Source organism: Eublepharis macularius, chromosome 12 (assembly GCF_028583425.1).
Source record: "Eublepharis macularius isolate TG4126 chromosome 12, MPM_Emac_v1.0, whole genome shotgun sequence".
NCBI classification, from domain to species: Eukaryota; Metazoa; Chordata; class Lepidosauria; order Squamata; family Eublepharidae; genus Eublepharis; species Eublepharis macularius.
Window position 1 is genome coordinate 53,055,601 of NC_072801.1, and position 72,089 is coordinate 53,127,689.

Genomic DNA, 72,089 nt, shown 5'->3' on the forward strand with positions numbered 1-72,089 from the left:
GGAAGTCGAGAGCATTCTCTCAGGGCCGAGCTACACGTGACGAATGACACTTGAACAGCAAGTGTATTTCTCCCTGTTCACTTGCCCTCCACTCAATCCACTTGCCGTTCAAGTGTCATTCGTCATGTGTAGCTTGGCCCTCAGAGAACCACATTCACACCACCCAGAAGAGCCATATTCACTTAATATTTGAGAAGAATATTGCATCACAGGAAGGACTGAAACTTCTCTGTTCCTCAGTGGTGACCAGAGTGGGAAACACCTGTCAACCAAAATCTCCACTGGGCTACAGCCTTGCCCACTTTTCTGAAACATAGGGCAACTGCCACATCAGGAAACAGTGCTCAGAAAAGTTACTGGTAGCATGTCAAAGAGTCACAAGTGGATCCCAGACAAATGAGTATCAATACTCATTTGAGTATTGATTAGAACTCTAATTTGAGAATATGATTAGAACTTCCATTGGACTGAGTTGAATGGAGGACCTGAAAATTATAGTGAGCATGGCTTTAGGAGCGTGATTTCTTTGTCAGCTGAATGAAATCTGGGATGAACTTCTGTACCTCCATTGTTTCATGTATGAACATTTGACAAGAATTGCATAGCACAAGTGCTCTTAGCCCACACTTTACTATCTATGAACCTGAGTAAGCAAGCCTGCAGATTCAAGACATACAGAAAGTAAATCTCTCATTAGCACTGCCTATATTGTTGCACTATCCATGTAGTCATACGGGATACTGCCAAGGGGAAGTGAGTACCAATTGACTGTTTGTATACATGAGTATGCTTGAGACAGAAGAGGCCCATAGAATGCACACTCATAGAAGAAAGTTAAAAATTATATTCTTAGATGGGTGTCTCAAACACAACAGTTTGGACAAGGAGACTTGGATTTCTTTATTTTTCATGCTGTAGATTAGTGGATTCATCATAGGTGGAACCATGGAATACATAAAAGAAAATGCCAAATCCAGATGGGATGGGATGTTTGGTTTGGGCTTTAAATAGGCCAAGCTTCCTGTGACTAGGAAGACGGAGATCACTGTGAGGTGGGGAAGGCAAGTAGAAAAAGCCTTTTGCCTTCCTTGCACAGAGGGCATCCTCAGCACAGTTGAGAAGATGTGTACATAGGTTACAAGGATGAAGATAAAGCAGCAAAGTCCAACAGCGGCACTCAATGCCATAACATCAATTTCAATTAGATATAAGTCAGAGCAGGTGAGCTTCAGTAACTGAGGGATTTCACAGAAAAACTGATTGACAACATTGGAACAAAAAGGGCTTGCAAAAGTCCCTCCAGCATGTAGCGCTCCATAGAAAAGACCAGTGACCCACACACTGGCAACCATTTGAATGCAGGCTTGCCTATTCATCACCATTTCATATTGTAATGGATTGCAAATGGCAAGATACCGATCATATGCCATGACAGTCAGGAGAGAAAAATCAGATGCTGAAAAGAACAAAAAGAAGACCACTTGAGCCACACAGCCAGAAAAAGAAATATGTTGGGTATTCATGAGGGAATTTATTATCATTTGGGGGATAATGACTGTAACTTGGCCAAGGTCCTGCATGGCCAGGTTCATCAGAAAGAAGTACATGGGGGTATGCAGGTGACGGTCAAAGGCTACCGCAGTGATGATGAGAAGGTTCCCTGTCACTGTTGCCAAGTACACAACCAGGAATACAACAAAGAGTAGAATCTGCAGTTCCCGATCCTCTGAGAATTTCAGGAGCAGAAACTCAGATACGGAAGTCTGATTGGCCATGATTTGCTCCTTAAATGATACCTGTGCAAGAAAATAATAAAGAGAACTATTAAAATGGTAGCTCATATTGTATCTAGCAGAGTCTCTGCTGTTCAATATAAATTTGCTATTATTATTATTATTGAAATGGTTATAGTTGAAGGTGTTTATGATTATATATATTGTTTATTGTTGTAGCCATAAGCTATAACATTCCAGCATATGCATCATATAACAATCTGCTGCATTGAAGAAGTTAAAACATAATTACATATTTACATGGTAAGATAAAACTTAGAATTTAAATTAGAATGATAAAAAATAGAAGAAGGAAAAGGAAGCAGAAAAGCCATAAAATTACATAAAATTACAATTTGGCTAAAATTCTTACAGAATTAGCAAGGATTTATTGCTTCCTTATATTGGTTGAGCGAAATATAAAAATAGCCACTTTAAGAATGACAAGAGAGAAAACATCAGCCAAACAGAATTTAATGCATTCCTCATTTGAGCCAAATATTTTACAAGAAATTGACTCAGCAGTTTATTCCAGATCAGCCTGTAGAAGGATCCATGTAAAGCTTAGTATATAATGTAAGACTACACAGGCAGAGGTTTTCCACGGGTATTTTTTGAAATCTGCCCAATAGATACTCAATTGGCATGATTTAAAAGCATGCACTAGTAAAAGCCTTTCTTAGTGTTACATTAGAAAGGCCAACTAAGTAGCAAGAAAAGAATTTATTTTTCTTAAACTGAGAAAACCGCAAGGAAAATTTATATTGTCGAGCCAGACCAATATCATGAAGGACATCTTTTTCAAAAAGCCAATTACAATTTTTACTTGAGCCTTAGAGCTGCAAGGCCCCTAAAGAAGGCAAGGAGTATAACTGCAGAATAGTGGGCAGCAACTAAACCACTGATTTCCTTCCTTGTATTACCAGAAACAATATATCACCAAATGGTCTTTAGAAATACTGTCAAGTTTCTTATAAGATTAATAGTCTTGTTCCCCATTCTTGGTTGGCTCATGTTCCTAAAATAATACATATCTGTGGGCTTTTTTTATGAGCAAAGCCATGTTACATCTATATTCCCAATAAAGATGATACCAAATTTCAACAAATACTGGTCATTCCAGTTTATCTCCATATTATTATTTTGTAACTTACCAAAGGGAGCTAGCCATCTATTGTACTTAAGGTTTTAAAAAATTAAATCAGGGGATGGCTTTATCTCTGATTGTTTACAAACTATGGATAATTGTCAAATTTTGTGGTGAGATCCAGCCAGCTTTTTTCTGCTCATTCTCACCCGTTTATTCTCCTTACTACATTCCCCATCCAACATGGTGTTTATCCATATATTGAATCAGCATTTCAATTGATCCCATCCACCTCCTGAAATAAAAATGCTTCGTCTTGCCATCTGAAAATTAAGAGGCCACAGCATTAGTGCCACTGTCATAAAATCCCGAGAAGCATTATGTGTTGCCCTTTTGTGTTCATATTACCAAGACTGTGGGCCGGAGTAGGCATGCCACACAGCCTCCATTAATTGCTCTTTTACATTTCTACGTTCCTGATCTCCTGGTCAGTTGGCATGCCACACGGGAAGACTCAGGGAGTAGTTTAAATGTGTAACAATAAGTCTCTCACCATTCACAGAGCACAATACTCTCATACACTCTAAGTAACATTCTTCTATGCTCAGAAGCTCATGATGTACCTTTCATTCTGTTATGCTTCCTAGATAAGACAAAAGTCTGAACACAGCAATATTGTGCTTCGTTGGCTGAGAATGGAATGTGTAACTTGTAACTGTTGTAATAGCCATATTTGGGCATCCGGGAGTTCCTGAATACAAGTTAATAAAACTCTCGCCTCCATTTTGGAGGGGCAGACTTTGCATCCAGACCTTGTCTCGTGTCGTTCCTACATCTGGCGCCCGAACAGCCAGGGACCCTCCCCCATCTACCAGCGCCTGGAATAGGCCCCATATCGAGTGCACTCCCCTTCTTCAACTGGTAAGCATGGGTACATCCTTAACGCATCCTCAGGGAAGGCATGCGGATGAATTATGTTTTTTAGTCAAAAAGTCAGGAGGGTCTACCACATTTGGAGAGATTGCATGTCTCCTGCGCCACCTAGCTAAATATTGTCCAGCTTACCCGGAGGCTGGATCTTTAAAAGTCAAAGACTGGGAAAAGGTGGGCAGAATTCTACATACAGAGCCTAGGGCACCTGTTCAAATGCTACACACTTGGCACCAATGTCGCCATGCTGTGGACCGTCTTGGCCCACTTTCAAAACACCCGGGAGCTTCTCTTTCTTTTACTCCTCAGTACTGTCCTCTTCAAGTCCTGCCTCCGTCTCCCCCTCACCTCCTACCTTCTTCCGCTTCTGTTCCTTCGGCACCTAAAGCCGAAGATTCTAACTCTGAAACATTTGAAGCTGGAATTTCAAGCAGGGAGTTCCCTGAAAAAGTAGCTCGGGTTGTTCAACCTAAAGGAGGATATCTCAGAGAAAGGTTGCAATCAGCTCTGGAGGACGCTTCAGAGGAGCATACTAGGGAACTCACAGAAATGTTGGCTATCTGCCCAGTACACTTTACAGGGAACAGAGACGCTGCTGGAAATGAATTTGTAGAGTACAGACCAGTTCAGTATAAAGTTCTTCTTCAGTTAAAAAATGCTATACGAGATACAGGCTTAAACTCTCCTTTCACTCATGGATTTCTAGAAGCAATGATCAGAAACAGTCGTATGGTTCCAGAGGATTGGAAGCATCTTTTCCGGATGCTTCTAACCCCTGCTCAATATGTAGTCTGGGAGAGTGAGTTCAGGCAGGAATGCGCTCTTCGCGGAGCTAATTCAGGTGGAGCTTACACAGCAGCTCAGCTTTATGGATATGAGGCTTTTGCTCAGCCTGATGCGCAAATAGCTTTGCCTGTAGGGACGCTGGAGCAGTCAGCTCAGGCTGCGTTCCATGCTATGAAGCGAGTTCCAACATCAGGGAAATCTCAGCCTTCTTTTTCCACGGTCAGACAGCGACCAAATGAATCTTACTCTGACTTTGTTGATCGCCTCCAAGAGTCAATCAAAAGGCAACTTAAAAATGAAGTGGCACAGACTGAACTATTGCTTAAGTTAGCTAAGGAAAATGCTCTTCCTGAATGTAGACGAGCAATGCAAGGTTTAGGATACAATCCTGAACTGGCTGAGATGATTCGAGCTTGTCAGGATATTGGCTCTGCTTCTCATAATGCGACCTTGCTGGCAGCAGCACTTCGTCAAGCTAATAAACCAGCAGGGAGGTGTTTTAGTTGTGGTAAACCTGGACATTTTAAGGCAAATTGCAAAGCCAAAGGAGGGGGAGCAATTCAACCCCGTCCTCATGGAAGTCATCCACGATTCAATCAGTCTTTTCCAAAGCCAAAAACTAAATGCAGAAGATGTGGAAAAGGTTTTCACTGGAATAGTGATTGCAGGTCTGTCCCACAGTCGGGAAACTCAAGACCAGGCCTTTGGTCTCTGGCCCCGGTCCAAACGGAGACAGCACTGGATCAGGCAGTGCAAAATCTGACCCTAGGTTAATTCCATCCCATCTTTCTACAACAAAGTCAGCAACCAGGGGAAGTGCAGGTCTGGATCTTTTCTTACAGACTGCTCTAACTTTCAAATTCCCAGGAGAAGTCTTGGTTACTCCTTCTCAACTAAAAGGACCTCTTCCATCAAGGACTGTGGGTCTAGTTCTTCCTAGGTCCTCTAGTTCTAAACGGGGTATTTTTGTAGTCCCAGGGGTCATTGATAGTGATTATCAAGGAGTTATTCAGATTCAGCTCTGGACTAATTTGCCACAGTCTTTAGCAGCTGGTGATTCTGTGGCACAGCTGATTCTCCTTCCCTATTTTCTCCCCGCAGGGGGACAAGATCGTGATCGTGGGGAGGGAGGCTTTGGGTCCACGGACCAGGCTCAAGCAACACTGGTGGGTCTTACAGCATCCATTTCCAGAGCTCGCCCACAACAGCGTTTCTTTCTTAACGGCCGCTCCTTCTCAGGTATTCTTGACACTGGGGCTGATGTTACTGTAACTTGTGCACAACAGTGGCCTCCAGAGTGGCCACTAGAAGACTGTCCAACTGTTTGGGGGGTTGGAGGACAGCAGAAAGCACGGCAGAGTGTTAATTTTGTCCAAGTTTCTCTACCTGGTTCAGCACAGACTGTGCCTCTCCGTCCATTTGTTCTTCCAGTCCATGTGAACTTGTGGGGCAGGGATTTGTTGTCCCAGCTACAAGCTTCTCTCTCTTTTGCAGAATAAGGTTCTATGGCCATTCCACTTACTTGGTTAACTGATGAACCTGTTTGGATTGATCAATGGCCCCTTCCTCAGGACAAACTTAATGCATTACATGATTTAATTCAGGAACAGCTACAAGCACAGCATGTGGAGCCCTCCACTAGTCCATGGAATACTCCTGTTTTTGTTATTAAGAAAAAAAATGATTTCAATCACCTCCTGTGTAATTCTGTGCAAGTTTCAGACTGTTCTTGCAAACTTTGTGGGAGATGTCTTTTTTCAGTTACCTAAAGATAATAGTTTCTCTCTCCTACAATCAAGTGCCTGTTTTCCTAAGCCGCTGCACGCCGCAGCCGGCACAGTTTTTTTTTCTAACAGTAGCCGTTCCAAAGAAGTTATGTTTTTCAGACCGAAGGTCACTGAATTACTAAATATTCTCTTCAAGTTCATCTCTAACTCACATTATGTCTATAAACTAATCAGCTGTCTTCCTGGTGCTTATTTAGCACCCCCTATCAATTCTAATCTTATGACTCTGTTTCTACACTTCTTTCACTGTTATAAGTGACACTCTGTCTTAAAAATCTTCTGCCTTGTAGGATCAATAGAAATCCTGGTATCAAAGTACACAGAGCCTAAGAAATTTTCTGAAAGCTCCAAGTCATCTGCCTCAAAAAACTTCTTTGGTTTGATTGGTTGTCTGTTCTTAATTATTCACATTATCTCTAATCTCTTTCTCACTAAAACTCCAAGTGAATTACAGCATGGGTCTGTAAGTTCTTCTTAAAATCTTAAATATCTAAAGCAGTTCCACTGCCCTTCTCCTCTTTTAAAGTCTCAAAAGGTTACTGCTTTGAAGCATAAGGGTTATGCATGCATTCTTCCAACCAAATACTAACTAGAGCTAACCCTGCCTAGTTTTAAGAATTAGCAAGTGTTTACTTTCAGTCAAAAGAAATAAAAGTTCAACTGTTTGTGTTACTTATTTGCATGTAACCACTTAAGTTTTCTAGTGAGGATTCCCACCATGGAAAGGGGAGTCTCTATTCTTCATGAAATAGACTTAGAATTCTCTATTAGACCACTCCTCAGAGGAGAAAACTGCATTTCATGTTCTTTCCCATCTCCTGGGATATAACACTGACAGTTACTCTGGGATATCACAAAATTAAATGTTTATTTTTCAAGAAGCATATTGGTTTCATAAAAGTAGTTCTTAGCTCTTAAAGTTACTTCATCCAAACTCATTCACACACATCACTTATAAGGTTTTACACACAGCTATCCTCTCTGACTCTTATTCACAGATAACATTTCTCTCATCACCACTTCAACATATTCAGGCAGCGCACAGCCAGCCTGCTTTCTTCTCAACCCCCCTCTCCCCCACACTTCCACAAACAAAGCTAAGTTAGTGTACATTCCTGAGGTGGGAGATGCTTGACTCTCAGCTTGCCAGCCACTCTTTCCAAGCAGCTCAGACATTGTTATTACTCAAAAAATCCCTTACAGGTCCCTACAGGTCAGGCGATTGTACAACATGCCAATCGCTCTATTAAAACCCTCCTCTCTAAACAAATAAAACAAGGAGGGAGGAGGGTCCCAACTTCCAACGCTGGGAATGATTTTGCAGCAAATTCATAAATGTTTGTTAAATGTTTGTTCATGTACAATCAGCTTAATTTTTGCAGCCACAAGCTGCTGCCTCCTCAAATGCTTCTGCCTTTGATAGACATTTCTGGCAGAAACCAGAGTTACCTACTCTGCAGGTATACTATCGAAGCCTGCTAGATAAGACCTGGCAGGGGCCAGCCCCCTGTTAACGTGGGGAAAAGGGTGTGTTTCTGTTTTATCCACAGGTCCTTGTCCTACCAGCCAGCTCATGCCAACCCGAGATGGAAAAAAGTCAGCCTGGAACAAGTTCAGATGGAAAAAGCTTCAAACTGCAAATTCACTTCTCATTCCTTGTGTGCCGTGCTGTTTTCCTCCTTGCAACTTAATGTCTCACAACTTTTGCCTTGAGGAGTCTGCAGATTAATTGCTTCTCTGTTGAAAAGTGCTATGCTAGATTCCAGCTGTGACTCTACAGTGAACCTCCTAAGTGATGAGAGGCCTTGTCCCTTGCAGCCTCTCTATGATGGTCTTCCAGTGCTCACCATTGTGAACCATCAAACTCTTAGCAAAATAGCTTGCAACTTCTATTGTAATTGCTACCCTAAATGCTGAACTCATAGAGCTCAGACATGCTGCTTTGGACAATCGTGCTGCCCTCTTTGTGGACATTACTGCAAATTCTACACTCATTCTGTGTGTGCTTCTCTGTTCTTTGCCAATGACTGTACAAGCTGAAGCCCAGCCTTTGCAAGACCGTCTTCAGTACAATCTGTGGGAACGGCTGGCTGCACAAGTGAATAGTTCCAACTTTTGTTTAAAGCAGACAAACGACATGAACTTATTATTAGCTTCTTGCCTTATTCCTGTGTGTACCCCTCTTGCCTTATTTTTGAATGATACATCTTTAAGCATGTTTATGAAACGTAGTAACATAAAATATACTCAAATGTATGATTGGGGTCCAACAATGCCCTGACTTCCATTGTTTGCAATGTCTCTTTACACTCCTTATGTAGCTTCCAATTCATCAGCAAATCAAACTGTCTGCGCTCAAATAGTAAACTGCACCAAGCACAAATCCAAACCTCACTGTCTTTCTGTAGGACCGAATGTTCTTAATTGTTCAAAAACAGAAAATGTTTCTTTTGCCTTTGCATATACTCAGTTACCTCCAGGTTGGTTCTTTACCTGTGGCTCAAGAACTTTTAATTACATACCTGCTAATTTGTCTGACTCTCTCTGCTGTTTAAGTCGTTTAACTATTGCTTTGCCTTCAAAAGCCATGTTTACTGCTTCTCGTGAGCATCGTTCAGTCAACCTTGATGCTACATGCTCTGAGGAAACTGCTCTTGTTAATAAAGCTGAAGCTGTTTCTTTAGGGGCCTCGCTTATAGGGGTTCCAGCTCTTGCTATACTTAATGCTAACAATTTAAGGCACTTAGCTTGCAATTTAGCAAAAACTATTAATGCCACTTCTATAGCTTTAGCAGCATTGAATTCTGAGCAACAAGAACTTCGCAATGCTGTTTTAGATAACAGAGCAGCAATAGATTATCTCCTGTTGCTAAATCATCATGGGTGCGAATCTGTAAAAAATATGTGTTGTTTTAATTTGTCTGATAATTCAAAAACTGTAAGCAAGCAACTGCAACAACTATCTCACTTACAAACTTCCATAAAAGAAGATGTTTTACCCTCCTGGTGGAAAGCTTTGTGGAGCTGGCTGCCAAATGGCTTATTGGGAATCTTAGTACAATATGGTACATGTGCTCTGATAGTGCTTATTGTAAGTTGTTGTTGTATTCAATGCATTCCATCCCTTATTGCTTTAATAATTCCAAAACCACATCCTGCTGCATATTTAGTTACCACTTCAATATCTAGTTACCCAGCCTCTTCGTTTACATCCTCTGATGATAATGAGGATGAGGAAGAATGCTCTTGGAATGATGCAGAGAATGGCCCTTTGTTGCCACTTTAATTAAATAAATAAAACAGAGTGAAAATGTGGGCCGGAGTAGGCATGCCACACAGCCTCCATTAATTGCTCTTTTACATTTCTACGTTCCTGATCTCCTGGTCAGTTGGCATGCCACACGGGAAGACTCAGGGAGTAGTTTAAATGTGTAACAATAAGTCTCTCACCATTCACAGAGCACAATACTCTCATACATTCTAAGTAACATTCTTCTATGCTCAGAAGCTCATGATGTACCTTTCATTCTGTTATGCTTCCTAGATAAGACAAAAGTCTGAACACAGCAATATTGTGCTTCGTTGGCTGAGAATGGAATGTGTAACTTGTAACTGTTGTAATAGCCATATTTGGGCATCCGGGAGTTCCTGAATACAAGTTAATAAAACTCTCGCCTCCATTTTGGAGGGGCAGACTTTGCATCCAGACCTTGTCTCGTGTCGTTCCTACACAAGACTATACTGTTTCTAAATCCCAGATGTAGTCTGAGCAAATGTTACTACATAGCTTCTTCCCCTTTACCTAATCACCAATAGAGATGGGCACGAACCACATTACGAACTTCAAAAACCCATGAAATTGGCAATTGCGCAATCATGATCTGGCGGTTCGTGATCATTCATGGCCAACAAACCAGCGTTTCTTAGAGGCCTGGTTCGGCTGTGGTTCGGGAAGCCAGACAATCAGGCGCCATCAGTTAATTCCCCTGGAAACGGAGCTGGGGGAATGCCTGAACTCTATCTGCGCTCCTTCTGTCGCCCTGGAAACCCGAATGGAAGCCCAGCTTACCTTGACTAGCAGGTCTTCCTTCCAACCATGGAGCTGCAAAGCGGTTACAAGTTGGGAGAAGACACCCGGGGGAGGGAGGGGGAGGGGGTGTTCTGTAGCCATGGGCACTCCAATCTCATCCTGGCAAACCCTGATAGGCAGCTCTGAAGGCCAAACACAGAACTCCTGCGTTTCTCAATGAGTCCTCAGCTTATAAATAGCAGTGGGCTCCCAGGCTGAGTTTCACTTTTAGCTAGCAGAGGAGTGTGACAGAGCTGCTGCTTGCTACTTGCTAGCCTTTGGGGAGAGACAGTATAATTGAGCTTGGATTTTGGGGATAGGCATCTATGTCCTCTGGTTCCAGGGCCGCTGCCTGGCTCTGAGGCCAAGCTTAGTGGGCACCTCAGCTGAGGTCTCACATTGATTATTGTCAGTGCCTGATTTGGTCAGGTCTGTGGGAGTGGTGGGCTCTAATTGTATCCAGTGGAAGTTTCCTGGGGGCCTTGGATTGGAGAGGGTATAACTCCAAGATCCCTTTTGCAATCTTGTCCAAGCTTGGGTGATGGGTGTAGGGGAGCCTGCAAAACACTCCCCGGGAATATGGGCTCTCTAAGTGCAACAGGGGCCGTTCTGCACCCAATGAACCACGAACCAGTTCGGCAACAGAAAATGTTCCTTGCGTTTCGCGATCTCAGGATCGTCATCAGCACTGAACCATGAACCGCAGAGTAATTAATTTTTTTGAGTTTGTGCCCATGTCTAGTCACTAACCATCACAACAATAGTCATTTTATTAGTAAATTGAGGGAGATACAAATGACACTCTACCATCTGCCTGCTTACCTGTAACCGGATGGAAGTCATTTATTTTTGACATTTTGTAATCTTGTGAGGGGGTTATTATGACTCCTTTGCTTTTCTGGCTTTCTGATGGGGCTCAGAGTTCAACTTGGTAAGGGAAATACACACGTCATTCTGTTAAATACTGTATACAGATGACATGTACAATTAGCACAGCATACATGTAACTGTGTGGAAGCCAAGTAAAATTCTCCTCATCACTTGGGAAAACGTCACAAACAACCAGCTTTCCCAAAGTTGCCAGCTCACAATGTAAAACACTGATTACCTGTATTCTCCTAGAGTGGAGAAAGAGAATAGCTGCATAGATGTGATAGCAAACATTTGTACATTAAAAGTAAAATGTGAGGTTGAAAAAGGAAGAGATAGGGGTAGGGAATATAAAGGCAATTTTAGACTTTATGCTGAATAAGTAAGTTGTCACGATTTGACATCAAAACACTGTTTATTTATTTTATTTAATTATTCAATTTATAGTCTGCTCTCCCCACACACAGGCTCAGAGCAGATCACATCCAGATTAAAATACAATACCATGTACAATATAACAATTGAAAAGGCAGTACAAATTAAAACAATTAAAATGGGTAGCAAAGAAGTTCATAACATGCAGCACATTGCACAAAGTTCATAACATGCAGCACACTGCACTAAAAAACAGATTTTCACACACTCTACATTATTTCATTAGTTTGTGGTTTCAGAGAATGACATTTACTAGGAATATATGAGCTAACTGCTACCTCCCAATAAATTTGACTAATCTTATCAACAGTCTTAGTTTTGTATTCCTTAAAATTCCTTAGAAAATTTCTCTGAGAACAAAATTTCAATGACAACTCTTTCAGTATTTGTATCATGGCAGTGGTATTCAGAGGTATTTGTATCTCACAAATTATTTTTAGCTATATCTGTATCTATGCATAATTGAATATTGCACTGAAATTGCACTATAGTCACTGGATTTTCCTAGGTGAGCAGGAGAATCAAGTTGTGAATTGCTGGTATAGTGCAAGATCCTAGGATGTGTGGATGCAACCCTTGCTGGGATTCACATATTGTTGGGAAAACATTAGAAAATATCTCAGGCAGAAAATTGCTCAGGCAGAAAACCCCCCAAACATGGATTTATGATTGATACACAAATGCAGAGAATGTTGAAAGAAATAGAGTATATTTGGGTGGGAAATGAATGAAGAGAGAAAGAATTTTCTTTGAGAGAAATGGAGAAAGTGAGAAATAAAATGGTCAGTCACTTACAGTGGTATTCCTTTTGATGTTAGAAACATTTTGTCCTCTCATGATGCTAAATGATTGTGTGTCTTTCCAGCTATCCATCTCTTCCCATGCTTGGATGAATAACAGCAACAGAACATGTAGAGACAAGAGTTATTAGTATTTCTGAGCATCTAGAGTGCTATTTTTAGCAGGCAACAATGTTCATCAGTGGGGACATACAGAATTTTTTTTGTCTCTACTTTTGAAGATAGGATTAAGAAAGACTGATTGTGTTTTAGCTCATTAATGAACACTCAAGAGAGTTATATTCTTCTCTCTCATAAACTCAACTGTTTTCTTTACAAGCATTTGTTAGGTTTATACACTGATAGGGTCAAGATAGTTGGGACATTTTTTAAAAAACTTGACATTGTGATGGAGAACTCACTGAAAAGGCCAACTCAGTCATGATATAAAGAGACAATTCCATGCTAGGAAACATCAGGGAAGAGGCAGAATTTTAAACCACTAGTAAAATTACACGTGTCTTGTGCAGGTACATTTGGAATACTGTGCACCATAGCAGAAAAAGAATATTCCAGAGCTAGAAAAAGAACAGAAAGTGGCCGTCAAGTTGATCATGGGGGTGGACTGTCATCCCTATTTTTTTTTAAAAAAAAACCTTTGATAATTGAGGTGTGACATGATAACGGTCTTCAAAAACATGCATGGTACAGACAAAGTGTGTCCACAGGATTTCTCCCACTCCTGTAACAGTGGAACTTGTCATCACTCAATGAAACTGATTGGCAGTAGATTCAAGAGAGACACAGGGAAATATTTAATATGGGTAGCTGTGTTGATCCTCAGTAGAACAGCAGAATTTAAATCCAGTGATACCTAGAGACAGCGAGTTTGGCGTAGTGGTTAAAGAGTGGCACGATTCTAATCTGGAGAACTCAGTTTGATTCCTGACTCCTCCACTTAATGCCAGCTGGTTGACTTAGGTCAATCGCAGGTCTCTCACAGCTTTCTCAGATGTGAAAATTACAGGGTGATTTTTGTGAGGATAATAATAATACACTTTGTAAACAGCTCTGGGTGTCACATGATTTGGAGTTGGGAGTAAGCTGTGAAGTGGCTAAGTTTGTGGATGACACTAAATTGTTCAGGGTGGTGAGAACCAGGGAGGATTGTGAGGCACTCCAAAGGGATCCAGCGAGGCTGGGAGAGTGGGTGTCAAATTGGCAAATGAGGTTCAACGTTGCCAAGTGCAAAGTAATGCATATTGGGGCCAAAAATCCCAAATATAAATACACAATAATGAAGTCCAAACTGGCGGAGACTGACCAAGAGAGAGATCTTGGAGTCATAGTGGAAAACTCTCCGAAAATGTCGATACAGTGTGTGACTGATATAAAAAAGGCCAACGCTATGCTGGGGATTATTAGGAAGGGGATTGAAAACAAATCAGCTAGTATCATAATGCCCCTATATAAATCAATGGTATTGTTGCCAAGTAGGCCCCCTCCCCTGCTTTAAGGCCTGCCATGAACTGTGTTAGAGTTTCCTGCATCACTGTTTTACTGCTGCACCAAAGACTGCTTTGCACGTGTGTGTTCTGATACACGTGTCAGTTTCCTGCCTGCGTGTCAATTACCCTGCTGCTGTAATAGACTGTGTAGTTTACTGACTCCATGTTTGGGTAACTGCACAAAGGACTCTCTTTCTGGGCAGCCCTGCCCTGACCTGTATCTGGAATTCCCAGTGTGTGTTTGGACTTTGCTACAAGTGTGCCCCGTGCCTGCATTGCCATCTGCCACGGACCGTGCCTGTTCCCTGCCTTGGACTGTGTTTTAAAGTGTTGTTCCCGCTGCCTCCATGGAAGCCTGCCTCATATGGGCCCAAGCCGCTGCTAGCAGCCGGGCGCCAGCCGGGGAAACCTCCAGCGAGCCTGGCTAGGCGCTCCCTGGTCAGTTCCCGCCTGGAGCCTCCCACGGGCCGGTCCCCGAGCTTGCCCTCGCTACCGGGCAGCCTGCAAACCAGCCTCAGCTATGCCCAGCCGGCATCCATGTTCTCAGGCAGCCAGAAGACCCTGGGAAGAAGACTGCTTTGAGAAGCCATTTCAGCGAAGCGGGCACACCACGTCCGCAGCGAGAGCCCCTCGCCCCGCTCTGCATATCTTAGGAGCCGCCCCGGAGAAGGAACTAAGTGCCGACCATCCCAAGCACTTAGAGAATGCATCTCAAAGAAACCTCCGCATTCCAAAGCTGATGACATCAGGACAAGCCCTGTCCGCTGGAACATCCTTTCAGCCCACTTGGATTTCCCCCTCCCTCCTTTGTCCCCTCTTCCTGAGGTATCACTTATCACAATCTGATTACCAAAGTGGCCCATCCAAGCCATTCAGTAGCCCATTAGACCCTTTGTTTTAATCTGTGAGAACCACCAAGTACAGCACCAGCCCCAGGGTACGTTTTGGGGTATTTAAGCTGGTCTCTCAGACCACTCGGTGCTCAGGCCATTCCTATCCAGACTTCCTTGCTGTCCGTCTGTGGTCCCAGTGCTGGCATTGGGCCACCCTCGCTGCTGTGTCTCTGCTTCGCTCCAGGATAAGTGAGTATTTCCCCTATCATCGTTGGGAACCAGCTAATGCGAACGTCTCTGTATTTCATACTCTATGTTTCTTAGACCTTGTATGTTCTTTGTATGATTGTGCAAGCTAGGCTTACGCTACACTCAATACACGTGTTTGGACCTTACTCCTTGTCTGCCTCTTTTTCACTAGAGTGTCTGGGATCGGGACCTCCGTAAACATAGGTTATGATCCTCGCTTAATATTAATAGTTACAGACTGCTACAGCTAATTCCCCATTATAATAAAAGAGCAGTTCTGGTAACAGTTTACTGGTGGAGAATGCGGGCATAACCCAGTTCGTGTGAATACACGTGAGTCGACACGCGTGTCTTCAGCGAACTGACTTAGAGGAAAATTTTCCAGACCTCTGTGTAAAGAGTGCAATTTAGCTCAGGGAATTAAAAGTGTGAATGTGTGTGGCTCCAGCGAGCATTTCTATCTTGTGGGTTGGCTTTTCCCCCATTTCCTCCTTCAGCCAGCTTTGGACTACTTGCCTTTTGTGGTGCACCGCGAGGCCCTCCAGCCGTTATAACCGGTGTACTGTGGGTGAGGACCTCTGAACTGGTGAAGTTCCTGGCCACTTTCCGGGCCGCCTAAACGCGTCTATGTGGGTGGGATCCCAGAAGTAGGCTATAGATATATACGCATATATACTTCCTGAAGCAGCACATATAAAATTCTCTTCCGCCCTCCCCCGTCTCTCCTAAGCCCGTCCAAACCCCGTTCCTGCCAGCACTTAGGCTTCAATCCCCGCTCCGGAGGAAACGTGAAGGGATCGATAGTCCGTTTAGTCAGTTTAGCTTTGGGAATCTGAAGCCAGGTTCCTGAAGCCCCGCGGCAGCCGGCCGCACCGTGCTTAAGAGTTTTAAGTTAGACTCTTGGGCGCCTTTCCACTTGCGAGTTGTAAGTCAGACTCGTGGGCGCACCTCGCTTGGGAGTCAGTGGGACTCTTGGGCACACTTTTGCTTGGGAGTTGTTAGAACTCTTGAGCGCACCTCGCTTGGGAGTACCGTGGTTTTACTCCTGAGCAATTTTGCTTGGGGACTTGCAGAGGCAGTCCTTGAGCGCTTTCAGTCTTTTGGTCTAGGCTTGGAGACAGTTTAACCGTTTGTCTCTGAGCACGAGGCCTGGGGACACTTTGAGTATAGTTCTTGGGCAGAGAGCTTGAGAGCATTGTTGGCTTCTGAGCAGAGGCTTGGGAGCAGTTCAGTTTCTGAGCAGAGGCTTGGGAACACTTTCTGGTTTCCGAGTATAGGCTTGGGAGACCCCTGAGCTTTGGTTTTCCGAGTAGAGGCTTGGGAGACCCCTGAGCTTTAGCTTCTGAGCAGAGGCTTGGAAGCACTGAGCGTTTTTGTTCTTGGGCTTAGAGAGCTTGAGAGCACCCTCTGAGCCAGTAAACTTTTCCTGGTCCCGTGGCTTGTAGGCAAGCTTGAAACGGGAATAGGAATTTTCCTTCTCCCCCGGTGGAGAAGAACCGAGTGTAGAACCCTTAAAAATACCCTTGTGAACCCTAAAAGTAAAACCTTAAAACCCCCTGGTAAAAACCCTTGAGGACCTGAGGGAAGGATAAACCTCCCGAAAGGAACATAGAGAGGAAGAAGTTGTTAAAACTTCTTAAAGCTGTTGAGCAGCTTTAATCGCCCCACCCCTGGTGTCGCTGATCTACTCTGTAACCTCCCCCGAGATCAGCCTTAAACTAAAAAGAAAAATGTACCGGGCAGCCCCCACCGTGCCCCGCCTGGAGAAGTGGCTAGTTAAGAAAGGAGATTGCCCTTGGGAAGCCGGTTCCTTCAAGGGACCCGACCTGCTCCAGATAGTCAGAAGCGCCTTCCAAGATTTTTGCGAAAAAGAGAAACCTAGGTCTAGCAAGAAAGATAGGTATGGAGCCTGGGCACTTTTCACCGCCCTACAGGACAGCGTGTCCCTAATTAATAAGCTACAGATAGCTCAGGAAGAACAGGAACAGGAGATAGAAAAGCTAAGGAGAGAAAAGAAGGAACATGAGGAAAGAGCAGCCGAGTGGCGTTCAGAACGCGTTAACTTCATGCTGGAGAAGCAGGGACTAGCCGCTGCCCTCCAGGACGCCCAGCACAAGGCTGAAGTAGCCACCGCTCGTGCCGACATGGCTGAGCATGCAGTAATTGAAGGTCAGGAGAAAATTGCCAAATTAACCCATGCTGCCCAGTTCATGGCAGAGCAGAAAGTCGCAAAGATAGCTGCAGCAGACCACTCCGCTTGTAAGAGGGAGCTAGAGGCCCTAAAGCAGCACCTGGGGATGCAGCAGGCCGTAATTTCCGCCGTGCATCCCGCAGCCCTCTTGGCCCTCCCCGAAGGTAGTACCGACAACTGGTCACCCCCTTCGCCCCAGCCTGCGGAAGCCCCACAGCCCCTCCACCCAATAGCCACCAAGGAAATTGTATCCATGGACGAGGATGGCAGGAAAACAGACCGGGTCGTTAAAGAAACCCGCAATTGGAGGCCCGATGAGCTCCAAGCCATAGCAGATCGTATGGGACCCCTAAACCGAGACACAGCCATCCAGTGGTTCACCCATGTGACCACCTCCCAGCCCTCCGCTAGTGGTTCCGATGTGGCCCAGCTGGCCCGCCAATGCGCTGCCCCTGAAATAGTTTCGGCCCTGAATGCCTATATCTCGAACCGAAGGTTAGCCACCCGCAGTCAGTACGGAGCAATTAAAGAAATTTGTGCATTCCTGTGGCCCACCAAGAGTTTGAAAGCCCTGTATATCGCAGAATCTCAAAAACCTGGAGAGGACCCAGAGGCATATTTATCTAGGAAACAGCTTCTTGCTGAGCTAGCAGATGAAGTAGATTTAGATGCAAGCGATGTACCCGACTTTGACGAATTAGAATTCAGGAGAGCAGTCTTAGATGGACTCAATAGTACCACCCGCCTAGCACTAGCAGGAGTGGAGCCCGGGAGCATCTCATGGGGAGACCTGGAGGCTCGCATCAGAAGCATTGCTGGCCTGTTGCGAGAAACCGGCGCCATCCGCCATGTGAAGCCCCCGGCCTCTCGTAGGAAGGAGAGCGAGCCGATAAGTGCAGTCACCTATGCCAATCATGGCCCCCACTCTCAATACCGACCACAGGGACGCAGCCCGTATCCGGAGGCAAGGGGAGGAATCCTGAGGGGACGGAGCAATAGCTTTAACCGGGGAAGAGGACCAAGGGACTACCGCCCGGGAGTCTCCTTTGCACCCGCCCCGAGTTACAGTTCCTCCTCCCAGCAAGGACCCCACGAGCCCCGACTACAGGATGCACCCATAGCCCCTTCTCACTCGCGAGCATCGCACCCGTACCACCATCAGGTCTACCCGCCTCCAGATCAGTCTAATGCTTGGGGAGCATCGCAGGGCGACCACGAGGGTTACCGGGACCGCGGCAGCACGCCCCAGTCCAGGGACTCCCTCCGTTGGGAACTTTGGATGCGCCTCAAAAACATTGGAGCGAACATGGAGCTCTTCGACGGAAAGCCCACGTCCGTTCTAATGAAGGCGATCATGGAGTGGGAAGACCAGCAGCAGCCCCCAGTACCCCCGTCAGCGCCCCCTTTACCGCCAGACCCTCCCTTCTCGAGTCCCCCGATAGCTGCAGTCCGGGAGCGCCCGAGCCCCAACAACCCCTTTAGAGGAAGCGCCGCTTCCACCGACCAGAGTGCAGGATCAGCATAGGGTTGCCCCGAGTCCCAGTCTCCTTCCGTGGGCATAGTTGCCAAACTAAAGCCGGACACATGGGGGAGACCGACAGTGAAGGCAGGGATCGGGACTCCCGGGGAAAAGAAGAAGCCTGCCACTCTCCTCATAGATACCGGAGCTTCACTTAATATACTCCGGCCCACCTTAGTCACAAAGGGAACTCAGACCCCCACAACCATGCAGCTCGCCGGTTTTGGAGGCGGCACGCAGGAATCCCCGGTCTGGCAGGATATCCCCCTCTCCGTTGGGAGCCTGGCCACTCGGATTTCGGCATGCGCAAACCGGGGAGAAGACGACGGACTTTTGGGCATGCCATTTTTCCGTGCCGAGGGACTGACCATTGACTTAGCGAACGGGCTCCTGTGGCGCATCCCGGGAGGCCCAGACTTTGTTAATGCAGTCCATCGATGCGCAGCCCTCAAAGCCCCCCTTCCTCTCGCCCCCATCACAGGAGACCCCTGGGTTCAGGACTTTCCCGAAGTGTGGGTGACAGATAAAGCCGAGTGTGGGATAGTGAAGGGCGCCTGCGTCCTGATTGAAGGAAAGGACCCCCCTCCCCAAAGACAGTACAAGTACCCAGCAGAAGCTGAGGCAGGGATAGCCAAGACTATAGAAGGACTCCTTGAGTGGGACGTCATACTCCCGATGCAGTCCATCTGCAACGCCCCATTGTGGCCAGTTCTGAAAGCAGATGGAGTGACCTGGAGAATGACGGTCGACTTCCGTGCCCTGAATGCCACCACCCCTCCAGTTGCCCCGGTTGTGGCCAAGTACAATGAGATCCTGACGGCCATTGCCGCTGGGTCCCGGTTCTACTCGGTCATAGACCTGGCCAACGCTTTCCATTCTATCCGGTTGCATGAGTCTTGCTGGTACAAGTTCGCGTTCACTTTCTGCGGCCAGCAATACGCATTCAAGCGGACACCCCAGGGATTCCACTCCAGCCCCAGCATTTGTCATGCCCATGTAGTTCAGATGTGGGAACGCCTCCAACCCTCCTCGAGGCCCCACGTACTGAGCTACGTGGATGACATTTTAGTCCACGCCCCCACGGAAGAATTAGCCCGCCAAATCACCAGGGAAGTCCTGGAACTCCTCCGCGAGACTGGGTTCAAGGCAAGCAGGGAAAAGGCCCAATTGGTTCAGACCAGCGTCAAGTACCTGGGTCTGACCCTGGGACCCGAGGGTCGCACCCCGGACGCCCAGCGAATGGAGGTCATTTCCAAGCTGCCTGCACCCACCGATGTCCCCTCCCTCAGAGCCCTTTTAGGAACTTTCAACTTTTCCCGAGACTTCATTGAGTCCTTTGCAGACAAAGCTCGCCCCCTTTATGCTCTCCTCAAGAAGAACACCCCCTGGGAGTGGGGACCGGAGCAACAGACAGCCTTAGCCGAGCTAAAGCGCAGCCTGGCCGCGGCCCCGGCCCTAGCCCATCCAGATGTCACTCAGCCATTCTTTATCCAGTTAGCAGTATCAGATAAGAGCATAGGAGCCACGCTCACCCAGCAGCAAGCGGGAACCGCTAGAGTAGTAGCCTATGCCTCTCGCAACCTAACCGCAGTAGAAGCTAAGTTTAGCCCATGCGAGAAGACGTGCCTTGCTCTAGTTTGGAGTCTGACCCATTGGGAATTTATCATAGGAGGCTCCCGCACAATAGTCCAAACTACTCACACGCCCCTCAAATATATTCTGTCTGGCAAGATACAAGACGGACAAGTTTCAAACGCCCGCATAGCACAGTGGACCCTGGCCCTGGTCAACCGCGGAGTAGAATTTAAAAAGGAGACCACTGAGCCACCAGCCCCCTATGGCCTGTTAGTAACCGGGACCGAGCACGAGTGCCCCCTGGACCCGCCACCGCAGGTTGTTTGGCCAGTCACTTGGGGAGTCCCGCTAGAGGAAGCCCGACAGAACGGCTTCACATGCTGGTTCTGTGACGGCTCCTCCTTTCACGTTGGGGGCTCCCCTCGGACAGGCTACGGCGCCGTGCGAGTGAGCGACGCCCATACTCTCAAAGGTCCAGCCCGCCCCCATTCCAGCCAAGCGGCTGAGGTGCAAGCGCTTCTGGCAGTGCTTGAGTTTGAGCCCCCAGAAAGCCCACTTGCCATTTATACAGACTCAGATTGGACGGCCAAAGCCGCCACAGTCTGGCTCCCGGTATGGCAGAATCAGGGGTGGAGAGCTAGCGATGGGAAACCCGTAGCCCACCTACAGCTATGGCAGCAAGTAGCAGCGCTCCTTCAGTCCCGCTCAGGCCCAACGCAGGTGACCCATGTCAAGGGACACCAGAAGACAAATTCAGAGACCGCTTACTGGAATGACCAGGCAGACCTTGCAGCCAAGGCAGCCGCCACTGAAAATGCTCCCCTACCGGAATTGGCCACCGATTGTCCCCTCCGCCCTGTCACCACTCGGGCACAAGCCCGCAGCCAAGCTCAGGGAACCGCAGGAACACTAGACCTAGCACAACTGCAACTATCTGACCCAGAAATAACTGACCTCCTAGCCGCAGGAAGGGATCAGACAGGGAGACTCATGATCAGAGAAGAGGAAGGCATAGTCTGGGCAGTAGATGCAGCCGGCGAACGCCATTGGGTAGTGCCATTGGAAGTTGGGGCTGACTTAATTCAGTTTGTCCACGAGCAGGGACACCGAGGCAAGGATCTGACTCTGGAAAGGGTAAAAGAGGTTGGTTGGTGGCCTGGCATGCGCACCGAAGTAGCGCAATGGGTAGACAACTGTCTGTCCTGCGCGATGGTCAATGCAGACCCCACCGGACCTAGAGCTCCCCTCCAGCATCAGAGAATTGATGGACCCTGGGCTCGCATACAGATTGACTTTATCGGCCCCCTTCCCCCCACTGCTCGCGGCAATCGCTACTGCCTCACTGTCATAGACCCCTTTAGCAAATGGATCGAAGCGTTTCCGTGCAAGCGCAACAATGCAGCCACCACAGCCAAACTACTGTTTAATAATGTTTTTTCAAGATGGGGCATTGTGAGAGTCATGGACTCTGATTTAGGCTCACACTTCATCGGAGAAGTAACACAGGAGCTTTGTAAAGCACTGGGCATCCAGCAACGCTTCCACATAGCAGGCCACCCTCAAGCTTCAGGCGCAATAGAAAGAACCAACCGGACCCTCAAGGAGGCTCTCCGCAAGATGGTTCGCTCCTCCGGGAGAGACTGGGATGAAAAACTCCCCATAATCCTAATGGCCATTAGAGGCACTACCGCAGTTCACGGGCTAACACCCCATATGGTTATGACAGGGCGAAGAATGCAGCTCCCGGAGGCCTTCTGGCTAGATACGCAGCTCCCTTCTGATATGCAGCCCTTAGTAATTAATGACGCTTGGGTCCAGAATCTGCTCTCATCCATACACGCCGTCCACATGCAAGTGGCCCAGAGGTTGGGCACAGCCCAGAAAGATATAGACCGCAAACTAGGATGGGTCAGGAACCCCAGGCAGTGGGAAGAAGGACAGCTCGTTCTGTACAGGAAGTTTTCGCAAAAGGCGCATTCGCTAGCAGCCAAATGGCAAGGCCCAGTCCCTATCACAAAAAGAGTCTCCCCAGCCGTCTATCAGGTAGCCATCCAGAGAAAAACAGGAGGAACCTGGCTAAAATACTTTCACGCCTCTCAATTAAAAGAATGGAAAGGGAAGCCGCTCCAAACCGCCCCTCCTGTGTACGACCCTGGGGGAGCCACCACCAGCCCAGCCCCCCTCTGCCCAGTGATTCGCCAGATATCCCTTCACCCTGGGCCAGAGATACCCTGTGTCCCCTTGGACCAGACCTTTGTAGCTTTAGTATAAAAGAAACAGTAGAATATGTAAATGTAAGTGTAAATGTCAAGAGTTTTTCCAATTCTATTCTTTAACTTCATTAGGCGGGCCCCACAGTTGGGACCCTTGGGGAAGACACGGCAACCAAAGCCAAATAGGACCACCACCGAAAGTGATTCTTGATTGGATTGTAAGCCGCATGTTCGGAAAAAAATTGCACAGGCAAAAGAGATTTGCTGTGTGTGAAAGTGGTTGGAGAGGCTTTAGCCCAGAGGTGCATACATTCTTTCGAAAATAGTGGAATCACCAAATAAGGTGATCCCTGTATTCGAAAATATATCACCCGCCGTGCTGGTGAAGATCCCGCATCTACGTAGATTCGGGGTCTCACCTGCCAGACCCACGCTTTTCGCATGATGGTCGGCTTTGGCTTTGAGGGCCGTGCCTCCCCTGGAAAAGGATCCCCAAATAGCCCAACATCCCTCTTTTACTAATGTTCATACCCGTCATGGTGAGTTGCTATACGGCGCCACCAGTTAGTACGCTTTAGTGCAAAGGTAAAAGACCCGCCAGTATTTTGTAAATATGTTACCTCTGGAATGTGTTATTGGGGTACGTTCGCCACGCACAAGGGGCAGCGTGCCTCATTTACATAGCCAGGATCCCCCGCGCCAAGATGACCCCCGAATAACCCAGACCCAGTGGCGCCGGCAGATCTCGGCCGCCTCCGCCGCTTTTCGATAAACGCCGCCGAGCGCCTTCGGCCCCATTTCGGCCCTTTCCGCCAGCAGCCGCCCGCCCCACGTAATCTTTTCCCTTGCCCGTACCGTATAAGGGAAAAGAAGGGGGGGAGACATATTGAAGTTATAATGAAGCCCTGCCAGGCCTTCCAAGTGAGGGCAACCTAAAAGCACCCCACACCCGTATGCCTCTTGCTCCGTGTATTTTTTCTTTTTGCTCAGTGCATTTTTCTTGCTCAGTGTATTTTTCTTTTTGCCCGGTGTACCTTTTTTTGAAACCAGAAAATGGGGCCTCCCGAGGGAGTCCCTCCAAAAATTGCTAGTCCTGCAAACATATGACGAAGGCCTATTTTTGAAAATTAAAACGAGGGCCCCCGTCTGCAGCAACCCTTATAGTTAATGGAAACCGCTCTTTAGTTTTCTTTTCTTTTCAAAACGGCAAGGCCAGGCCGAGCCGGACCGATAGCTCTCAGCCCGCAAAATAAAAATAGCCCGCCGCCAAGCAAGGGGCACCTGAAGGCCACATAGTCTAGGCACCCAGGGACCCCTGGGGCGAGTTTGCATAACCCCGCCTAACGTTCAGCCAACCCTTGCTCGACGTAAAGACGTCCCCCCTGAAATATACACGCTTTAGAAAGAAACCTTCGTACAGGAGTCCCCCAGAGCAACAAGCTGGAAGGCTCGCTTAGTGCTCCGGGACTTCTCGTTCGAACCCCGCTTAATAGACAGTGCTGGCAGAAAAATGCCCTCCCTCTTTTTCCCTGCTTTACTTCATTTTTTTTTGCTGCAATAAACTCAGGGAACCTGTACTTATATCCGCAGGTCTCCCCAGGATATTTTCACCACAAAAGGAAAAAGAAGGCCAGGAGATGAGGCACCTGGCCACTCTGTGTTTGCTCGTGCTGGCAGGCACCCTAATAGAGGGACGCCCGTCCAAATTAATGCCCTACCCCCACTGGAGATGTATCAATACCCTGGCAGGAAATGAAATGATGGTCTGCAAAGTTGTACAGCAGAGTAATATGACCACCCCTACGGATCGCACTAACTTCCGCAGTTGTGAAGAGCAGTGGATCCGGCCCCCAGAGCTTGTTATTTTATGTGTGGGAGTAAAAACTCTGTCCCAAGAATTAGTCTGTTACTCGCCTACTGATACGGTTTCACCTCTTGCTCCGATTCCATGTATGTCTCTTCCCCGTATCAGGCCAGCCCCCACCGCAGTCCCGGTGGTAGACAGATATACCACCCCTGCCAATTTCGAAACCTCGCCGTTTGTCACTGAGGCTTTCGGACCATACTGTGAAGTTATTTTAGTGTCGGCCGCAGTATGGAAGGCAGGAGACCCCTTTAGAATGACCATCCTACTAGGCACTACTGCCACTGAATCTGCATCAGTCATTATCACGCCCCCTTCAGGCACAGCTCTCTCCTTTGCTATAGAACGCTGGGAGAACCTGACCTGGATTGTAAAAGAGGAAGACCTAGCCAAACATGGCCCACCCGATTGGATACTGGTTCAACAGACGCCCGAATGCCAAACCAAGCCCCTAGTAGAGAAATTTCACCGGCTTGGGCTGCTCTTTGTAAATTTGACTCACGAACCAGGCAATTATTCCCTGCTGATCCGGACCCAGGAGACCCACACCATCCAAATTGACCCTTTGATTGTTAGCAATAAGCAATTAAGCCAAGGCGGCACGCATATAGTGGGCTCCCATGTTTTGAAAACTGACATTCGAGAGAGAGTTCTAGTCCGCCCGCAAATGTCTTTAAAAGAGATCCGCATAGACTTAGCTGAGCTAAATGTAACCCAGAGGCTGCCGCAGTGCGCTCCCTATCTGGAGGCCGGTAGCAAGGGTTGGAATGCATGGCTACAACTGTGGATCGATCCCTCCCCCTCTCTCTCGCGTGCCAGACGAAGCATTGCCGACTGGACTGCTCCTGCAGCCGGAGGCTTAGCAATCATGGATTCGGTCAATATTGAGACTCTCGCTAATAAGTTTGCCCATGTCACGACTAGCATCTCTGACTTAGGTGAACCGGTGGTGCAGTCCCTAAATTCCATTTCAAATGGGCAACACGAGATCAGCTCCATTTTAGTTAACTGGGAGAGTCAAATTGAAAGAGACTTTTCTCTGCTGCTCAAAGGGACGCAGTCTTTTGAACGCAACGTGTCAATAGCCATGGCATGTATGCAAGCCCAACAATTGAATCAGGCTGTGGCCATGGGGCTAATTCGGCAAGCCACGGATGGGCACTTGCCCCTGGAAATTAAAAGATTGATTATGCCCAAATTGTCACCCATAGAACTGGAGCTTGAATCCTGGTGGTCTCTCGTAAATTCCTCATTCTCACCGACCACCCAGGAGCTTAAATTATTTTTATTAACGGCCAGTGCGCACGAGTCATTCCACGTGTATCCAGTCGTGCCTCTGGGACTCCAAGTCAGCGACACCGAAGTCCTCTACGCCCGCCACCCCGACCATTGGGCCCGCTTCACCCCGACCGGATGGCAGCTCGTCAGCCTCCAAGGGTGCCAGCATCGAGACCAGACCGGCTTCATTTGCCAGGACCAAGCCTTTGCACCTCATCACCCCTGTGTAGCCCCGCAAGTCGACGCCCTCAACGAGTGCCCCTTCGAGGTCGTCCGGGAGAACAGCTCCGCTGTGGTCTACCTTGGGAAAGGATGTGCCTGCGTGCGAACGGCCTGCGATTTTGTGATCCTGAACTCGTTCCAGATGAAGCCCGTGATCCCGGGAGTCAACCGCTGCTTTTGCAACCTGTCTTCGGTGGCAGCCTGCGACTTCACCTACACGGTACCGGTCTGGACCCAAGAAGAGATCCTGGTGGCACCCTCCATCTATCGCTATGTGAAGCCAGTTTCCCTCGGCATCGGTCTGGAGCTAATCCATGAGCTCCTGGCCCACCCGCAGCTCCACCGCACCCTCCAGAGCATCCAGAGGGACGGGGACACCACTGCTTTGGTTGTGTCCCACAACAGAAAGGAGATTTTGGATCTGGTCCAGCGGATTAAGACCACCGGCGAGCACTCGTGGTGGGAAACCCTCTTTGGCTGGAGCCCCACTGCCACTGGAATTTACAATTTGGCTCTGCACCCGATCGTTGTTATTCTGGCCTTCCAAGTTTTGTTATGTGCCTCACTGCTTTATTTGGGCTGTTGGAGCCGCCGACAGCTCCAGCAACTCCAGCTGTCCTACCGTTTGGATCATTACAACCCCGACCTCCTCTTGCCCTAAAGGTTATTCTTGGCGCCCTCCTTTAACCCTTGTTTGTTTTATTGCTTGTGCTGGTATGAACTATGCTTGTATTTTATTATGTGTACGGATCCTGAACCAGCCCCATGGACGCTTTGCTGCCGGACACCGCTCCGAGGCCCTCTTGTGGACTAGGGGGGGACATGTTTCTCTGCCTCCCAACCCACGGCCCGTCTCCAAACGACCGCCAGCAGCGCCACCTCCATGAGGACTAGAACTGTGTGTCTGAAGCCCTTCTCGCCGCCTGCCGACCCTGCCCTGCGGATTGACGCAGACAGCAAGGGGGGGTGGAAGTGTGTTTTGGAGCACATGGACTAAGTTTGCTTGTTCTTGTATATATGCAACCCAGTCCAGCAGCTGTACTGCGGACTGAGCCGTCTGTGATCTTTGTTACTCTATGGTTTTATGAATTTCTTTCCATTGCTTTCATGAATTTTACTCCCATGAATTTAGCCCCGAACTAGTCCCTCTCTCTATCTATCGCAAGTGCGCCCATGAACTTCCTCCCGATGAATTTGATTTTAACCTTAGGAATTGCCTTTTTAACCTGACTCCCTCCGCCGAGGCAGTTCTAGCCTATGAATTTGATTTTAATCCAGCCATATCGATTTGGTTTTTAATCGCAGAGTTTATTTTTCTGCCCCCATGAGCCCTTCCGCCGCTTACCCTCATGAATTATTTCCTCGCACTTGTTTTTACCCTCTATGAATTGTTCTACCTGACTTGCACTTTCGTATATGAATTATTCCCTCGCCTATGAGCTTTGTTTTAATTGCCTTTGCTTTTAATCCTATGTATCTATTTATGATTTTAACTATCCATGAATTGATCCATGTATATTAATTGCTCCTGGTTTTTAATGCTTTTAATCCACCATGAATTCCATATGAATTACCTTCATCCATGAATTAATCAATGTACACAATTATGGATTATTGCTATTTATATGCATGAATTGATCATTGCTGCCTATGAATTATTACTATTTATTCTGACGGTTGCACTTAGCACACCCCCTGGTGTGAACCCAGAGACCTGCAGCCCATTGGCTGATCTAAATTGCACTTATTCGGTTAGGTGGTTCTCCAAACTAAATTTTTGAGTGACGCCTCCCCCTCCTTCCCTTCCCACTCCTTCTTCGCTCGAAGCTCGACCACCGGACATTGCCGACCACCTCGCCTTTGAAGTCAAGTTCGGAGACCCGCGCGCCTGACGTCCCGGGGTCTCCGAGGGGGGGAATTGTTGCCAAGTAGGCCCCCTCCCCTGCTTTAAGGCCTGCCATGAACTGTGTTAGAGTTTCCTGCATCACTGTTTTACTGCTGCACCAAAGACTGCTTTGCACGTGTGTGTTCTGATACACGTGTCAGTTTCCTGCCTGCGTGTCAATTACCCTGCTGCTGTAATAGACTGTGTAGTTTACTGACTCCATGTTTGGGTAACTGCACAAAGGACTCTCTTTCTGGGCAGCCCTGCCCTGACCTGTATCTGGAATTCCCAGTGTGTGTTTGGACTTTGCTACAAGTGTGCCCCGTGCCTGCATTGCCATCTGCCACGGACCGTGCCTGTTCCCTGCCTTGGACTGTGTTTTAAAGTGTTGTTCCCGCTGCCTCCATGGAAGCCTGCCTCATATGGGCCCAAGCCGCTGCTAGCAGCCGGGCGCCAGCCGGGGAAACCTCCAGCGAGCCTGGCTAGGCGCTCCCTGGTCAGTTCCCGCCTGGAGCCTCCCGCGGGCCGGTCCCCAAGCTTGCCCTCGCTACCGGGCAGCCTGCAAACCAGCCTCAGCTATGCCCAGCCGGCATCCATGTTCTCAGGCAGCCAGAAGACCCTGAGAAGAAGACTGCTTTGAGAAGCCATTTCAGCGAAGCGGGCACACCACGTCCGCAGCGAGAGCCCCTCGCCCCGCTCTGCATATCTTAGGAGCCGCCCCGGAGAAGGAACTAAGTGCCGACCATCCCAAGCACTTAGAGAATGCATCTCAAAGAAACCTCCGCATTCCAAAGCTGATGACATCAGGACAAGCCCTGTCCGCTGGAACATCCTTTCAGCCCACTTGGATTTCCCCCTCCCTCCTTTGTCCCCTCTTCCTGAGGTATCACTTATCACAATCTGATTACCAAAGTGGCCCATCCAAGCCATTCAGTAGCCCATTAGACCCTTTGTTTTAATCTGTGAGAACCACCAAGTACAGCACCAGCCCCAGGGTACGTTTTGGGGTATTTAAGCTGGTCTCTCAGACCACTCGGTGCTCAGGCCATTCCTATCCAGACTTCCTTGCTGTCCGTCTGTGGTCCCAGTGCTGGCATTGGGCCACCCTCGCTGCTGTGTCTCTGCTTCGCTCCAGGATAAGTGAGTATTTCCCCTATCATCGTTGGGAACCAGCTAATGCGAACGTCTCTGTATTTCATACTCTATGTTTCTTAGACCTTGTATGTTCTTTGTATGATTGTGCAAGCTAGGCTTACGCTACACTCAATACACGTGTTTGGACCTTACTCCTTGTCTGCCTCTTTTTCACTAGAGTGTCTGGGATCGGGACCTCCGTAAACATAGGTTATGATCCTCGCTTAATATTAATAGTTACAGACTGCTACAGCTAATTCCCCATTATAATAAAAGAGCAGTTCTGGTAACAGTATGGCCTCATTTGGAATACTGTGTACAATTCTGGTCACCACACCTCAAAAAAGATATTATAGCACTAGAAAAAGTGCAGAAAAGGGCAACTAGAATGATTAAAGGGATGGAACACTTCCCCTATGAAGAAAGGTTAAAGCACTTGGGGCCCTTTAGCTTGGAGAAATGATGACTGAGGGGGTGACATGATAGAGGTTTACAAGATTATGCATGGGATAGAGAAGGTAGAGAAAGATGTATTTTTCTCCCTTTCTCACAATACAAGAACTCGTGAGTAGTCAATGAAATTGCTGAGCAGTGGGGCTAGAATGGATAAAAGGAAGTACTTCTTCACCTAAAGAGTGATTAACACATGGAATTCACTGCCACAGAAGGTGGTGGCAGCTTCAAGCATAGACAGCTTCAAGAGAGGATTGGAGAAACATATGGAGCAGAGATCCATCAGTAGCTATTAGCCACAGGGTATAGATGGAATTCTCTGTCTAGATTCTTGGTGTTTGGGGGGGCAATCAGTGGGAGGGCTTCTAGTGTCCCTTTCCAACTGGCAGACCTCCTGATGACACCTGGTTTTTTGGTCACTGTGTGACACAGAGTGTTGGACAGGATGGGCCATTGGCCTGATCCAACATGACTTCTCTTATGTTCTTATGTTCCGATGACATTAAGTCATCCTGAAGGGTGGTATATATATCGAATGTTGTTATTCTTCTTCCTCTTCCTCTTCTACAGACAAACAAGATTTTCAGAGGATAAGCTTTCGAGAGTCAGAGGTATTTTCTACAAATACAAAGGATTTGAATCTAGTGACTCCTTAGCGACCAACAGAGGGAAATACTACTTCATACCATGAGCAACTAAATTTTAGAATGAGATGAGATGGGGTAATTGCTGCAGACTTAAATGGATTTAAATGGGACTTGGCTACCTGAAGAGGAATGGTCTATCATTAGCACGATAGTAGAAAGTGACCACCTTGTAAAGTGCTGGGGAGCAATCAGCAGGTGAACATTGCTACTTGTGGGTCCTGCTTGCAACCTTCCTGGTGGCATCTGGCTGGTAACATTTTTAAACTGGATGCTGGAATATATGAATCATTGGTCTAACATAGTTACTCATATGTTCTTATTTCCTGCTATATGATGGGAATTTGAACTGTGGATGGGTAGAAACGACACAATGAATCATAATGATTTTTGCTTCACCAAATCCCACTCTCCAAATTTTGTGTTTCTTCAGTGAACTAGAGGCATAACCAGATGAGACACTAGTCTATGTTCAGATCTCTATTTTATTCAGTTTTGTAGGTATAAAGAGCCTGAACCAGATGGCATGGGTTTTAACACTCAAACTAATGGGATATCCTATCCAATCTGGGATGGTTGGCCATTTGTCTAATTAATCCCTATCATGCCACCACTGACAGGTTTTGTCTGGTGCTACCTGTTCACCAGTCTGCTTTATTGATTCTTTGAATGGGTGTGGTCACTATCCTGTCTGAACTCTGAAGCAAATCTGGAAGGATTTCCTTATGTAGAATATTTGGGTAACATCAAGTAGTCTGTGAACAATTCTATGAGGTTAGTATTGTTGCAAAACGTTGCAGTGTTCTGGATGCCTCTTAGTTAGAATTTGTAGTAAAGCCGGAGGTTCCTTTTTGTCTCTCCAGACCCAAAGAGGTGTTCTCCAGTTCAGGGTACATGAGGCAAGAGGAGTTGTAGGAATTTGATACGACCTAATTGACTGCAAAAATCAAAAGGCAGACTCTGTAGTGTCTGCTTCTTGCAGGGGGCAACATTGCCTCTTTTATTGCCTTCTGTGTCTAAAGTTTCAGAGACTCAGTTTGCATTTATTTAGATATTGAGTATCTGACTCCATTATAAAATATTCATATGCCAGAGGTCAATTTGCGGAATTCCCTGCCAGTGCCAGTGATGGCCCCATGCATAAACAGTTTGTAAAAGGGATTAGACAGATTCTTGGATTTTGGATCCATCAATTGCTACTGACCATAGTGACTAAAGAAAGCCTCAACATTCAGAGGACATAAACCTTTAAAACTCAGTGCTTAGGAAGCATGATAGAGAAAGGCCTCCTTGGCGTCTATGCCCTGTTTCTTGGCCCTCCAGGGCAACTGGTTGGCCTTTCTGTGAAACAGGATTCTGGAATACATGTGCCACTGTTCTAGTCCAACAAGACTTTCTTAAGTTCTACTCCTTATTAAAATCACTGTTACTACATAATTGAGTAAGTGTAATCCAGATGACTCTCTAGTTTATCACAGCACAGGTGCAGTCAGGGTGAGCCTCTGCAGCCTCCGAAGGGCCCACAGGTTGGCTCTGCCCTCCCCAGCCCCAATTGGGCTGGGGTCCCCAATTGGGATGGAGTCAGCAAGAGGAATGCCCAGCTGGCCTGGGGTCTACCTCCCCAGCCTTCCCTCCAAAGCATGACTCTGCCAAGGGGGGAGGTAGCAGGGGCACCTTTGCTTGCCTGCTTTCCCCCCCCCACCTTTCCACCCCCCAAGCCTGGATCTGCTGCAGGGGGTGGGGGCCCATGGGGGCAGCATGGCTTGCCTCTTTCCCCCACAGCTTTCCATTGCTGAACCTGGATCTGCTGCAGGTGAGATGCAGTTCAGGGGAGGGCACCTTGGCTTGCCTGCAAGACCTGCAGAGCCCAGGTCTACTAGCCATGGCTTTGCAACATAAGTAGACCTGGACTCTGGACTGGAAGAGTCCAGGTCTACTTGCCATGGCTTTGCAATATAAATAGAACTGTACTCTGGACTGGAGGAGCCCAGGTCTATTTGCCATGGCTTTGCAAGGTCAGTAGACCTGGTTTCTGAAACTTCAGGGCTCAGGTCTACTTGCCATGGCCTCCAAGTCCATGGGGCCCAGTTTTAAATGTCCTAGATTGGCAGGGCAAGTAGACCTGGTCTCTGTCCTCTAAGAGGGGGAATAGAGCTCCCTGGGTGTGCCCCCTGATGGTGCAGTAGGATGATTTCAGCCCGAAGCAAGCCCAATTTGACCCACTGTGACGTATAGGAGCACTCCAGGGACCTTTCTGCCCCCCCCCCTCCAGGCAGTGCCCCCGTGCTCCACAGCTGCCAAATTCGGCCCAAATTGGGGCTGATTCAGGTGGCTGTAGGGCCATTTCCACCACTCCCCCCCACAGCACTCCTGGGCTCCACAGCAGCCCAAAATCAGGCCTGGGATTGGCCAATGAAGGGAAGAGCCTGCCCATTCCTCTGCAGCCCAATTGGGGGAAGGAGGAAGCAGGATGAACAGACCCACCTCCCAGTCCTTCCTCAGCTGCCTTGCCCTCCCCCACCCCACCCAGATTGGGGTGAGGTGGAGGGGCCAATGTCAGTCCCAGCCATCCTGCCCTTCCCTTGACCAGATCAGGGCATAGTGGAGGTGGCAATGCCTGTCCTGTCTGCCCTGCCCTTTCTAGAGCCTGTTGTATTTTCCCCCACAACAGGCTTTGTTGCTACTAAATCATACTGATTATGTGTTTACAGAACAAATCCAGAAAAATACTTTCTTTCAAAACTACTTCAAGTGTAAAAGTTTACACATGGCAAGCTTAATGTCCTTGTTTCTCATGCTGTAGATCACAGGATTCATCATGGGTGGGACTACAGAATATATGACGGCAAATGCCAGGTTGGTTTGTGAAGAGGGGTGAGGTATAGGTCTGAGGTAGACAAGCATTCCACCAAATAAGAACATGGAGAAAACAATGAGATGGGGAAGGCAAGTGGAGAAGGCCTTTTGCCTTCCCTGTGATGAGGGGATTCTGAGCACCGTACTGAAGATCTGCACATAAGTTATGACTACAAATATAAAGCAGCCAAATGCTACTGTAACGCTTAATGCAAGAAGTGTGTTTTCAACTAGGTATAAATCCGAGCAAGAGATCTTTACTAACTGTGGGACCTCACAGAAAAACTGATCCACATTATTGGAGCAGAAAGTCATGGTGAAGGTGGTACCAGTGTGCAGTACAGCATAGAAAAGGCTACTAAGCCACGCACTGGCTGCCATTTGAATACATGCTCCTTTATTCATAATCGTCTCATAGCGTAGTGGGTTGCAGATAGCCACATAGCGGTCATGGGCCATTACTGTGAGAAGAGTGTAGTCTGATGCCGCAAAGAGCAGAAAAAAATAAACTTGAGCGGCACACCCAGAATAGGAAATCAATCTGGTATTCATGAGGGAATTGACCATGGATTTGGGTATGGTGACAGAAATGGAGCCAATGTCTGTCATGGCTAAGTTCATCAAAAAGAAGTACATGGGGGTGTGAAGATGTTGATCAAAAGCTACTACAGAGATGATAAGAAGATTTCCTGTAACTGTAGCCAAGTACACAGCCAGGAACACAACGAAGTGAACAATCTGCAATTCTCGCACATCTGAGAACTCCAAGAGTAAAAATTCAGTGGTGGACGTTTGGTTAGACATTTCCCCCTTCCTCTGAAATTGCAGAAAGCCTTTTAGAAGGAAAAAGAAAAAAAATGTTACATTCATTCAAAGATGTTATTACCTACTTCATAAAAGAGTTAGGCTGGAGCGCTACAGCTATAAATGTATTTATTTATTTACAAAATCTGTATACCATTTTTCTGCCCAAAGAAGTCCAATAAGGAAGCTAATAGCTAAAATAAAACTTTATAAAAACATATTATGTTTTAAATGTATAGTAGTTATTTCAACTATTTATATTAGTTATTTCAACTATTTGATATGTATTTATTTCTGTTGTGCCAACCTTCTAAGTTACACTTAGTTTGCAGGATTGCTGTTTTTTTACTCTCCTTTTTTGTTGTCTTTACCAGAGAGTTTGGGTGCCATGACCAAAATTGCACTCTTTTAGGCTGACACTTGCCTAAATCTCAGGAGGTAGGGGCTCTCAAAGTAGGCCTTAGAAGATTACCTTAACAGTCAGGTAGCTTCTTACACAAGTAAGCGGTACTTCAGGCATGCTGGTCCCAATTCATATAGGGTTTTAAAGGTCAATACCATCACCTTCAATTGGGTTTGGAAAGAAATTGGAAGGCAATATAGAGGGCCAAGACTAGAGATGGGCATGAACTGAAATATGAACCAAAATTAAGCATAAACCATGGTTTGTCAGATCCCATTTCTGACAAACTGCCACGAACTTTTAGGCTGGTTCATTTGGTTCATTTTTTGGTTCGTCACTGCAGACAGCTGGTGCCAATCAATCAGTTTCCTAAGCAACAGGGGATGGACTTCCTGCAGACCTTGTGCTGGCCCAGAAGTGACCTTCTGCTGGCTCAGAAGTGATGATTTTCTGACCTGGATGTGACGTTTTCACAAACCAAACAAACTGGTTCACGAACCGGGGGGCAGGTTTGTGAAAGTTCATGGTCGTGAAATTTGATAAACCACAAACCACATGGTTCGGATTTTTTCTGGTTCGTGCCCATCTCTAGCCAAGACTGGAGTGATATGCTCTCTACTATCCACTCCAGTCAACTCCCTGGCTGCAACATCCTGTATCAGTTGAAGTTTCCAAACATATCTCAAGGGCAGTCCCACATAGAGTGCATTGCAGTAATATTATTTAGATGTATGCACCACATACAGATATATTGTCAAAGGCTTTCACAGCCGGAGAAGGATGGTTGTTCTGGATTTTCTGGGTTGTATTGCCGTGGTCTTGGCATTGTAGTTCCTGACGTTTCGCCAGCAGCTGTGATTGGCATCTTCAGAGGTGTAGCACCGAAAGACAGGGATCTCTCAGTGTCAAACTGTGGAGGAGATGTCCTGTGGAGAAGAACATCTCCTCCACAGTTTGACACTGAGAGATCCCTGACTTTCGGTGCTACACCTCTGAAGATGCCAGTCACAGCTGCTGGCGAAACGTCAGGAACTACAATGCCAAGACCACGGCAATACAGCCCAGAAAATCCAAAACAACCACATACAGATATTTTCTGTTTTCGGAAGAAAGCTGTAAAAAGCACTCCTAATCCCAGATAACTCCTGCTTTTCCAGCTGTAGGCCTGTGTCCAGGAGCACCCTCAAGCTATAGATCTGTTCTTTCAAGAGAAGAGCAATCCCATCCAGAACAGAGGAACCTTAAATCCTGAGTTGGGCCTTCCACTCACCAATAGTATTTCCATCTTATTAAAATTAAACTTCAGTTTATTAGCCTACATTTAATATTGTGATGTTAATGAGATGGAGAAAATTCAGTTACTCTTAGGCATACATGAGGTAGAAAAGCACTGCCCAAGGGGCTCTTTTTTTTCCTAATATGCCTTCAGACAATTTAGACCTTTGCAGGTACACAAAAGGTGCACATCTCAATAAGGTTCCTCTGCTAGCCTCTTGAATTTCTGTACTGTTTCAAGCAAGATAGAGGTCCAAGTGCTGTCAATCTACGATACCTACCATGGCAGGGAGAGCTTCCTCCATTAGTTTATTTCCCCCAAATACACAGACATAGGCATATGCTCAGGACTTATTTATACATTAATAGAAGTCCAGGCTTAATTACTGCTGATATCAAGCTTCTGAATATTTTCCAGTATTATTTTAAAGAATTTTAAATGTAGAGGAATAATTAGCTTGCAGAATAGTTGATTTTGCCTTTACTCATGTCTAAACAAATGATATCTTTTTGTCCTGCAATCTTATTTGTTCTATAAAATATATTTGCAGCCATGAGAACTTGCTTATAGGGAAAAACAGTTTCAAATGCCACTGATTGCTGGTGCTACACAAGTACATCCATAAGGCTCATCTATGCAAATAACACACTGATATACTTAGAAACATAGAATTACAGGGTTAGAAGGGATCTCCAGGGTCATTTAGTCCAATCCCCCTCTATCTAAAGGGGTACAGACTTTGAAAGCCTTTTATACCTTTAAAAGTTGCTGCAAATGGGAATTTCTTAGAGTTGCTGATTCTTCCTGAACTATCTTGTTGAGGGAAAGTTCTCCTGCCACCACTTTTGCTTTCTGTGTATCTCAGTCATGCAGGGTGGATCCAACCAGATCTACAGAGAAGGGGGGTCTCTTTTGATTCCCCTACTCCCAAGCTATGTTGGGGATTGTGCATGGATGAAAGCTGTGTGGGATGGAGCTGTATTAAGGAGGAGCATTGGGTAGAATTGGGTGGAAAAGCAAGTTCCACCCCAAGTTCAGTCTTAAATTCCATAATTGATCTATTTCCTCCAGTTAGATCCTGGGCTAAGAATCACCATCAGTCCATGCATTGCAGCTTAACCTGTATCATACATGAGTTTTGTCTCATTAACTTTTTCAGAAGTGAATTATTATTTAGAAATAAAACACTTTGTAAAAAAAAAGCCCAGCAAGATTTGAGTACAGTGGCACTTTAAAGACCAACAAGATTTTCAGAGTGTAAGGTTTCGAGAGTCACTTTTTTAGGTGGGAGCTCTAACTCTTGAAAGCTTACACTCTGGAAATCTTCTTGGTCTCTAAGGTGCCACTGAACTCAAATCCTGCTGTTCCGCTGCAGATCAACGCAGCTGTCCACCTAAACTTAGGAAAAAAGATATACATGCCTGAAATAAAGAGAAAAATACTGAAGATATAACATATTCTGTGCTATAATCCTGCCATGCCCCTTTAATTATATCTATATAACATAAATATAAGATAAGCTATGTCTTTCCTACAACATTCAGTTCTGCTCTGGTTGATGAATGTCAAGAATTTTTGGAAAGTTGACCACAAATTATACACAAGAAACAAATGCATCCCTTTGAGATTTATCAATATACTTTAAAATGAAATAATTGCCTTCCATGGAAAAATACTTTTCTATACAAACACAACAGCATAGCAGTGCAACATAAAAATAATTTTTTAAGAAGTCCTTCAAAGAGAGCTCCATATGTTTCTCTAAAAAAAATCTGCAACGATACTCATGTACAATACTAAAAAAAACCTTCCTCAACAATATATTTTTTAAAAAATGCAAGCATTCTCAAAATACAGCAATATTGGAGCCTGAATTTTGACAGTAGGAATCATAAATAGTTTATGGAATATGAAATCTAAATGAGGAAAAATTCAGCAGTGGTAAATTTCATAAGCATTCCTAACAATAGCATTATTTAAAGCCATTAAACAATTCATTCAATCCACTTAATAAGCTCCTGAAAAACATTACTAGCATTCCAAAAATTCTTGTTTCCTCAGATGTTTCATTCAACCACTTTTGAGGCTCCTTTGAGCACACAAACAGGCTATGTTGTGGTTTGTTGGACCTGCATGTACAAAAGGACTGTAATAAAGACAGGATTTTGATCCAAGTGAAAAAGTTGTCTGGAATCAAGTCATAGCATGCTACAGAAATGACATAAATAAACAATTTTATGGTTAACGTACTGGCTAAGTGCTGTAATAATAAAGAGACATAAATAAAGACTGCCAAATGCTCATGAACGGTGCTTCCTTGAAATGAGACAAGCACTAACCAGTTTCTAGTCTATTTTCTTCATGGCCATTTTGATGGGTCGAAACAGGATGAAAAGATGTGATTTACAGTTAACTGATGGAGATTCAGAACATTACCTCAAAAAAAAAGCAACCTGTCATCTTTAAAATATATTTTTAAAATATTTACCTTAACACGAGTCATGAAATCAACATTACAGACGTCAATCTCCATGTACTAAACTATGATTTTTCTAGATGGGCTTGACTTAGTGAGGATCAGACCAATCAAGCAATGAATGGAGATTTGGCTGACAACAGATATTTTTTGCTGAGAACTTATAATCACTATGACTTTAATCTGCATCTTCTTTCTCAGTCCACCTTATATAAATTGCTACAACTTGATCCTCAACTCTGAAAAACAAAAGCTTTCAAATGTATACTATGCTCCTTTTTTCTCGTTGACTGAGAAAACAAATGGTGAACAAGAACATTGGAAAATAAGTGGAAAATAGGGAAGAATTATATTTCATTTTTAAGCCGTTCTGAATGTTCAGCTTGTTTAATACGTTACCTTAGTTATGATGTATTGTCGAAGGCTTTCACGGCCGGAGAATGATGGTTACCTTAGTTATCTTTACAAGCTGGTAGAAACAGTCTGTTTTGCTTTCACCCTGCAGCATAAAAAAAGTACGATGAGCAACAGACAGAAAATTTACCAAAAAACCTCTACTTAAGTTCAAGGCTTACAGTTAGATCCAGAAACTACCTGAGTCACAGCCCAATTTAGACAGCAATCCTAAATAAGTCTAAAACTAAGTCTTATTTAATTCAGCAGGGCTTACTCCTGGGAAAGTGGGGGGTGATTTTTTTTTTTAAGGATTACAGCCATAACTCCTATTTACTTGGAAGCCCCACTGATTTGTATGAATAATTATTCGGTAAGTATGATTAGTAATGTACACATGCATTACATCACTACATCACACCACTGGAGGGGAGCAGGAAGAGACACAATAAATGAATCAACGGGTGGAACACTGAAAAGGAAACTTCTTATGGAATAGCTGAATTAATAACTTACTTTTTCCTTCCAGCGCTTTCATTCAGTCTGCAATGAAATTTTGCATGAATTTGCAATCACAATGGCAAAAACTATAAAATATTAATTTCTTTTATCCACCCAGAAATTGCAGATGTAATCTCTGTCCATGCTGGCAGTAAGAACTTTATTAATGTCTCTGTAGAGCTTCGGGGACTTTTGGTTCTCAAGAGTTCTGCATGACTAGGTTCTTTGGAGTTCTGAAGATTTACTTATAGTTTACTAACGAACCTAAAGTTGTAATTAGTACCAGTGAGTGAGCGTTGATGCAGGAAAAAGTTACTACACAGGAAAGCAGTGTCAGTGGTCAGAGTGCCAGATGAGAGCTGGGGAGACCTGGGATTCAAGCACTGAAATTCACTGGTTGACCATGAACACACACTGTCTCTCAGCAGAACTCACTTCAGAGAATTGTTGTGAGGATAAAATGGAAGAATGAGGAAGGCGGCCTTGACCTCCTTGCAGGAGCAAACCAGAAAGGGGAAATGGCCCTGGGGAAAAACGGTTATGCCATCTCCCCTGCCACTCCCTCCACAGAAGGAAAATTGGCTGATGGCAGCGGTTGCAGGCAACTACACAGGGCTGTTGTGCACAAAATGACACTAGCCTTGCCTCTTGAGATGCCTGACCAAGTGAGGCGGGGAGAGCATCATCTCACATGGAGCTGCCCTCCATGACTTTTCCCCATGGTCTTAATGGACAATCAACCCCTGCCTTCTTGGGAAAAGGGCTGGAAGGGCAGTTTAATTAAAAATAATAGAGCTAAGACTTTATCATTATAGCAGACACTGGCAATTTCCACAGTACTCACCTTCATCTGGAATAGGGCGCAATGTTGCAAAAAATCCACGGAAGATAATATCTTCTCACACGAGTTTTGCGTGACATCACGCAAAACTTGCACGAGAAGACGCTATCTTCTGCGTTTTTTTCGTGACATTGTGCCCCGTTCTGGATGAAGGTGAATAGTGTGGAAATGGCCATTATCTTAGACTTTTTTACTCAGCAAATAATGGAACTCTGGAATTCACTGCCAGTGGACATAGTGGCGGCCACAAGCACAGATGGCTTAAAAAGGGGATTAGACAGATGCATGGAGGAGAAGTCCATCAATGGCTATTTGCCATGGTGAGTAAAGGAAGCCTCTATAAACATAGGCAACAGACCTCTGACTATCACTGCCATGATACAGCATCCATGGAAAGTCTTGGGCTCTGTGTCTTGACATCAGGCTTCAGGATCTGTGAGTCTCCTCACAAGCCAGGGTTTACCCTGCAGATGTTCACTGTATAGGGTCTGGAGCCAATTCTAGCACTCAAAGTTTTGTCCTTGTGAACTGGTTGAACAAGCAAGGCGCTCCATTTATCCCAGGGCTTAAGTATCCTGGAGAACAAGAGGCCCCACATCTTCCTGCACTTTCACTTGCCAGGGCTTGAATGAGTCCTGATCCTGCAAAACACTACATGTACTCAGGGGCAGTGACCTGGCTCAGCAGCTGGAAAACATAGGCCAGCTGTCTCTGTTGCTCTCACTAGGTGGGGGGAGAACTTGGGGGCTTGGTAGTCATGGATGTGGCCATACAAGTCAGGGACTGGTTCCCCTGGATTCTGGCATGTTGGCAGCATTGCCTGGAGCTAAGCCTTCATGGGTAGGCTTGCAACTGAGGCCTTGGGATTCAGGAGCTCTGATTCTGGAAGAAGCTCTGGGTCTGAAGGGGGTCCAGTGGTGTTGTGTTGCTCTGCCTACCTGGTCATCCCTCAGAATGGGTTCCTTCTGGTCATCATCTGAGGAATCTGTTCCTGAGTCTGGCTCAGGCAGGTTCACAACATTATGCCCTGGTTGGTCTTCCAAGGCACCTTACAGGCTGCTGTGTCAAACCATAAGTTGAACTAGATGGATCACTGCTGTGTTCCAGCAGGCTCTACTTTTGCTCTTATTGGGTGGAAAATCAAGATTCTTTCTGGCTTTTTAAAAATGTTAATGAGTTTTACAGTCCAAATTACACTCGCTATGATGAAAATGAACAAAAAATATTGTTGGAATGAATGACTTTTCTGACCTATGTTGCATATTAGTGAGTGAGATCCATCCAGTTTCTCCAAAATGGATGAAGATTTCCCTTTGGCCATCTCAAAAGGCGATGCTGGGGCTCATGGGGCCCGCAAGGATAAAAGCTAAGTGGGGTGGAGACTGTATTGAGCAGGGGGAGTTGGTGAGGCTGAGCAAAAAAGGTGGCCCTTTTCAAGACAGCAAGTTTTCTTTGTTGTCCACTTCAAGGATTTAAGGCCATGAGCTGATCCACGGCATGTGCTCTGTTCACAGCTAGTATTGCTTCTGCCCGCCATATGGATTGCTTCAGTATCTGAACTGCTCATATAGGGGCAAAGCATGGATTAAGAGACATTTAAACATAATACCAGACTACATCAAACCCTGCATGGCTAGGGAAATTTTTGTGTACTACATATAAATCTCTTCTTTCTTTCTTCTTTTATTTATGTCAGCAAAGTCGGTCACAAGGGGATAGCCTGGGATCTACTCAAACTTTTCTATTTATCTGAGTTTCCTGCTTTCAGTCTGTTTTGGGATAATGTAAGGTTTTTAGAAAAAAGTCTAAAGTATGGCAGCAATGTGGGTTCCCCAGTCATGGATGTCCCCCAGCCACTAAATAATTGCACTACAGAAGCTGAAACTGACTTCTAAGTAAAGATTTTGATTTTTCAGTGCTACTGTTTTTAGGTTTATGGTTTTGATGTATACAATTTTTGCAGGACCAGATGCACTTACTTCTATGTCACTATCTAACGAGGGGTATCTTGCTCTCATCCATGTAGCTTAGTCAGCTATACTTTTTTGCTTTTGAGGCAATGAAACATCCCTCCCTGGCATAAAGTAGGTGTCAACATGGCAAAATACTGAACTTATACATGGCTTGTCTTTCTGGAGACTTATCCATATATGTACAACAAGCTTAAAGAGACAAGTTAACTCTTTCTGTTGTAGGAACTTCCAATTGTTGCATTGGTCTTCTGCTATCTACTGGATAATTTTAGATAATTTTAGACTCTGAATTTATGGAGATGGCAACAAGTGGGGAATGTGCAGACTACCCCCAACCATCCATCCATCCATCCATCCATCCATCCATCCATCCATCCATCCATCCATCCATCCACCTATCTATAGCCCATCTTTCTCACTGAGATGCAAGATGGATTACACAGTGTAATTCAATACAATCAGCAGCTGGGGCATTTAATAAACAATACAAAAAGGTATAGGTTGGAGAAATTTGAATACAAGCAGAAATCCAATATGGAACCAAAACTATGTTAAAACAAAACATAAGCAATTTAACATAACACATAAAATGACATGGAAGCAACCCAGTAGGAACATACTTACAATAACAGACAGAGGACGATAATGACTATTGCCTCACAGCCCAAGCACCATAGCCAGCAGGGGCTTGGGGGAGCAAAAGCCACTGCTGCTGTGTGCCTGCACAGCACCACTCATCCTCCACAGGTCTGCTCTCGTCCAAAGACCAGCTTTCCTCCTTTGCTGCCGAGGTGCTGCCACCGGGACCTGCATGCTTCGCTTCGGCCTGGCTGCCCTTCTACTTGGCCCCAGCACGTCTTGCTTCCATGTCGCCATGGGCCAAGTGTTGAAGGGCGGGGGCCAGCTTCCCAGGCCTGGGGCTGCACCAGATGAACCTGGCCGTGACCCCTGGCCCCTGGTCTTTCTCCGCCCCTCCACAACATGGCGGCCACCATGCCATCTCCCCAGTCACCTCCCCCACAATGCCCGCAGTCCAGTCCCCCAGGTGAGTCTTGGAGCCGTTGCTTCATGCACAAGCCATTCATGAAGCTCCATTCTAAACAAACAAGTGGTCGTTGCAAGCCTCGTTTCTTTCCTTCATCAGCCATTCATCAAGCCAGACAGTCTGGGGCCTTTCAATCAATTCCCTTGGCAACAGCAGGGACTGTCTGAACTCCTTCTGGCTTTCCTTCTGGCTTTAACCCTTCAAAGTACTTCCGGCAGAGAGTCCCATTTTTGCCACTGTGAGGAGAAAATGACAACAAAGAGAAGAACCCATGGATCATGCCTTTCCCGGGGTGCAATCTCTCTGAAACTTGGGGGAGGTCTTCAGAGGACAGTGAGGACTATGTCCCTTGCAAATTTGGTGGGTACTGAACATTGGGAAAGTCAGTTTGTGGGGTGTTTAAAGTGCCCTGCCCCTCGCTCCTGGCAGGAAAGGGCCCTTTAAACTATCAGCTAGCAGGCAGGTAGGAATTCCCCCTGCCACCTGCCAGCCGATAGTTTAAAGGGATCTTTAAGGGGCCATGAACAACGAACAATGAACATGTTTGTGAACAGGCTCATGTTTGTTACTGTTTGTTGTTCATGGATGGCAACAAACAACGAACAGCTTTTTCATTTTTTTTCCATTCGTGCCCATGTCTACTTTAAGTACGTGTTTCGAGATATTAACTAAATACAGAGAGGGAATTATATTTCCATACTCATAAGCCTTTTTAATATCATGAGGGCAGATCTGACTGCTAATAGCTGGGCCCAGTTGAACGATGGGGAACCTGCGAAGATACTTCATTTATTCCTTTATTCCTTTCCTCACACTATTTCATCTAACCCTCCTCCTGGCAACTCCCATACCCTCACCTTTCTTTCTCTCCTTCCCACCAACCTATTTTTTATCTTCAGCTATATTTATGATCTATTTACTATTTATTCACCAGCATACTAATGTCACTTCCAATAAAAACTGTATGTGGCAACATTAGATGCACTAATCAGTCCACTACTTCATATCTAGTTTTTGCTGGAAGTGATGCCAGTGGACCAGCATGATGCCACTGCGCTCCATCTCCCCCATTTCCTCCCACTGGTGCCTAAGGCACTGGCAGGTGAAAGTGTGTGATGTTGCGAAATTCCCACTGCCTCACAGAAATATGGACTTGGCATCCATATTTCACCATGTTCATGGGAAGAAGCAATGAAGGAGAAGAGAACATTGGAGAGAATGACAGAGCATAACATTTGCTATAAATCTAATTTGGGCTACAGTTCACAAAAATGGGTGATTGGTCTTGCTAAATCTTAATCCAGAGTTCCTGCCGTTCTTTCAACAGGAAGGGGAACTGCTCAATCAGTATTCTAATTACGATTATATATTGCTCACACACAAGCTATGGGGTTGGCAATTGGAACAAATTATTTTTTTCATTTTTTTTCAATTGCTATTCTCACCGAAGTCTAATGATCATGACTTCAGGAGCTCAACTTCAATTTTTTGCAATAAATATGTCCAATGTGCAATAATTTCCACTGAAAAGCTGTATGTGTGAGTTAGAAAGGGAGAATTCTGGGGAGGGGATATTGGGAGATCTTTTCTTCACCATCACCTAGATTCTGCATCATCCAGATATTGCTAGTTGATCAAATTCTAGAAGTGCCACATGACTGTGTACAAAAAACACAAGCCTTGGAGGATTCAAAGGCCCAATTCCACTGAAGGGAAGCATTCCTCCAGTGACCTGGTATAACCCTTGCCCACTAGAGGGAGATAGATAGTTGGGGTATTCCTTATAAGGAAAAAAAGGCTGGAGGGCCTGAAGCTGCAGAGAGAAGCACTCTCCCCTCAGAAACACTCCTTTCTATGAACTCTGTATTAATGTTATAGGTATGAGAATTTCTTATACATATTATTGGAAGGGAAGATTGTGTTTACATTAATTGGCTGTTAGTTTGTAATTTGATTATTGTTGGGACTATTTGAAATGGATATTATATGTATAATTTTCCCTGAGAGACTGGAGGGCCTGAAGCTGCAGGGAGAAGCACTCTCTCCTCAGAAACTCTCCTTTCTATGAACTCTGTATTAATGTTATAGGACTCCTGTGAAGAACAGAAGGCATCTCAACGTAGAGCACAGCTACAAGTTGCTGCAATTCAAGGGACTGACCACCATACAGAAGTCAGAAAGACTGAGACCTGGGTCCGCTTGAGTAAAACAGGCCTGTTTTGTTACATGATTGTTGTTATATATGCTTTATTATTGTATTGTTCCAAATAAGATGTTTTTTCCTCAAGTTTGTTCATTGTAATCTTTTATAAATGCAAGTGTCACAAGGTGGGATCACACTGTCATAGACATGAACTCTCCCAGTTCTCAGATTAGATAAATGTATTTATTTGATATTGCTCTTGAACAAAACAGGTTACACTGGCACTCCATGGTGTCTACGTGCAGCACCCACATTACATTGTATGTTATGATTCTGATGTAGTTAGATACACCTTCACTCTAAGTAGGATACCTGTAGTCCAGATCATAGTCAGGAATGAACTTGAAACACGTAAGGCTGAACCCAAAGTTTCAGTTCTAGTAATGGTGGAGACTTCCTCTGTCAGAAGGAACTTTGTACCAGTAGAACATTACTTCCACCAATGGAAGAGTCCATATACCAGAAGGAGGCTGCACCATTACTAGAATGAAAATTTTGGGTTCATCCTTAGGTCATAGCTCAGTTTAGACTGTATTCTGGACTAGAGGTACAATTCTGAGAGTAAGGATGCACCTCACAGTCACAAAATACTATATGATGCACATGTTGCCCACGGACACTCTGAAGTGCCAGACCACTCAATCTTTTTTTTAAAAAAAAATGGGAAGATTCATGTAATATAATTCCCTGTACAGCAAGTCACAGGACTTGTCCGTAAATTTCATATGAAAAAGTTAAACTTCTATTAAAAACCAAATATAAACAGTGATAAGGAAGACAAAGTTTTCAGGAGTGCTTTATCATTCTCATATCTTACGCCGGGATCGTCTCTGCTAATTAAGTTAGCATAAGGACTCTGGGGAGTAAGTCTCCAGATAAGTAAAACATATAAATTAACTGCTGCCTATAGACAACAGATATTCAGGCCAGTAGAGAAAATAAAAAATATAGAGACTTATCTCAAAAAGAAAAGGGTGGAAAAGTACTTAAATAACAAGGATGATGGTAAGAAACAAACTTCAGAAGGGTTAGAGAAAAGCTTACATACGGAGATGGAAAAAATGCAAATAGAATAATGGTAAGTTATTTGATATATTGATAATTTTAGGTTTTACTCAGGACCTCTTCATATTAAGTAAGTGGCATGGCTTCTGCCAACCCACTCAATCTCTTTCTGGTGCCAGAGTTTCAGGCAAGTGCCAGAATCTGTGTAAGACATTTGCTACAAGTCCATTGACTAGCAGGACAATCCTGAGCAGTTCTTCAAAGAATCCTACTCATGTCTATACATTAGGGCTTACTCTCAGGAAAGTGTTCTTGGGAATGCACCCTAAGTCAGCTGTGCTTAGGATTGTACTGTAAATTGGTAAGCCATTCCATGTGGAAAGTCTACAGTTTAGCACCCCTTCTCTCTTAATTTAACTGCTGTTATGAAGATTTTCCATATTTGTGTAGTGTTTGTTTATGTTCATCATGATTTCTACCTGAAGCAACTTCATGCCAAATTTTTCATTGATGGACACTGACATCTTTTACATAAGAGAGGTGCCCTTATTTTTTTTTCTCTACATACTCAATAAATGATCTCAGTCTTTTTCACACTTACTTTAAATAGATGCTGGGGAAGGTAAACAGATTTTACTTGTGCAAAGCTCTTTGTTGTTACACATGACTCATAAAAAGTTTCTTTTCCCATGCGCATGTAGTATTCACATGTGCACAGAAAAAAGTGGGATATAGGTGCCAGAGGTCTGAAAATGTTTACTGAATAGTATGTATGGGATGCAAGTGCCAATTTTCACTGCACTTCTGCGTTTTCGTTGGGTGGCATGGGGACAGTGACGAGATGACAGGGTTGGCAATATGGGCATTATCAGTCAATTCAATTTCAGCAGTTAAAATACTGTTCTCTTTCTGTTTCCTTCTTCTCAGGGAAAACTGCTCAATGCAACCTCTCTGTCTGATTTTCTACTCCTGGAATTCTCAGATGTTCGGGAACTGCAGTTTCTACACTTCATGGCTTTTCTGATGATTTACTTGGCAGTTGTGACAGCGAATCTACTCATCATGTTTTCAGTTGCCTTAGACCGCCACCTGCACACCCCCATGTACTTCTTGCTGATGAACTTGGCCATGCAGGACATTGGTCAAGTTTCAGTCATTGTCCCCAAATCCATGATCAATTCCCTCCTGAATATCAGACACATTTCTTACTCAGGGTGCGTTGCTCAGGTCTTTTTCTTTTTCTTCTTTGCAACGTCTGATTTTGGTCTCCTCACAGTCATGGCATATGACCGGTATGTGGCCATTTGCAATCCATTACATTATGAGATGGTAATAAATAGGCAGGCCTGCATTGAAATGATTGCTGGTATATGGGTTGCTTGTTTTCTCTATGCTGGGATGCACACCTGTGGGACTTTTGCAACCCATTTCTGCTCTACTATCGTCAATCAGTTCTTTTGTGATATCCCACAGCTAATAAAATTGTCTTGCTTTGGCTCAAATATAGTTGAAATGAGTAGTATTGGGATTGGAGTTGTCATTGGCCTAAGCTGTTTTATCTATATCCTTGTAACTTACGTGCAAATTTTCATCACTGTGTTAAGAATGCCTTCTGCAAAGGGGAGGCAAAAGGCTTTCTCCACTTGCATTCCCCACCTTATTGTCTCCTTCACATTTTTATTCTCTGCATGCTTTGCCTACCTAAAGCCTGCTTCTCAGACTCCATCACAGCTGGATTTGATATTTGGTGTAATCTATTCTTTGGTTCCACCCCTATTGAATCCAGTGATTTACAGTATAAGAAACAAGGAAGTCAAAAAAGCAATGGCAAAAGTTTTAGGTTTCAGGGAGTTTTCTACAAACACATGATCCAATTTACGAATGTGAGTGAGTTTATTATTTTTGTCTGTCTTGACAACAAAAATGTTATTAATATACATAGCCAGTGAGTAGCCAAAGTACAATGCTAATTTGAGTCAACATAGATGAGTGAGATGGTGGATTCTACCCCATCCAACCATTTTACTGACCACATTTATACCCCACCTTTCCTTTTGGATCAATGTGGAAGAAGAATCTTTAGGCTGTAGGAGCTACTCGGAAAATGGTTGGATCTAGTATCATTCGTTGCCATGTAATATTCTCCATGGTACTAATGAGCCTGAATACATTCTAGATGCCAATATTGCAAACAATATTCTTGTGAGTTTGGAATTAGCATTGTAATGGGGTGGGATTTTTTTCCACTTTTTAGATATAGCCATTGATTCCTCTTATTCTTATTTTTCTCTTTTAAGAGCAGGATATCTCTTTCATTTCTTTTCAAACAGAAATCAAGACACCTTTTTGTAACTTTAGCCCTTACAGTTGCTTTGTGTTATATGCCTCGGGATGGTGTTCAAGCAGGAAGATAGGAAGGCTTGGGAAGATTTTCTCTGCTTCTGAGCATGTCCAGAGTGAGATTCTAAAATTCCTGCCCCTCCTTTCTTCAAATTTCATTTTGTTCAAAAAGGAATTATCTAGAAATTGACCCCAAATTCCAAAAAGAGGAAAATAAAAGATTGTTGAATTTCCAGGGAATACTGAGTACCCAGGAATTAAGAGAATTTCTCTTAACTACCTGATTTGGAATCTGGTTACTGTGACAGACATTTTATAAAGCAGCTTATCTTGTAATAGTGATGTTTCTTAATGAGTGTTGATCTCTCATTGATGGACTTTAATTGTGATGAAATGGCTCTGTTCAAGTACCCAACAGTACTTGGAGGAAGTGACAACTCTCCTCCTAGCTGAAGGGAGGAGGCAGCTGTACAGGCTGGATCCAGCTAGACTTCTTACTTTTGCCCTATTATTACACTAATTTTTTTAAAATTATTATATGTAAATACTCTCTTTTAGCTTTTAAATCACATGAATGCTGGTAAGTGCAACCGGTTGTTTTGTATTATCCATAGGATCTAATCCTATGTTGCTGTGTTTAAAGAGAAAGAAATTTAAATTCTGGAAGAAACAGAGACAATTCAGATTGTATTTTTACAGGGGGAAATGAAATCAGTGATGCTTCAGAATATCAGTCAGATCAAATGTTTTTGACTGTGCAAGGGTGAGACCTGCTGGTATGAAGGAAGGAAAAGGTCCAAAAGTTCATGCTGGGGGTGTGGGACCTGTGGGTCCAAATTCATGTGCAGAGGAGACTATAATAAGGAGAACTGGGGAGGATGTATTGAAATGGCAACTGAATCAAACACCGTGAGTTCAAGAATTCCGATTGAATTTGAAGCATTCCTGATAATAAAGAATGAGTGTATTTCAATAGAGTTGCCAGGCCCTAGGTGTAATTAGAGGCAGAGCCTGAAGTACTGGCATCTGGCCATAGAGTTTTTGTGAATTCTAGTTTATCCACTTCTTCCCTTTTGGGTGTTGCCAGAAACAATGTCAGCATGGTGCTACTGCTCTCCATCACCTTATTTCCTCCTTTCAGCACCTGAGACACTGGCAGGCAAATGGAGATGCCAGGAGCCTCCCACTGTAGCTTGAGACCAGGTATCCCTACCTCACAATGTCCTTGAGAAGATGAAGTGGAAGAGGTGAGAACAATGCAAACCTCTTGGGGTCCTCATTGATGGGAAAGGCAGGGCATAACATTTGTTATAAATGTAATTTTGTCTTTGGTTCACCAACATGGTATGATTGGTCTTGGTGTTTCTTCATCCAGGATTCCTGCAGTTCTTTTGGCAGGAGACAGAACTGCTCATGCAGTATTCTAACTATGATAACATGTTGCTCTCATACAAAAGATGATGTTCACAAGTGGAGCAAGCAGGAGTTAATCCCCTAGTAAAAAAAAAGAAGTTCTTTTCAGTTGCTATTCTCACAGAAGTCTGATGGTCATCATGACTTCAGGAGCTCAGATTTCAATTTCTTACAATGAACATGTCCAGCTCACAGTAATTATTGCTGAAATATGTGTGAACTAGAAAGGGGGAATCCTGGGGAAACGGTGTTGGGAGATCATTTCTTCACCATTACCTGGATCCTGCATCATCCAGATATTGTTACCTGTGGTCAGATTCTACAAATGCAACAGTTCTCTGTAAAAATCAAGCCTGGGAGTGGTATTCAAAGTTCTGGTTTCACCAATGTTGAATCATCCCTCCTGTGTGCAGCAACCACATCACAGCATGCATTACGAATGTGATGCATTGACATGAACTTTCACCCTATGTTTGATGCCTCTAATCTAGATAATACTCTGATATAAACAAGACAGACCTATCATTGAAACCAAAGTTTACATTCCAGTAATGATGCTGACTTCCTGTGGTAGAGGGAGATTTGCAGCAGTCAACATGTCAATTCTAGGGGTGTACACACACCCAAATTTGGTTGAATATAGATCCATATTTCAGGAATATCATAAAATTTTGGTATCGCTAAAATCAGGGTCAGATTCTCTAATCTGGTTCAGTAAGATTAGAGAACCTCAAATTTATTTGGCCATTATTCCCTATGATGAAAATTATCTGGGGTGCTGGTGAGCATTTTTCAATTAAACTCCACTTAATTTTCAGAAAACCTATTCCTAGAGTGGGAATTGCATTGATAATAGCTTTTAGCCAGGGGTTGCCTTCGCTTAATGGTTCTCTTTGCATGGGAAACCTTGTAAATTTTCCTCTCTACCCACTAAAGACTCATCAAGTTTCAAGAAAATTGAACTTCTGACCAATTCTGTGGTCCCATGAACAAGATGCCCTCAGCCACTCTTAATTGTTTGCTGTGATCCTGTGGCCACGGACTTCTCCCCATGTGGCTTGCTGTGCTATAGCTGCACTGAGGGCCTCCCCCATGTGTGTTGAAGCAGCAGGGGTGGTGGGAAGGAGAGGGCCTTTCACCTCCTTCTCCCCACTGTATCACCAGGCCCCTGTTCTGTTGCCCTCCATTGCCTCATGGAATTGGGAGCTTGGCCAGGCCCTTACTGTGGCATGTGTGGCCTAGGATCCCTCTCTCATGTTGCTTCACCTAATTCACAGTGGCAGACATAAGGATAGACCTGGGCATCTGCAGGGCCAATGGGCTTTAATCAGGCACTCTGCCTGAAGCATTGCTACTCGGTGATTCCCTTGGGGTTGTGCAGCAAGGGCCTGTTTTGTGAGTCTGTACTTCATTGGGCTCAGCTTCTTGGGGCAGGCTATGGCAACCACTGTGAGGCTCTGTGATCATACTTGTAGTCAGAGTCTACGAAAGCTTGCCAGGTTGCAGGGTCTTGTGGACAAGCTCATCTCTCACTTCAGGGACAGTGGCATGCCTGCTCTGCTAGTGGGTGCTTTTGGAATCAGCCAGGGCTGCCTGGGGCCAGTTGGGCCTACAGTTGTGGCTATGATGGCATGGTGAATGAAGGTTTACTGATGGGTTCCCCTGGGGGGTCAGCTGGTATTGCACAAGAATTGGTGGACTGCATCCTGTGATTCTGCAGATTGAGGGGCTGGGCGCACCACAGGAAGCATCTAGTGGCCTTTTTGGCTGTACTGAGCAGGGCCAGTCAAAAGCCAGGAAAGCAGAGTATAGAAGAGGCACCCACAGAATGAGACATTGGACCTGTACTGCAATTTATCTACCTTGCAAGATTCATCAGGTGAGTTTTTCCTGGATTTCAGGACAAATGACTACCGGGACGTGAAGGCTCACATGAGAGGCCTTGCCAACTCAGCTTGCCAGCAAAGATATGGGGCAAGCAGGATGTTAAAGGAGCCTAGGTGGCTTGGGGTAAAGAGTGATGCTACTAGTTATAGTGGTTAGTGTCTCCCCTAAGAGCAGATGAGACATTGCCTGGCCTACATTTAGTGAAAAAGATCAGGGAGTGCATCCTGGACAGATACTATGGATGTCATTATGCTTCTGCACTCTGAGTGGTCTTGGGGGGACTGCAGTTTTATTAAGAAAGGAAAGAAAGGCAGCAAAAAGTAAGTGGTTGAGAACACTTTGGATAACTGGATGGTGAGGTATGACATGTGCATGGGTGTTGCTTCTGCAACCTAGAGAAGGGATGACATCTCATCAGCCACTGGATGAACTTGCTACAAAGTCACTCTCTAGTGGGCAATCTGGCTATCATGGAGTATGATGAGGAATTTGGGAAGGTTGCATTCAACTGTGAGCAAAAAAGAAGGAATCAGATTGATGACAAAGTCTGCCTGGTGACAGTCGGGGCACCATGCCACGGCTGAGGTGAAGAGGGTCAGTTGGGAAAAGACGGTTTCCAGAGCATTATGGTCAAGAGGGTGTGCTGGGAATTTAACCAAGGAGAAGGGGCCAGTTTGAACATGTGTATGAAGGCTGCTACAGTCCTCACCCCAGGCCAGTATATACACTGTACACATGTGCATGGTGTGCAGCAGCCCTTTTGGGGAGGGAGGGCTGTCAGGGAGTAAATCAAGTTTGATGGTGGGAACTGCACTCCTATTGCAATAGCCACTTGCTAGATGCAAGTTGGCACACAGAGCAAAAGGGGAGCTGGTGGAACTTGGCCATAACACTCTTCTTTCCAGCTGCACTATGACCATGGGACTATTGCTCATGTGCACTGATGGAGCTTTTATTACCAGTTTCCAATTCATCTCCACATTAGGGTGAGTTTGGAGGCTGCTGGGTTCCCCACAGGTGAGTCCAGGTCCACTCCTTTAGGATTGGAGGATCTGAGCAGCTACCTGTGCAGCGGAAGCAAGGTTGCCCACATCCTGCATAAAATCCAAGGGACGATGGGCCTCAAAAGCATACAACCAATGCATAAGGAGCAGGTCCAGTGCTAATTCTTCTTTGTTCTAGTTGCAGGCATACTGGCCCCTGACAGTAGCCAGGCCTGCAAGTGGAAATAATGATATCAGCAATATGCCAGGTGAATGTGGAATGAATTGCTCGCCAGGGGTCAGTGACCTGGGTGGTTGCAGTTTGGTTGCCCAGGCCAGTTTGTGGTGCTCACATAGCCAGGGCCAGGAAGGAATTTTTCCTTAGTACCAAATTAGCCATTGCAGGTTTCGCCCTGGATGGCAGAGGCCATCTGGATATATTGGGATGGCTGTATATCATCTGCCATCCTGCAGTGCCCAGCAGGCATCTTGGGGGAGGATAGCATCGAACAGCTGTGTGCCATTGGATGCAGCAGATCCTGTGCCTTGCCAGAGCTCAAATGGCTGAAATCAATAAAATTGTGGACCATTACATGTTGTGTATTGTGTATTCTTTGCCAGAGCACCACCCTCACCCTTACCCATAGGGATGCAAATGAAACTTGTCGACTTACTGGCTGGCAAGTTTGCAGCTGGGGATTAGGGTGGAGCAGAGTCAAGCATTGAGCAGAGGGTGCAGAGGGAGGAGTGCAAGGGTGGTGGGCTCCTCTTCTGGCAGCCCACATGGTCACTGCCATTGTTCAGGTGACAGCAAAGGAAACAGGACTATTCTCGCACCTGTGCCCCGGGAGCCAGGAGCAAGGGGTGTAGCTAGTCACAACTTTAGGAAGTTTTGGGGCACCTTGTACCAGATCCACTGGGGGGGAGTGATGTGGAACAGGCAGCTCACCCTGCTTTTGGGGTCCGCTTAAAGAATCAGGGGAGGAGTTGAAGAGTATCCATCTGGATGGGCCATTGCAGGCCTCTCCCTAAGTGGCAGGGGCTGTCTGGCTACATTGGGAAAGCTGTACATCACCTGCCATCCTGTGATGGTTAGAACACTTACTGGGGGAAGATAGCATTAAACAGTGATGGGCCGTTCAATGGAGTGGATCCATTGCCCAATACCTTGCCAATACTATAATGGCTGTAATCAATAAAGTTGTCACCCGTTACATCCAATCATGCTGTTTATTGAGATTTCTTTACAGGAGCACCAGTCGAACCATTTCCCATATGCATGCAAAGTAGCTCAGAAATTAGACAACCTCTGTGTCAGGAGAGCAGTTTGAGTGAGGCTGGTGGGGAAAAGGAGAGAGAGCAGGGAGACATCCTAGGAGAGCAGCCAGCTTTGAGAATTGGCATGGGTCAAGGGAGACTGTGTTGCCTCTCCTGCATGCCTGGGTGGAAAAATCTTAGAGAAGCTGCCTGCAGTGTTTGCACAATTATATAATACGCTTGGGTTAGTCTGGGCTCTTGGAATCCAGTTTACTGATCCAGTTTACTGATCAGGATTCCAGTTTACTGATCAGGATTCTCCAACTGGAACTGGTATATCCAGATTATGATGGATTGGCATAAAGCCTGATATTTAGCCATGCTACAAATCCCAGATCACATACTCTTAGTCACTTTCAGTGACTGAAGACTCCGCCAGAAGAAGGCTACATTATTACTGGAATGACTCCTTACACCTTTCAATTCATTTCTGATTCTAATCTGAACTAGAGGTATGATTCTTTGGATGATGGTGTACTTCAGCCAATCACAGTAATAAAAAACATACTTTGTGGTGTGCATGCTGCCAATGAATGCCCTGTACTAACTAACTAACTGACTTTCTTTCTTTCTTTCTTTCTTTCTTTCTTTCTTTCTTTCTTTCTTTCTTTCTTTCTTTCTTTCTTTCTTTCTTTCTTTCTTTCTTTCTTTCTTTCTTAATAATTAAATAATATTCTTCACAAGTTACAGGATCCTACATCTGATATATAGACATTAAAACTTCTAATAAAAATCAACTATAAACAGTGATAAGAAGGACATTGTTTTCAGGAGTGTTTTTGTTATTCTCACATCTTACACTGAGCTAATCTCAGATAATTAAATTAGAATAAGACTCTGGGGAGAAATTCTCCAGAAATACAAAATGTATCAGTTAACTGCTTCCCATAGACAACGGCTGGTTCATGACAGTAAAGAGTTTTACCTCAAAAAGAAAAGATTATTAAATGACATGGATGGCCATAAGAAACAGAGTTTAAAAGGGCCAGAAAAGCTTACACCTGTTCAAGAAAAAAGTGTGTAAAGACCAATGGTAAGTAATTTCAAGTACTGATCATTTTAGGTAAGTGGCAGGGCTTCTACGAACCCACCTCATCCCTTACTGGTGCCAGGGTTTCAAGCAAGTGCCAGAATCTGTGCAAGATGTTCACTACCAGTCCTTTGGCTAGCAGGGAAGCCTGAGCACCTCTGCTAAGAATCCTACTCAAGTTTATACAACAAGGCTTACTCTCAGGAAAATGTTCTTGGGAATGCACTCTAAATCAGTTGTGCTTAGGATTGTTCTGTACACGGGGTTTCCATATCATATGGAAAATCTCCACTATAGCACCCCTTCTTTCTTAATTCAGCTGCTGTTATAAAGATTTTCTATATATGTGTAGTATTTGTTTATATATGCTGTAATGTCTACCTGAAGGAATTTCATGTCAAAACATTCATTGGTGGACACTGACATCATTTTCATGAGTGAAGGGCCTTTGTTTCTTTCCGTATATACCCAGTGAATGATCTCAATTTTTTGCATATCCATTTTAATTAGATGGTGAGGAAGCAAGCAGTATTTTATTTCTTCTTGTTACATATGATCAATTACTTCATGTTGTTATGTATGAACTGTAAACAAAACTTTACCCACAGGAAGTATTCACATGGAAATATATGTGCATACTCATACATTCAGGTCATTACATGGATGGGTTATTTGCAGAAGACTAATCTCCCACTGTTGAAAGCCAACATGATAGAATGGACTGGGCTCTAGAAGATCCAAATCTAAATCTTGGCTGTTCCTTGGAAACTCACACGGTGATCTTGGGTGAGTTACTTTAGCTGAGCCTTAAGTACCTCACTGATAAAATTGAGAAGTGGAGGATGGAAACTGTTCCTCCCATACCTACTTGTGGCTCAACCAGTCAAAATACCAGGCTTAAATATGGAAGAAAAGCAGACAATACATTTGTTAGAATTAGCCTTAAATTGAATTTGGGTTAAATTACCATCTGGTGGATTTATGTGAATCTCTGACAATTCACCTTTCTTCCACCCTCCACCCCACCACAGTACACTAGAAACCAGCTTATCAGTGTTTCAGTTCTTCTCCCCACCTCAAATGTTTTTAATCACAGCAGTGATTAAATCAAGGATTTTATGGATATTTTATTGAGACCCTCTAGATGGAGATAGAGGGCAAATTACATAGGATGGCTAACAGTGAAATCCTAAGCAAAGTTGCCCCAGTTGAAATCAATTGATTTAAATTGGCTTTGACTGGAATTACTTTGTTTAGGATTTCACTGTAAATTAATTTCCCCCAAAGGGATTGCTTCTTACACAGTTGCCCTGCAGTTGTATTTTAAAAAAGAGAGCTTAGAGGTGCCAATTTTTACTTCACTGTTACTGCATTGCATGTTTTTTCCCCCACACACTGAAGTCTGGAACTAAGGGGCAGGATTAAAAATATGGTCATCACCATCAAATTCAATGACTGCAGTTAAAATACTACTAGAAATGGTAATTTTTAATTTTCCCCTTATGTTTCCTTCCTCAAAGATTATACAACATCTTGCTCAGAAAAAATGTCCAACACATCAAAAATGTCTGATTTTCTGCTCCTGGAATTCTCAGATGTTCGGGAACTGCAGTTTCTACACTTCATGGTTTTTCTGATGATTTACTTGGCAACAGTAACAGGGAACCTTCTCATCATCTCTTCAGTCGCCTCTAATCGCCACCTGCACACCCCCATGTACTTCTTCCTGATGAATTTAGCCATGCAGGACCTTGGTCAGGTTTCAGTCATTGTGCCCAAATCCATGATCAATTCCCTCCTGAACACCAGACACATTTCTTATTCAGGGTGTGTTGCTCAAGTCTTCTTCTTTGTCTTCTTCATGGCATCTGATTTCTGCCTCCTCACAGTCATGGCATATGATCGGTATGTTGCCATTTGCAATCCATTACATTATGAGATGGTAATAAATAGGCAGGTCTGCATTGAAATGATTGCTGGGGTATGGATAACTGGTTCTCTCTGTGCAGGGATACACACCTGTGGGACTTTTGCAACCCACTTCTGCTCTAATACAGTAAATCAATTTTTCTGTGAAATACCACAGCTAATAAAATTGTCTTGTTCTGGCTTAAATCTAATAGAAATGAGCAGTATTGGGATTATTGTTTTCCTTACACTAGGCTGTTTTATCTATATTATTGTAACTTACGTGCAGATTTTCAACACTGTTTTAAGAGTGCCTTCTGCAAAGGGGAGGCAAAAGGCTTTCTCCACTTGCATTCCCCACCTCATTGTCTGTTCCATATTCATACTTGCTGGATCGTTTGCCTACCTGAATCCTGCCTCTCATGCCCCATCACAGTTGGATTTGATATTTGGTGTAATCTATTCCTTGGTTCCACCCCTATTGAATCCAGTGATTTACAGTATAAGAAACAAGGAGATCAAGAAAGCAATGGGAAAGGTTTTAGGCTTTAAGGATTTCACTTTAAATACATGATCCAGTTTGCTATTGTGTCTGCTCATTCAGCCTTTCTGCTTTAACAACAAAAAGTAACATTAAAAAGCATTGCCAGTGATTACTCAATGTACAATGTACAATATCATAGACTCAAATTAAGTTGAGCCTTCATAGTGAGGTGGATTCTCTTCCTGTCCTATTTTATTGCTCAATCCACTGAGCAATATTGGGGCGGGGAGAGGGCTGATTTACTTATACCCTATCTTTTGTTTTGGCTCAGAGTTGAAGCTCTCCTCCAAATTAAGTTGATCTTTCATTGGAGGAAAAGCCATTTAAATTAAAGGAAGAATTGTTAAGCTGGAACAAGGATACTTTGGTTTGATCCATCCCAATATTATTCAATGCCACATAATATTTTCCATGGTGCGCCATAATGACTCTTGATACATCTTAGAGGTCAGCACTGTAAATCATACTGTTGTGAGTTTAGAATTTGTTTAATGTGAACAAACATATTATACAGGCTTGGCATAAAACAGTTTCTCCAAGGGAAACCACAACTTATAGCAAAAGAAATAGTGAAGTTTCCATGTTTGTATCTCGTTGATGGGCTTGAATTGTAAGCAAATGACTGGGACCAAGCACCCATTAGTACTTGGAGAAGGTACCAACTCCATTCTTAGCTGAAGGGGGGAGACAGCTGTAGGGGTTGGATCCAATCAGCTTTTTCATTCAATCTCATCCAATTCTCCTTTTTCCTCAATTCTCCATCCAACATTCTGTTTCTACAGGCAGGTCACATCTTTCATTTTTCACAAGTGGAAAAGCTGATTGGATTCAACCCTTGTCCCTGTGTGTTTGAAGAAACAGCAAGCAATTTAGATTCTGGAAAAGAGAAATATAGATGACAGACACTGCAGGAAACTGGATAAAGCCCCTTGGGATTCAGGATCATTCTTTCTAATGTATGGTAGCAGATCTGCTTCCCTGTAGGAGTTCTCCTTCTTTGCTTCCAGTTGTGTCATGTATACATTTGTAAATAAAGCAAATTGGACCAGAAATGAGGTCAGTGTGCCATCAGCTGCTGTTGCTCTCCATTGCCTCCATTTCTTCTCACCAGCACCTCAGCTTGGGCAGACACTGGAATGGGAAGCTGGAAGACTCACCCTATAGCATGGCTTCCCTATATCACAATGTCCATGTAAAGGTGAAAATGAGCAGAGGAGATTAAAATGGGTGTCATACTGGGAAGAAAGGCAGGGTATAACATTTGTTATAAATCAAATTTTGGCTATAGTTCACAAAAGAATGATTGATCTTGCTGTATTTTCATCCAGCATTCCAGTGACTCTTTGAGCAGGAGGCAGAACTGTTCGTTCAGTACTTTAACTGAATTACATATTGTGAGAGCCCATGTTATGGGATTGGTGAGTAGAGTAAGCAGGAGTGGAGCCTCTAATAAAATAAACTATTATTTTTATTGCTATCCGCACAGAAGCCTGAAGGTCAGGAGCTCAGACTTCAATTTGTTGCAATGAACTTCTCCAACTTGCAATGATTTCCACTGTGAAGTGATATATGTGAATTATAATGGGGAAATTCTGGGAGAGGATGTTGGTAAACCTTTTCTTCAATATCACCTGGGTCATGCATCATCCAGCCATTACTGCAGTACTGCTGTGTGCAAAGGTACCAAGCCTTGGGCTCACCAAGGGCTTCATTTTTGGGCCACCACATGTGGAGGTGCAGTGTGTGGAAGTCACCACCATTCTGAGGGCCTGGCAGTTCCCATTAGGCTCTGTGGGGCTTCGTGGGAAGCCCTTGATTCAAAATCACCAGGCAGCCAATCTGCAGCAGGCTGGTTGGCTTATCGGGTAGCTCCCAGATGACGGACCTTGAAGGCAAGTCTTCCCTCTGGTATGCCTCCTGGGAATAAGTTACAGAGCTGTCTGGGCTCCCACACTCTCCTCCTGAACTGGCTTTTCACCCATCCCAGCCTCTTTTCTGGGAATTGTTGGGCATTTGTAATGGCTTGTGGGTTTGATATTTTCCTGTTGCATGATTACTTTTTGGAATCAGTAATGTGCTTGTTGGTAATGTATTTTAGACTCTGAAATATTCTATCTTAGGGCCAAGCTACAAGTGACAAATGACTCTTGAATGGCAAATTGATTAAGTGGAGGGGAAGTGAACAGGAAGAAATACACTTGCCATTCAAGTGTCATTAGTCACTTGTAGCTTGGCCCTCAGTCACAATTTTTGGTAGGGCAGTTTTGGCATGGGGTACAGATCTTTTGGAGGGAACAGGGCCTGTGAGCTCAATTTCCCCATACTTGGGAATCCCCATAAGGAATCTTGGGGGGGGGGTGATGCATTGCTGGGACAAGCCTAGGAGGGTTCTTGGTTTGTGCTCACTCCCAGGTGGCAGAGAAATCCACACAGAGGTATGTGCCCACATGGAATGTCGTGGCCTGTCATCCTTTCAGCAGATGGGATGAAGGGGTGAGGGAGGTCATTGGTTGGCAGGCAGGTTAGCTAATGCTGAGATCCACACCCTATGCTGTGCCAATGCTTCATGAACTGAAAACTAATAAAGCTGTGGCTTTTTTTAATTCTAGCAAGTCATCTCTGTGTCTTTGTGCCAGCCACACTCACCCCCTCACTCTTCAATGCTGGACCTGCAATCATAAGCCTAGGAGTTGGATCTTCACTCTAAGTATCTGATTGACAATGTTAACCCTGAGCTGAAGGCTGGAGAATGTCTCCATATTGCTCAGATTGCTGTCTTCCTAGATTGGTTTTCTGACATCAGTCAGATATCAGTGGCTGCAAGTTTCTGTTCTTTGTTGCACCTATGAGTCAAACCATATGAGACAAAATACACTTGAATTACACTCAAATTACACTCATATACACTCAAATTGCAAAATACACTTGAATTACCCATGCAATTCGACAGTATTTTGTCTCATGTGGTGAGACCCTATGTGTTTGCTTAAAAAAAAAATAGTTGTATTGTTCTGATTGTCGAAATGTTTGTTTCAAAGAAATTTCTTAACTTACATTTGTGTTACCAGTTTAGTTCCTCTATTAGACCCCTAGAACCTATGCAAAAAATAAGGGTATACATCATCACTGTCAGGAGGGCAAAACTTCCAGAGGGGAAAGATCAAAATGTGTGCAATGCCTCCAGAATGTGAAATCAATTGGGTATTCATGATGGAATGGTAATAGTCTTTGATAGTGCAACAGAAACGGAGCCAATGGCAGTCAAGGCCAAGTCCATCAGGAAAAAGTACATAGGGAAATGCAGGTGGTGGTCCAAAGTTATTGCAGTAATGATGATATTCAGTTATGGTTGTCAAGTACAGCACAATACAAACCAATACAAAAATTTGGAGCCCTAGAATGCGAGAAAATTGCATGAGCAAAACTCAGATACAGAGGACCTCTTGAACATGTTGTCCTCTATTGCAAGTCGCATGGACCTGAGAAAGAAAGAAGGTGGACAAATATTCATGAATATAAATAAAAAGATCTGTCTGTCCAGCCTTTAGTCTGTCTATCCTCCCTTCTTTCTCAGGCATAATTGGCTCACAAATTAAGCTACAAGTCTCAAAATGGATGAATGATCATGGAAGTTGCGTGGCCAAAAATGAAGGTAATTAGAATATCCTGGCATATATTATCTCCCCAATATCCAACTGCCATTTGCAACTAAAGCAAAGGTTTACTCATGAGAAGCTAGGGAAATGCAGGCAGCACATACAGGGCTGGTGGAAAATATCACCTCGACTCCCTGCCCTACAAATACTATTTGCAATGGAAGGTGAAGTTATCTAGGACAAGCATAACTAATTCAAAAATAAAGCTTGGAGCCTAAAAACTGGTCAACTGCTTTGGGATAACTCTGGAAGATGCAGAGTCAAACTTGAAAGAGCATTGAAACATCCTAACCAAGACACTGTGCAGATATCCCCCATTCCTCACTTTTTGTATTGGAAGTTGTAGTTGTCTCTGACAGATACAACTAATCAGAAAGTAAAGCTAGGGAACTGAAATATTGGCCATCAGGTTCAGGATGATGATGGGAGTTGTAATGCCAAAACCGAAGAGGATAGGGACAACCTGGCCCAGACTACCTTTATGAGCTCACAAATGCTATTTGCAATGGAAGCTAACAGTCAAAACACGAGATGAAATACCTAGGTTCAACTCATGTTCTCTTACCTAAAGGTTTGTCGGGAAGTGTAGGCGTCCTTGCAGCTTAAAGTTTAGCATTTACAGAACAGCAGGGAGAAGTGCAAGTTTCCTTGCAGCTTAAAGTTCAGCATTTACAGAGCAGCAGAGAGGGATGTGCGGGGGTCCTTGCAGCTTAAAGTCTCCCGGTGCAGCCAGGCATCGCTCTGCAGGGCCAGGCCGGGTGAGGGGAAGGAAAAATGCCATGATGCACCTTGAGAGTGGGAGGAAAGGTGCCCCACGCCTGCACTTCCCTCCTCGCTGCTCTGTAAATGCTAAACTTTTAAGCTGCAAGGACGCCTGCACTGTAAGTGCTAAACTTTAAGCTGCAAGGACGCCTCCACTGTAAATGCTAAACTTTAAGCTGCAAGGACGCCTACACTTCCCGGCAAACCTTTAGGTAAGAGAACACAAATTGAATCTAGGTATTTTGTCTCGTGTGTTCTGACTCTAAGGTTATTTGTGGAAGGCATAACTCACCAGCAAATAAAGCTAACGATTTCAAAGTGGCCAGCAGTCAGTACAGATCCTTATGTGATTTTAGATGAGTTTACTGTCATGATTCAGATATGAACAGATATATTGATACTAAAATGATGTATCAATTATATTATCTATCTTCCTTAGAAATGTCTGGACAGTGTGAATTTGTCAATATCCATAATGGTACAACTAAGCTAATTACCAGCCCTGTGGCACAGAGTGGTAAGCTGCAGTACTGCAGCCCAAGCTCTGAGTTCGATCATCGTGGAAGCTGGGTTCAGGTAGCTGGCTCAAGGTTGACTCAGCCTTCCATCCTTCTGACATTGGTTTTTTTTTTTTTTAATAAATTTTTTATTTTTCATAGCTACAAAACACTACACAAAACTATCACAAGGAAAGGGGAGAGGGAAGGGACAAAGGGGGGGTGGAAAAAGAAAAGGGGGGGAATGAACTACAAACACTAAACACTACACTTCAATGTTTCCCTTCATACTGTCATAATACAAAAATAGCTCCATAAAATAATGATGGAGTGGTTAATCATACAGAGAATAAACATTTCAAATTCTGATTAAACTTTCCTCCCCCTTCTAGGTCCCGGACGCAATTCTCTCTGTGCAACTGCTGTTGCAATGCTCTCCTCCTCCCCCCCCCCCCTCCGGCTCCTCCTTTTCTTCGTTCTTGGTGCAGCAGAGTTCTGGGTTTTTATTCTCAAAATCCTTTAGTTGATCTTCTGATAATATCTTATAGGCCTGATCTTTATATCTGAACCATATTCCTTCCGGGAATAACCATTTGTACTTTATTCCATGGTCCCTCAGAAGTGCTGCAAACTTTTTATATTTAAAACGCCGTTTCCGGACTAGAAATGGAACGTCCTTCAAAATCTTGACTTTCAAACCCATAAAGTCCAAATCCGCATTGTATGAGTTATATAGGATGGTGTCCCGAATCTTTTTAGATGAAAAGTCAATAATGATCTCACGAGGCAACTGTCGCTTTGTTGCATATTTTGAAGAAGCCCGACGGACCTCCAAAATGGCGCTTTTGACCTCTTCTTTAGTCGTCCTCGCGGGTGTCGCCAGTAGTTCCGAGACCAAATCCCACAGATCCTCATTTTCCTCCTCTTTCACGTTTTGGAGACGCAAAATTGTCTGCGTTCGTTCCACCTGTAGCCCGATCAGCTGGTTCTCCACCAACTTCAGCTCCTTTTTTGTAGCCTTCACAAGTGACGCACTTTCCAGAGCAGACTTTTCTGCCCCCCCCCCCGCTGCTGCCTTAATGGTTTTCACCTCGCTTTCAATTGAGCCCACCCTTTGATCAGTTTCGTTCAGCTTGTCAACAAAGGGTTTTATAGCTTCCACCACCGCCCTGCGTACCAACTCTTCGAGCGACTCCCCCTTCTGCAAGGTAGCCGAGATTGACTTACCGAGAGCGGGACTTTGCTTCTTTGCTGCCATTTGGGGGGGGGGGGCGCCAACAAAATTCTGGAACTCAACGAAGGGGAAGAGCGAGTCTTCTTCAGATCAACCTCTCCTTCACAAACGCTTGTAGAACAGAAGGGATTCGCTTGTTTACAGGCTTCCGCCTGTTTCTTTTACTTGCCGTTTCTCGTTGCCCGGCGGCACTCGAGGCGCCGCGCACATCTGCCGGCCTCCATAGGGACAAACGGGCAATTCCCCCCCCCGCATTGATTTCGGGGAGTTCTTCCCGCCGCGTCCCGGACCCTGGCTCCCTCCCTGGGAGTCCTGGGGGCTAATCCTTGCGGGTCAGCCGCCCGGTCAGGGTGCCCGGTCGTTTCCTCCCGGACCAGCCAAGAGGAGCGTCCGGCATGGCTGAGAAAACGAAACCGAATCCATCCTTCTGACATTGGTAAAATGAGCACCCAGTTTCCTGGGGGTAGTGTAGATGATTGAGGAAGGCAAAGCACCCAGTATCAAAAGTCTACCAAGAAAATGTTGTGATGTGACGTCCCCCATGGGTCAGTAAGGACTCGGTGCTTGCACAGGGGACTAGCTTTACCTTTTACCTAAGCTAATTATATGGATATCACCCTAAAGCACTTCAATGGAAATTTTATCAGAACATCAAATAAGATCCAAACAGCTTCTTTGATATTTTCTGCAGGGTCCCTTGCATCTCTTTGTTTCTCAGGCTATAAACGATGGGATTCAAGAGTGGTGGCAAAATGGCATACGAAACAGCAGCTACTTGGTTCACTAATGGTGAAGATAAGGACTTGGGTCTAAAATAAGAAAACATGATGGTAGAAAGGAACAAGCTAAATATAGTCAAGTGTGGCGTGCAGGTGGAAAAGGTTTTGTACCTGGCTTGAGCTGAACGAATCTTCAACACAGTAGAGAAGATGAACACATACGAAGATAATATTAAAAAGATGCAAAATGATCCCAGAGTAAGAACAACAGCAATCAGAAACCATAAAATGGCTGTTGTATCAGAGCAAGCCATCAGTAACAATTGGGGCACATCACAGAAAAATTGTGTAACTGCAGACTTACAAAAATTTAAGCTAAAGGTGCTTGCAGTTTGCAGTCCAGAATTTATTAAGCTGGCAATCCAAGCAGCAGCTGCCATTTGGAAGCAGGCATTCCAGTTCATGACCATTGTGTATTGCAGGGGATGACAGATTGCCACATAGCGGTCATAAGCCATAATAGAGAGAAAGTTCAGCTCTGCAGTTGCACAGATGACAACTAAAAACACTTGGGTGACACAGCCAGGGAAAGAAATCAGTGTGTTGCTTGTCAAAGAAATGGCCATGGACTTGGGGATGGTGACAGAGATATAACAAACATCTGATAATGATAAATTGACCAAGAAGAAATACATGGGGCTATGAAGTTTGGGATTCTGGGCTACTGCCAGGACGAAAAGGAAGTTCCCCAGCAAGGTTGCGAAGTAAATGGAAAGAAACACCACAAAATGTATAATTTGGAGCTCTCGGATGTCAGAAAATGCCAACAGGAAGAATTGAGTAACAGTTGTTTGATTGGACATTTCTTTACTGAATTAAAACTCTGTGGAAAGAAAAGGAAATGTGTTATTGCAAAGGGGTTTTTTTTTTGAAACAGGAAAAGACATGTTATTGTCAGTAGTGACATCATGGCTGGACGTCTTGGTCCCAGATCAAATGCAAAGCAGAGTGCTTCCAGAAGCAGGCTGTAGCGTCGTATATGAAGTCATGATTGCCATCTGGACTATATATTTCAAACTCAAAAAGTTACCTTACAGCACCTCTGTTCTCTCTGATATAACAAGACCAGGAGCAGATTATCATGTATTTTATGTCACTTCCAACTTATGATGACCCTATGAATTAATGACCTCCTGAACCTCCTATCACTGAGAATTTTGCTTAGGTTTCCATATTCCATAGAGCCCTCACAAGCTGCAGAAACTGAGTCTATCAAAGTCTTAACCAGAATATTCCAACAAATATGGAAAACAAAACAATGGCCCACAAACTGGACAAGCACAATTGACATTCCAATTCCAAAAAAGGAGATATCAAATATTGTAGCAACTATTGGACCATCTCATTTATTTACCACATAAGCAAGACGATGCTCAACATTTTACAAAAAAGACTCCCACAACATATGGAATGCCAGATGTTCAAGCCGGATTCAGTAAGGAAAGAGGCACTAGAAACTATATTGCAAATTTACAATGATTACTGGAGCATATGAAAGAAATTGCAGAAACATTTGTGTTTTATGGAGTACAGCAAATACTTCATTTATGTCAATCATGAAAAGCTATGAACTATTTTAACATAAATAAGTGTGCCACAACATCTGATTGTTTTGATGTGCAACCTGTACTCTGGACAAGAGGCTACAGTTAGGAGAGAATATGGGGAAACATAATGGTTTCCAACTGGCAAACAGTCTGCAGGATTAACATCCAGAAGAGAAAAGTAATTGTTACTGAGAAATTACACAATATTAAAGTTGACAATGAGGAAACTGAAATTTTTAAAGATTTTTCCTGTATGTTAAATCATCATCCAAAAGGGAGACAGCAACCAAGAAATCACAAGGAGATAGAGATTTGGATGATCAGCCATAAAGGAATTAGAAAAGATCTTTAACTGGAGGCCAAGATCAAGACGATTCATATTATGTTATTCCCTATTACTATATATGTATGTGAAAGTTAGACAATGCTGAAAGCTGACAGGAAGAAAATTAATTTGAAATGTGATATTAGAACATTTTTGGATACTATGGGTGGCCAAAAAGACAAATACGTGGGTTCTTGATCAAATCAAGCCTGAATTCTCCCAAGGAGCTAAAATGTCAAAACTGAGGCTTTCAGAGTTTGGTTACATTATGACTCACTGGAAAAGACAATAATGCTAGGTAAAGTTGAAGGCAGTAGAGAAAGAGGAAGACCCAGCATGGGATGGCTGGACTCAATAAGGGAATTCATGGCCATCAGTTTGCAAGACCCGAGCAAAGGTGTGAATAATAGGATCTTTTGGGGGGTCATCCAAACATATGATCACTATAAGTCAGAAGCAGCTTGATGGCACATAACGCACCACAGTTATTGTGGGATTTTAAATAGTTCAGCTTGGCAAAAAGTAACTGTTCATCTCTCACATTTGGGCTGGGTAAAGTTCTTTTAAAGATATACAAGCATGTAACCATGGTAGCATTAGTTAAAGCAAAATTTCCAACTTTTCCACTGCAGTGGCAGTCTGCTATGTACTCTACACAGTGCCTTGATAAAGTGAACCCCTGGAACAATGGAGGACTAGTGTGGATATTCAGAAAATGAGAAACATTGGGGGGAAAATCACCAGTGGCAAGTGGAAAAGTCAAAATATAATAATATTTATATTTCAGTCATTACATGAAGCTGGGAGGCAGCTGTTTGTGTAAATGTACACCCTCTCTTATATTCATCATTTCTGGCTTTAACCTTTTGCAGTCTCCATTCTTTTTTTTTGGTTACAAATATACATTATTGTTCTTACCTTTACTGAACCCACTCCTGCCCTTTAGCACAGCACATAGAAGGCAGGGTGGAGAACATCTGCATGCACTAAAGGAATTTGGAAAGTGGATAATGACACAAGCCTACAGCATATGGGCTTTTATGATATCCATCAAGTACATAACAGATTCATTCTTGGAGGAAAATATACTTTGTACATGATAACTAGAATAAATGCTATCTCATACATACCACAGGTGATGAGGTAGAAGCATAAATAAATGACCATCTCAGGAGTTCCTGTGAGGAAGGCAAGGAAGGCGGATGCCCAGCAAGTGAGCTGAGGGACAGCACTACTAATTTGCTGTGTGGGAGTTTCTTCCACTCGACTATCTGCTTGGATCAAAAGCCACTTCGTGAGTTTATCCCGTCTGCATTGTTTAACAGATCTAGCATATGAAAATTATTGTTTGATGGAGGACTGGAATGGAGTGATTGATCCAAAGATAGATAGATGCTTCGAGAAACACATTAAGATGAACAAAGGTAAACTACCTAAAGCTTTTTTTTTATCTAATGGACAATTTGGACTTAATTGATTGTAGAGACAGAAAAATGGTAACAGAGAGTATACTTTTTTTTCAGAAAGACATAGATCTTTCTTAAGAATAGATATGATTCTGACATCAGGGGACATTGCCACCAAGGTGGTTAAAATAGAGGTCCTACCCAAGACATTTTCAGACCATAACCCAGTATCCATGACTTATAGAGGGAAAAGGGGTACTTTTAGGTGGAGATTAAACGAAGCTCTATTACAAAATGAAGGGACTATCAAAGGCCTTAAAAATAAACTAAAGTAATATTTTGAATTAAACTTAAACCAAGGTACAGATATGAGAATGGTCTGAGATGCAAATAAAGCATATATTAGAGATTTCCTAATTCAATATAATGCTCAATTGAGAACAAAGAACCAAGAGAAAAGGCAACGTATTTTGAAAGAGATGAAGAGCAAAGAGGAAGAACTCAAGAGAGCTCCTGGAAATACTAATATATTGTAACATATTAAGATCTTACAACAAGAAGTATTGATGTTAATGTCAAGAGAAATGGAAATTAAATCGAATTATGCTAAACAAAGAACATTTAAATATGTAAATAGGCCAGGAAAATGGTTGGCTTATAAATTGAGAAAGGAGAGAGAAAAGGGAATGATACTGAAAATGCGAGAGGCAGATAAGGCATTAACAGACACTGCAGATAAACAAAAGGCATTTTATTAGTACTATACAAATCTGTGTAAGAGTTGTGATGTGTCAGTGTAAAAAATAGATGAATATATTAATAAACAGAAGTTACCTAAGATCACGGAACAACAAAGACAAATTATCAATGGACCTATAACAGTAAGAGAAGTGGGAGAAGCCGAAAAAAGAGTAAGTTGGGAAAAGCTCCTGGACCAGATGGCCTCCCAAGTAGCTACTATAAGTGTTTTGAGGATGAACTTCTTCAGCCTTTACAAAAGACGATGAACTCTATTTTAGTGGGAGGGAAAATGCCGGACTCCTGGAAGGAGGCCAACATAACACTTATTCCAAAAGAGATCACACATTGACAAGAAACTACAGGCCAATATCACGATTAAATAATTACTATAAGCTGTTTGCATCAATCTTGGCAGGAATATTTAAAAGTATCCTACGGGACATTATTCATGATGAAGACCAAAGTGGATTCCTAGGCATCTAAAGGACAATGTAAGAACAGTATTGGATATTCGGGAATATTTAGAAAAACATAATGAAAGACAAGCTACTTTGATTCTCCTAGATGCTGAGAAGGCCTTTGACAATTTAAACTGGAAATTTTTGTTTAAGATATTCGAAGATATGGACTTTGGGGACAATTTTATTAAATGGACTAAGAGCCAAGCTACAAGCGACGCCTGACACAGGTTGGACACTTGTCAGCTTCCCTCAAGTTTTGATGGGAAATGTAGGCATCCTGGTCTTGCAGTTGTAATGGAGAACCAAGCTGTAAAACCAGGACACCTACATTTCCCATCAAAACTTGAGGTAAGCTGACAAGTGTCCAACCTATGTAAGGTGTCACTTGTAGCTTGGCTCTGAGTTGATTTATGCAACACAGTCTGCACAGATAGTCGAATGGAGAGTTAACCAAACCATGTGGAATACAAAGAGGCACAAGACAAGGCTGCCCCTGGTCACCTTTGTTATTTATATTGATGCTTGAAGTTTTGAATAGGGACAATTCGAGAGAGAATTCGAGGTGTTAAGGTGAAACAGGAGAACTACAAACTGAGAGCCTTTGCAGATGATTTGGTGTTGATTTTGAAGGACCCTTTGAACGGAATTGAAACTCTAATGACAAAGTTGAAAGAATTTGGTGTAGTGGCCGGTTTTAACGTTAATAAGCAGAAAACCAAAGTCTTATCTAAAAATATGAAAATACAAGATTAAATGAAACTTGAGAGCAAAACAGGGTTTAAAGTTGAGAAAAAGGTAACATACTTGGGTATTACGTTGTCAAACATGAACTGTATGTTATTCTAAAACATGCTAAGATGGGATAAAATTCTATTATCGCTGTTGGGAAGAATAGGTACAATTAAAATGAATGTCTTACCTAGAATGTTATTCCTATTTCAGACAATTTCTGTATTGACAACAGAGGCACCATTTAAGCAATGGCAGAAGGATATATCGAGATTTATGTGGCAAGGCAAAAAGGCAAGGGTTAAATTTAAGGTTGATCTCACTGACTGATAGAACAAAGGGTCCAGAAACTTCCTCAGTCTCAGCACAAGCAATCCTTAGCAGACCTACTCATAAGTCAGCTCTAATGAATTCAGCAGGGCTTATTCTCAGGAAAGAGTTCTTTTAGCATTGCAGCCGTAACTCTTATTTACCTGGAAGCCCAGCTGATTACTAAGAATATTTTTTTTAGGTAAGTACATTTAGTAATGCACACTTGGCTACTAGTCTATGCATTATACCACTACAGTATACAACCAGAGAGAGGAAGACAGAAAAATAAACAAATGATGGAATGTTAAAAAGGAACCTTCTTAAGGAACATTTAAGAGTACAACTTACTTTTTCTTCCAGAGCTTTCATTCAGGTTGCACCTGCTTACAGTTATTGTATTGGCAAAAATGGTAAAATATCACTCTTGTTCCACTTGGAAAGTGTGGAGCTAATCTCTGTCCTTGCTGGAAGTAAGAGTTTTATTAATGACACTGTAGAGCTTGAGGGAGTTTTTGTTCCCAAGAGTTCTGCATAACTGTGTGTGTGGGTTTTTTTTTTTTTAGAATTTTGAACATTTACTTCAAATGTCCTAATACGCCCAAACTGGTAATTAGTTGCAATTAGTGAGGAGGAAGCATGGCTGACTATGCCTGTAAATAGTGTCTGAGGGCCAAGCTACACATGACGAATGACACTTGAATGGCAAGTGTATTTCTCCCTGTTCACTTGCCCTCCACTCAATCCACTTGCCATTCAAGTGTCATTCGTCATGTGTAGCTTGGCCCAATGGGTCAAACCACACAAGACAAAATACACTTGAATTATATTCAAATACACTCAAATTACCTGTGTAACTGAAGTATATTTTGTCTCATGTGGTGAGACCCAGAGATCAGAGTGTCAAACAAAAGACCTGGGATTTGAACTCTAAAGGTTGCTGGGGGGCCTTTGGCATTCAGTCTCTCTCAGCATAATGTACTTCACAAAATTATTGCGAGGATACAATGGAGGAGGACAAAACTATAAAGTCCAACCTGACTTCACTGCAGGGGCAGGCTGGGAAGGGAACATGACCCTGGGAAAAGGTCATGTTCTCTCCAAGGCCCCTCCCACCATAAAGAGAAAACTGGCTGCTGGTCGTGGCTGCAGGCAATTGCCCACGGATGCCCTGAGCAGCCTCCCTAGGTGAGTGTCATCTCACATGGAACTGCTCATCAGGACGTTCCCCCATTGCCTTAATCGTCAGTTTGTTACTGTCTCTTGAAAAAAAGGTAGGAAGGGCAGTTCTTTTTTAAAAAAAAAATAAAGCTAATGCTCTACCATTATCTCAGATATTGTCTGAGACTTGTTTACTCAACAAGTAATACAGAATCTCTGGAATTCACTGCCAGTGGATGTAGTGATAGCTAAGAGCTTACATAGCTTTAAAAGCGGGGTAAGGGAGAGACCTAGGATAGGTCCATCAATGGCTACTAACACGGAGACTAAAGAAAATCTCCATTAAAAGAAGCACCAAATAACTGAATACCACTGCTCTCGCGACCTCACTGAGCCAACTCTGGCCTATGACTCAGAAGCCTCAGAGGTCAAGCCTGCAGAACCAGAATTCTGGGAGATCCTGCATAGCAAATATCTCTAGCATAGCTATTCCAGAGGCTGCTCCTGAGGGGCTTCTACCAGACTTTCCTATTGGCCTCCAAAATCCTGGAGCAATTAAGCTCCAGCCCTACATCCAGTCCCCAAGTCCACCAGGTCCCACCTCCATTCAACAGGAGCACTGGAGGCAGAGAGCTCAAGTCTAGATAGCCCACAGTCCCTGGCTTGTAGCCTGTGCTTGGACCAGTGTACATAATCCTTTACAGAATTCTGTCCTCAGTAAAGCCTTGTCAAGATGAGTCCTATGTGCTGCTTCCAGAGTAGGCAGGACTGCTTCCTTCTCAGTCTATTTTAAGTATTGTACTGGGACAGCAGTCTTGCTGGATCAACTGGTCTATTAAGGGTTGCCAGGAGTCTGGTTTTCACCCAGACAGTCCCGTATTTTGGAGCTGTCAAGGAGATGGGGGTGGGACATGGAACACCAATTCTGCACCAGCATGCTGATGTCACTTCACATAAAAACTATTAGATGCATTAATATGCATTAATATGCCCACTACTTCCAGTTTTTGTTGGAAGTGATGACAGTGTATCAGCATGATGCTGCCATGCTCCATTCCCCCATTTCCTCCCACCAGTGCCTAAGGAGTTTGATGTTGGGAGACTCTTACTGTAGTGGAAGACTTGGCATCCATATTTCACAAATACTTTGGGAAGTAGAAATGGTAGAGAGAACATTGTAAGCCTCTTGGGGTCCCCACTG

General features: G+C 44.2%; 4 protein-coding genes across 4 annotated transcripts; 2 read left to right on the forward strand and 2 right to left on the reverse strand.

The window, feature by feature from the left end:
• Positions 1-821: 821 nt before the first annotated feature.
• On the reverse strand, positions 822-1,790 carry LOC129339371 (olfactory receptor 14A16-like). The gene has a single exon (XM_054993955.1). The coding sequence runs from the start codon at positions 1,773-1,775 to the stop codon at positions 822-824; it is 954 nt and encodes a 317-aa protein (XP_054849930.1). The 5' UTR covers positions 1,776-1,790.
• Positions 1,791-32,825: 31,035 nt separating this feature from the next.
• LOC129338650 (olfactory receptor 14I1-like) lies at positions 32,826-33,761 on the reverse strand. Its single transcript, XM_054993042.1, has one exon. It carries the CDS (start codon positions 33,741-33,743, stop codon positions 32,826-32,828), a length of 918 nt encoding a protein of 305 aa, XP_054849017.1. The 5' UTR covers positions 33,744-33,761.
• A 13,001-nt stretch (positions 33,762-46,762) lies between these two features.
• LOC129339372 (olfactory receptor 14I1-like) lies at positions 46,763-47,728 on the forward strand (the record flags this gene model as incomplete). Its single annotated transcript, XM_054993956.1, has 1 exon — positions 46,763-47,728. A coding segment is annotated over one exon (966 nt), but the record flags the coding sequence as incomplete, so codon positions are not given.
• Positions 47,729-56,375: 8,647 nt separating this feature from the next.
• Positions 56,376-57,311, forward strand: LOC129339373 (olfactory receptor 14A16-like). The gene has a single exon (XM_054993957.1). The coding sequence runs from the start codon at positions 56,376-56,378 to the stop codon at positions 57,309-57,311; it is 936 nt and encodes a 311-aa protein (XP_054849932.1).
• Positions 57,312-72,089: the final 14,778 nt, after the last annotated feature.

What these genes read in the sequence shown, in the direction of transcription:
- LOC129339371 (XM_054993955.1), bottom strand. Translation starts at nt 1,775, where the DNA reads ATGGCCAATCAGACTTCCGTATCTGAGTTTCTGCTCCTGAAATTCTCA.
- LOC129338650 (XM_054993042.1), bottom strand. Translation starts at nt 33,743, where the DNA reads ATGTCTAACCAAACGTCCACCACTGAATTTTTACTCTTGGAGTTCTCA.
- LOC129339373 (XM_054993957.1), top strand. Translation starts at nt 56,376, where the DNA reads ATGTCCAACACATCAAAAATGTCTGATTTTCTGCTCCTGGAATTCTCA.